The sequence below is a fragment of the Oncorhynchus nerka genome, unplaced genomic scaffold (assembly GCF_034236695.1).
Source record: "Oncorhynchus nerka isolate Pitt River unplaced genomic scaffold, Oner_Uvic_2.0 unplaced_scaffold_1587, whole genome shotgun sequence".
NCBI lineage: Eukaryota > Metazoa > Chordata > Actinopteri > Salmoniformes > Salmonidae > Oncorhynchus > Oncorhynchus nerka.
Window position 1 is genome coordinate 10,363 of NW_027039729.1, and position 71,453 is coordinate 81,815.

The 71,453-nt window shown below is 47.3% G+C and overlaps 1 protein-coding gene across 1 annotated transcript; it reads left to right on the forward strand.

Moving 5' to 3' along the window:
• Positions 1-8,477: 8,477 nt before the first annotated feature.
• On the forward strand, positions 8,478-51,403 carry LOC115123478 (MOB kinase activator 3B-like; the record flags this gene model as incomplete). Its single annotated transcript, XM_065015232.1, has 3 exons — positions 8,478-8,584; positions 37,838-38,440; positions 51,201-51,403. Coding segments are annotated over exons 1-3 (831 nt in total), but the record flags the coding sequence as incomplete, so codon positions are not given.
• Positions 51,404-71,453: the final 20,050 nt, after the last annotated feature.

Consider the following 71,453-nt stretch of genomic DNA (forward strand, 5'->3'; position numbering starts at 1 on the left):
TGTTATTGGTGTTATGACCATATTTAAAGCCATAAGGGAAACTGGACCTTGAATTCAACATAGGGCGCCTTATTGTGTGAGACCCAGTTTGGTGTCAATCAGAAACCCAATTCTCATAACATTTTAATGTTATTTCTTTGGTTTTCTAAATGATCTGTGTTTATATACTTCCCAATTCAAGTGTCTTATGACTATATATTTGTTTTTATCGTATTTTATTTTTAAATAGCCTGTGAGACTTGATTATTAACAGGAGGCCACATAGTCAAAGTCCCAACGACTTAAGTTATTGATTTGATTTCTCTCTGTGTTTGCACGTACTTTTTAAGTCATATTGCCTGTTTGCAATAGATGCGGTAGAGGTCAATCGAACTCGGCCTAGACAATGGAGTTGCATTGGAAATGCGTGGGGAAAGAGATCTGAGTCGTCTCCTTGCCTCCCCAGCTTCTGCATGTTATGCTACGAAATCAGCCAAATATATACGAAATCGGTTTTAAGTAACCGCCAGTGGGCCAGTTAGGATAAATAACCACATTGGGCCAGTTACAGGAGATAGAATCGTTTGCCTAATCTGATTTTAAATAACCACATCAGCCAGTTACAGGAGATGACGTGGGTGGTGTTCACTTGAATGACTCTAACTTTGTCAAATAAGCACCAATCGGGGTCAAACAAGGCTAGCTAGATAGCCAATGAGCTGGGCTTTACGGGAGTGTCCGGAAACTCTGTATCTGTCATAAAATGTAGCTACTAACCTTGTGCTACAGCATGCCTTTTCCTTTTTGGACAAAAATTCTATGAATATTCAGATTTATGAAAACTGGTTGTTTTTGCAAATGTTGAACTTATAATATGGCTACTAATACTGGAAATGCTGGTTCGCTCATACTTCCAAGTTATCCGTCTGTCAAGTAAACTTTGCACAGACAGCCATCTTGTGGACACCATCGGAATTACAACCAGAGTGATGGCTAGAACTACAACCAGAGTGATGGCTAGAACTACAAACCAGAGTGATGCTAGAACTACAACCAGAGTGATGGCTAGAACTACAACCAGAGTGATGGCTAGAACTACAACCAGAGTGATGGCTAGAACTACAACCAGAGTGATGGCTAGAACTACAACCAGAGTGATGGCTAGAACTACAACCAGAGTGATGGCTAGAACTACAACCAGAGTGATGGCTAGAACTACAACCAGAGTGAAGGCTAGAACTACAACCAGAGTGATGGCTAGAACTACAACCAGAGTGAAGGCTAGAACTACAACCAGAGTGATGGCTAGAACTACAACCAGAGTGATGGCTAGAACTACAACCAGAGTGAAGGCTAGAACTACAACCAGAGTGAAGGCTGGAACTGGGACCTTTCTGAGACCATTTCAAAGATGGTGGTAGAAAAATAACTGTTGTTCTTTTTCTTTGTATTATCTTTTACCATATCTAATGTGTTATATTCTCCTACAATCAATTCATTTCCACAAACTTCAAAAGTGTTTCCTTTCCAAATGGTACCAAGAATATGCATATCCTTGCTTCAGGGCCTGTTTACAGGCAGTTAGATTTGGGTATGATATTTTAGGCGAAAAAAATGAAAAAGGGTGCTAATCCTTAATCCATTTTAAAGGCTGATTTTACAGTCTGTTTATTGATCGTGTCACTAGACAATTGTCGTAGTGACGTCGCGAACATTATTGTTGTCGTCTGACATCAAACTTGTGTTTCCTTATGAAGAGTATAAACGCAAAACGACAGCCTCTGCATGACGTCACCAGCCCGGTGGTCCAAATGGCCGAGTTTCTCTATTTTAACACCCATAAACACATCCATTGAAAAAGTATTTCAGTAAATGTCAACCTGGCAAACCAGGCAACATTTCTAAACAATAGCTAGATTTCCACCCAATTGGCGACAGATTTTCATGCGAATATTCAAAATGTGCATAAAGAGGATATGCAAATTTTCCCACCAGTGGTGTTTCCACCAACTGACTTGTTTGCACAAAAAGCTGTGCGTGATGACGTAGTGCACACAAAATATACTTTTTCACTTAAATGTTCATTTGCAGAATAAAAATATATGGTTCAATGTGTTTCCATCATTTTCAACTCTGCCGATTGTTTTGTCAAAATAAACTGTTGCGTTAAATAGTAAATGTGCCCTATTCTGGTTTTGGCGTGGGCGCTCTAGCCAAATCGCTCACAGACACAGTGCGGGTAGGCTAGTCTACATGAGAATATGGATCAAAAACGAGAATATGTTTACTTGTTAAAACGGCAGTCAAGCATCGATCATCGTCACCAGAATAAAACAGACCATTGATTTTTATTGGAAAGGTTACCCATCAAGATCACCGTGCACTTTCACCATCCCTGTGAAGGTCTTTCTAATAGATTGAATATGTAGCCTAACAAACTACATGGTTACCGAGTCGTAGCGGGGAAAACCGCACTTCATCACCCGTGACTCCAAATTTACTTCGATATGACGGTTATTCCAACGCCATTTCTCGTATCATTCATTTTACCGACACATTAATGATCCCACCATGTCAACGAACAAAATGACCTGTCGGTTCTTATAAAATTGTACCGAAACTTTCTTGTTTCTAACACAGCTGTCTTGATTCGTTGTTTTTATTTTATTTTTGACTTCACTCACATTAAAACTGGATGGAAAATGGTTCGTGTTTTGGTTCGTTGCTAGATAGCTGACGGGTTCGTTGCTAGATAGCTGACGGGTTCGTTGCTAGATAGCTGACGAGTCAGTTGATACAGGACCACCCGCCCTCACCTACCGTAAACCAATCAATATACGGAGCCCTCCGCTTTTACAACATTGAGAAGCGCATGTGGAGCTCAAATTGTCCTCGGCGTGCTTCCAGGCTCCGCATACATGTGGTTCCTATCGGACTGCCACAGTAACCAGATCAACCCGAGAAGAGTTCAACAATTCTCCTACACTTTGGTTTTAAAACATTTTTCTGTAAACTCGCCATTACCTTGTAAATAAAGATGTTTATTTCCCTGTAATAATAATGAATAAAACGTAGCCAGCGTAGCCTAGTGGTTAGAGCGCTGGACTAGTAACTGAAGGTTGCGAGTTCAAACCCCGAAACTGACAAGGTACAAATTGTCGTTCTGCCCTGAACAGGCAGTTAACCCACTGTTAAGCGGGCGTCATTGAAAATAAGAATATGTTCTTAACTGACTTGCCACCAGTAAATAAAATAATTAAATAACGTCTTAACTTTAGCTACGTTTTATTCATTATTACAGGGGAAATAAACATCTTTATTTACAAGGTAATGGCGAGTTTACAGAAAAATGTTTTAAACCAAAGGTATGGGAGAATTGTTGAACTCTTGTCTCGGGTTGATCTGGTTGCTGTGGCAGTCCGATAGAACCGCGTATGCCTCGGAAGCATGCTGAGGAGCACTGAGCTCCACATGCGCTTCTCAATGTTTTTCCATGATTGGTTTACGGTAGGTGAGGGCGGGTGGTCCTGTATAAACACAAACTCACTTCCTTCACAACAGCTCCTGAGCTTCTCGGGAAGGACAGGAAGTATGAATGCCCTGACAGGAAGTGTGAATGCCTGACTTCTGCAGAGGCCATATCATCGTAAATGCTGCACGGCCAAGGCAGACGGCAGATGGACCATGAAGCGTCTTTAAACCCCTACACATGACAATGGACGTTTCAATAGTCGCAGAGATTTAAACCAAATATGATTATTTTTCATAAATAACCCAAGTTAGACCACGGTCTGTTATTTCGAATGGGAGGAAATACTGGACAGAACCAGCCAGGAGGTGGGCATAGCAACCACGAGTTGGCGAGCGTATTGGTGCATTCTAGCATGTATTTGCATATTTCCGTTAGGGAACGCCTACTCTGTGAAGTGCGTGAAATATTTATTTTATTTTATTGAACTGTTACAATTTTATAAATCCCTCAAACTTGTGAAATGTAAAAAAAATGGAAAAATTATTTTAAGTCATGTCTCAAAATGTCTGTTAATGTCTTATTGCCTTGTCACATATTAATGATGTCCTGAATTATTATTATTTATTTTTTTTGAGAGGGGGGGTCACCTGGTGTTCTATTATTACATGTGTTTCATTGTATTCACAGGAATGTCCCTGTATTGATGTGTAATATTGTTATTATTGTTGCAATAAAATAAAATAAAAAACCCAAATACAAAAAATATATATCATCTTCTCCAATACAACAGGTGTGCAGAGGGTCCCTGGTTCGAGTCCAGGTAGGGGTGAGGAGAGGGACGGAAGCTATACTGTTACACACACGACCTCAATCAGCCGACTAACCGGTGTCTGTATATAACCTCGCTACTGTTATTTTTTTAAATGTTTTTATCTCTTTACTTACCTATTGTTCACCTAACACATTTTTGCACTGTTGGTTAGAGCCTGTAAGTAAGCATTTCACTTTAAGGTCTGTTATTCACCTAACACTACTCGCTACTCGAACCAGGGACTCTCTGCACACCTGTTGTATTCGGCGCACGTTGGTGGTCTGTTGATATCCTCTAGTGGTGTGGGAGCTGTGCTTTCAGTCACCAGTATCTATGCTGCAATAGTCTATGTGCCAGGTGGCTAGGGTCAGTCTGTTATATCTGGTGTAATTCTCCTGTCTTATCTGATGTCCTGTGTGAATTTAAGTATGCTCCCTCTAATTCTCAGATCGCTCTCTCTCTCTCCCCTCCCGGAGGACCTGAGCACTAGGTTCATGCGCTGTCGCAGTCCCCAGTCCACCTGGTCGTGCTGCTGCTCCAGTTTTAACTGTTTACCAGCGGCTATGGAACCTGACCTGTTCACCGGACATGCTAGCTTGTCCCAGACCTGCTATTTTTGACTCTCCCCCCCCCCCCCCCCTCTCTCTCTCTCTTGCTTTGTCTCTCCCTCTACTGCACCTGTTGTCTCGACCTCTGAATGCTCGGCTATGAAAAGCTAACTGACATTTACTCCTGAGGTGCTGATCTGTTGCACCCTCTACAACCACTGATTATTATTTGACCCTGCTGGTCATCTATGAAGGTTTGAACAACTTGAAGACCCTTATTAAAAAAAAGTTATTATTCAGAGTGCAGTATAACTGCAGTTAGAGTGCAGTATAACTGCAGTTAGAGTGCAGTATAACTGCATTATGCTACAAATACTGTGTCAAATATAACCGTTTTGTTTTACGGCAGTAATTTGGAAGTGTTACTGCAGTAATTTGGAAGTATAACTGCAGTAATTTGGAAGTGTAACTGCAGTAATTTTGAAGTGTAACTGCAGTAATTTGGAAGTGTAACTGCAGTAATTTTGAAGTGTAACTGCAGTAATTTGGAAGTGTTACTGCAGTAATTTGGAAGTATAACTGCAGTAATTTGGAAGTGTAACTGCAGTAATTTTGAAGTATAACTGCAGTAATTTTGAAGTATAACTGCGGTAATTTTGAAGTATAACTGCAGTAATTTTGAAGTATAACTGCAGTAATTTTGAAGTATAACTGCAGTAACTTTGAAGTATAACTACAGTAATTTTGAAGTATAACTGCAGTTAGCGTGCAGGAATTACTGCAATTACTGCATCCAAAATACCACAGTCAGTTTCAAAACTGCTGTCTTTTTTGTAAGGGCAACGATCAGGCTTTAATCGCCTTGTACTCCTATAATCTCCACCCGGCACAGCCAGAAGAGGACTGGCCACCCCTCAGAGCCTGGTTCCTCTCTAGGTTTATAATCTCCACCCCTCAGAGCCTGGTTCCTCTCTACCTGGTACAGCCAGAAGAGGACTGACCACCCCTCAGAGCCTGGTTCCTCTCTAGGTTTATAATCTCCACCCGGCACAGCCAGAAGAGGACTGGCCACCCCTCAGAGCCTGGTTCCTCTCTAGGTTTATAATCTCCACCAGGCACAGCCAGAAGAGGACTGGCCACCCCTCAGAGCCTGGTTCCTCTCTAGGTTTATAATCTCTACCCCTCAGAGCCTGGTTCCTCTCTACCTGGTACAGCCAGAAGAGGACTGACCACCCCTCAGAGCCTGGTTCCTCTCTAGGTTTATAATCTCCACCCCTCAGAGCCTGGTTCCTCTCTACCTGGTACAGCCAGAAGAGGACTGACCACCCCTCAGAGCCTGGTTCCTCTCTAGGTTTATAATCTCCACCCCTCAGAGCCTGGTTCCTCTCTACCTGGTACGGCCAGAAGAGGACTGGCCACCCCTCAGAGCCTGGTTCCTCTCTAGGTTTATAATCTCCACCCCTCAGAGCCTGGTTCCTCTCTACCTGGTACAGCCAGAAGAGGACTGGCCACCCCTCAGAGCCTGGTTCCTCTCTAGGTTTATAATCTCCACCCAGCACAGCCAGAAGAGGACTGGCCACCCCTCAGAGCCTGGTTCCTCTCTAAGTTTATAATCTCTACCCCTCAGAGCCTGGTTCCTCTCTACCTGGTACAGCCAGAAGAGGACTGGCCACCCCTCATAGCCTGGTTCCTCTCTAGGTTTATAATCTCCACCCGGCACAGCCAGAAGAGGACTGGCCACCCCTCAGAGCCTGTTTCCTCTCTAGGTTCCTGCCTTTCTAGGGAATTTTTCCAACCCTGTTCCTGGAGCGCCACCCTCCTGTAGGGTTTTGCATCAACCCTGTAGTAGGATGTCCCTTGGGGGTATCCGTACCTATGTAGGACATGCGAGGGTTAGGTTAATAAACAGGCTGGAGCTAGAACCTTGTTGTCGCGCGTCCTTATTTTAGATCATACTACAAACCCCAGTTGTGACTAACCTGATTCAGTTTATCAGCCAACTAATTATTAGCATCAGGTGTTCTAGATTAGGGTTGGAGTGAAAACCTACAGGACGGTCGGTAGCTCTCTGGGAACGGTGTTGGAGAGTCCTCGTCTACAGACATGTCGATAGACCAATTATAATGCTATGTTCAAAATAACTCGGAACTGGGAATTCTCAGAACGTTCAAGAAAACTAGGAAATCGGAAAATAACGAGCTCCGACAGGGAAAAATGTTGTTTTGAATGTTCAACTCTATTCTATTTCTAGAGCTCTGGCTTTCCGACCTAAAGATCACTGAACGCATGATTCAACCTCGTTTTCCCCCCCCCGATTTCCCAGGTGTCTTGAAAGCAGCATAAACTGGCCTTTAGAGATCTCGACTATGATTATGACGTGTCTCCTCTAACGCCCCGTCTCTCTTCCCAACACAGTTAAGCCAAAACCACGCCACGCTTTGAGCGCTCTCCAAGTCCGGAAGTGAATATCATGTAGCGCGAAATTTCAGTCACTGATTAATAACAGTTGCCCTTGAAATTTCAAGATTGAAAAATATAATAACATAATATCGTAGACAGAGCTAGCCATTAATGTCCCTTTAACGCTCAAAGACAGATTCAATGGCTGCAGCATAGCGTATATGACCGAATGATTAGCTAAGAAATATTTAAGAAATTATGAATAATAAGCATATGCTTTTACCTGATAATATACTACTAATGATAATATAACAACTTCAAATACCGAGCTAGTAACGTTATTAAGTAGCCTAGGTTCATTGCTGACCTTTAATGGAGGGAGTCCTCACATTTTAACAACTCATTGAAACTCTGAAAATAAATACATGGGCAAATGATACCAAACATGATAATAATAGGCCTTCATTACGTCAGGCAGCTAATTGTTAAATGACACTTTCCATCCTTATCTTGGAAGGTCACTGTCTCTGCGCTGATCGCCTGTGAGTGAGACATCACTAGCTAGCCAATGGGAGCGTAGTAGAACGCTCCTCTGAATAAAGGGGCGTGGTTTTGGTGTAACAGCGTTGGGGGAAAGAAACGCCCAGGAAGCTCAGATTAAAACTCCCATTAGCCAGCTCTGCAAGCGTTACAATGTCAAAACAAGTTTGTTACTCACAAAATATATAGTTTCGCTGAGCAACTATCTTCATTTCCTCCCATTACAGCCGGCATGTACTTCCAAAAAATGTCTAAATAAAAATGTAGAAGCAACCGGGGTAAAAAAGAGCCTATTCTGCACCTCCAATCGCTCATTACTGCTTCGCACAGATCGGATGTCGGCACTGGAGGTGCCCAATGTCAAGTAATCACAGAATATAACGCATGCTGATATTGTGCAGATAATTATTTTTATTACATCACCAGATTACTTTGTAAAATAGTGTTTCTCTAGTTTCAGCACGAGATGGCACTGTTGTTAAAACACAAGTACAGTAGGACATGTAAATTAGTTTGTAACAAGACCCTTTTTCATCCCGTGGTTGTTAAACTGTAATAAATTCACTTTATTTTTTTTCTAACAGCCGATATTGCAATTCAATTTATAAATGTAAACGAGTAAACTGTTTGGCTTTCCTCACTTATTGTAAACGCAACCTGGGTTTGTATCCAGTGGCCCTCACGCGCTCCTCCTCATAGCGTTGCTATTGGTTCGTGTTATTCCACACGGGTTTTCCTCCCTGGCTGTGGAAGCACGAGCGGATACATTTGTGTGCGGGAACTGTAGTCGAACCACGGCCGGAGAGCATATGGTTGGATTTAGCAAATGTTCAGGTAAGGACGATACGCGCAAAAATATATAAAGCATGTTTTATGTTTTTAAATAGCACTTTAAAGGGTATTGAATGAATGCAGTTGTACTCTGGTCATCCAAGTATAACGTTACTTTGTTGCGTTGCTTGTTTCAACCAAAGTTTCTGCCCTTTGATGTTACAACGTTTCAACGTTCAATAGCTGTTCACGATTTGAGTAGGATGAATGTGTTACATTTCATTATGCATTCTCCTCGATTTATTCATACATTTGCGAGTTTGCATTAATGTAATTTTCGCATTTCAGTAGCCTAAATATTTTTCCCTTCTCATTTTCGGGAGTATCAATCTCGAGAAAGAACAGTGCCTAAATCTGATAATAATATTACCCTATGGATTTGAACAACTGTACTTTTCCAGTAGCCTCTTATTCAAGCCTGTGTTGACTCTGTTCTGTTGAAATTAATACACAGTGCCTTTTGTCTTTCTTCAAATGAATGTTCAACCTACTCTGAAATAAAGTCAAATGTTTCAGTGCGTACAGGTTTAATTGCGTCGATGTACAATAATGGTAGTAGCCTACTGGTCACAAAGGACCACTAATTCAGACTATTGAGCACATGGAGTATAATGACAATGGATGAAAACAATACATGACTGCCTCCTGACTACGGATAGAAAGAGGGATTGAATGATTCACACAGCCTGCCTTCCTACATGCACAGTATAAACCAGGCTACATGCTCAGTGCACTCATTGACCAATTTATACAGTATACCAATTTAGTTTGAATTTAGAATTAGAATTGTTTCCCTGTTTTGTTCGCTCGTGCCTAAGAAGTAGCTTGTGGGTTAGTTAGGGATGGAGTGGATATCCATGTAGAGTTTACTACTCTTACGGCTGGACATATCAGTGTACTGTTGTACCTTTCTCTCTACTGTGTGCCCCGTGTATAAAGCTGCTGACTAACTCATGTTGCTCTCAGCCTGCTGTCATTGTTGCTTTACCGTTTCAAAGTCCTGTTATGTAATAACTCCTCTGTACCGTGACTCTCATTATAACACTTTCTCTTTCAATCTGAAACGAAAAAACTGAAACTGTCCATGTGGAATATTCCTCCGCGATCAGCTGTTTTTCAGCGGGCTACTCCTGTCCTAGCGTGCTCTTAACGTGCCCCTAACGTGCTCGCGTTTGTGCTCCTAACGTGCTCACGTTTGTGCTCCTAACGTGCTCCTGACGGCTGCGTGCAGCATATGAGTGAAAGGACTCGTCGTTCTCCTCCACTAACTGATGCCCTATGGGGCAGGAAGAACGGGCATCAGTGTCTGGCAGATCACTCACATTCGTCAGGCTATTCTCTCTTTCTCTGCCGTTTCCTGCCTTTCACGTGTTGCATTGGCACACTGGATACACATGTTCTTTCGTTTTAGCACATATTCAACGTTACAGGACTGGAAAATTCCCTTCTGTTTGCATTTCCAGGTCAGACATGGAAAACACCTAGACTCTCCTCCCCTGAAAAAACACCACTATCTGAAAGTACCTGCAGTTCAGAGAGTAACTTACTGATAATGTGCAAAAGGTGTATAAATGCCAAAGTGAGACAAAACCTGGTCACTACAGTGACTAGACCTACCTTGTATTCCACTTCAACAGTGATTTGTTTGAATAAGTTGTGTGTTGAAGGTCTCAGGGGAAAGGAATGTGTGAGAACGGATTGGTTTCAGAAGTGCCAAGCACAGAGGGGCGTAGCCTAGTGGTTAGAGTGTTGGGACAGTAACCCGAAAGGTTGCAAGATCAAACCCCCGAGCTGACAAGGTAAAAATCTGTTGTTCTGCCCCCTGAACAAGGCAGTTAACCCACTGTTCCCAGGCTGTCATTCTGCCCCTGAACAAGGCAGTTAACCCACTGTTCCCAGGCTGTCGTTCTGCCTCTGAACAAGGCAGTTAACCCACTGTTCCCAGGCTGTCGTTCTGCCTCTGAACAAGGCAGTTAAACCCACTGTTCCCAGGCTGTCGTTCTGCCCCTGAACAAGGCAGTTAACCCACTGTTCCTAGGCCGTCATCGAAAATAAGAATTTGTTCTTAACTGACTTGCCTAGTTAAATAAAGGTTCAATAAAAGAGACAGTTACATGGTTATAGAGATGGACTCAACGTGGACTCTATACTGTGGTGTGTATATATATGACTGATTCAAGCTTATATCAGACACTCTTTGTTAGAGTTATTTAAAATATATGAATAATGGGTGCTATAACACCTCTATGAGTCATAATGGGTGCTATAACACACCTATGAGTCATAATGGGTGCTATAACCTTGCTAAAAGTCCAAATGGGTGCTATAACACCTATATGAGTCATAATGGGTGCTATAACATTGCTATGATACATAATGGGTGCTATAACACATATATGAGTCATAATGGGTGCTATAACATTGCTATGAGTCATAATGGGTGCTATAACACCTCTATGAGTCATAATGGGTGCTATAACACCTCTATGAGTCATAATGGGTGCTATAACACCTCTATGAGTCATAATGGGTGCTATAACACCTCTATGAGACATAATGGGTGCTATAACACCTCTATGAGTCATAATGGGTGCTATAACACCTCTATGAGTCATAATGGGTGCTATAACACCTCTATGAGACATAATGGGTGCTATAACATTGCTATGAGTCATAATGGGTGCTATAACACCTCTACGAGTCATACTGGGTGCTATGAGTCATAATGGGTGCTATAACACCTCTATGAGTCATAGTGGGTGCTATAACACCTCTACGAGTCATACTGGGTGCTATGAGTCATAATGGGTGCTATAACACCTCTATGAGTCATAGTGGGTGCTATAACACCTCTACGAGTCATACTGGTTGCTATGAGTCATAATGGGTGCTATAACACCTCTATGAGTCATAGTGGGTGCTATGAGTCATAATGGGTGCTATAACACCTCTATGAGACATAATGGGTGCTATAACACCTCTATGAGACATAATGGGTGCTATAACACCTCTATGGGTCATAATGGGTGCTATAACACCTCTATGAGTCATAATGGGTGCTATAACATTGCTAAAAGTCCAAATGGGTGCTATAACACCTATATGAGTCATAATGGGTGCTATAACACCTCTACGAGTCATAATGGGTGCTATAACACCTCTATGAGTCACAATGGGTGCTATAACACCTCTATGAGACATAATGGGTGCTATAACATTGCTATGAGTCATAATGGGTGCTATAACATTGCTATAAGTCATAATAGGTGCTATAACACCTCTACGAGTCATACTGGGTCCTATGAGTCATAATGGGTGCTATAACACCTCTATGAGTCATAATGGGTGCTATAACATTGCTATGAGTCATAATGGGTGCTATAACACCTCTATGAGTCAATAATGACAAGGACACAGTAGAGCAGTTAACCTACTTTGCAACACACTTTGACCTTGTATTAGCTAGCTAGCTACATGCTCTAGAAGTCCTCCCCTGGGTACCGTGGCAGAGCTTGATGCATGGTACCTGTCGGTTGTTTTGAGGAAGCACGTGGCTCGATTGAGTTTTGACTCACACTTTTAGCGCTGCTCTCCGCTCTGCTCATATAAAAGACATGTATGACAGGGACAGAGTAGGTTTTTAATGCTTTACTGTGACAGGAAGATTTAATGGTCCTACATCCAGCTTTTAGGAGTGACATCTGGATATGTAGACAAAAGCCCTAAGCACTGTAAAGCATTAAAGACACACTGTCATCTGACACAGCTGGACAACATTCTGGTCCATGGCCTATACTGTAGTATAGGGGGGAACTGTTGGCTAACCTTGGGCACCACAGCAACCATCACTCAACCCATCTCCACAACAGCACAGAGAGTGACAACATAGTCATTTTTGTGCACCGATAAAAGTGTAGCTCTTCAGCTTTACTTTCCTTTTGAAAAACGTTGTTGGATATATGTTGTTGACGTGGTGCCTGATGTTGAGTGAGGGTGGGGTAGATGTTGTTGACGTGGTGCCTGATGTTGAGTGAGGGTGGGGTAGATGTTGACGTGCCTGATGTTGAGTGAGGGTGGGGTAGATGTTGTTGACGTGGTGCCTGATGTTGAGTGAGGGTGGGGTAGATGTTGTTGACGTGCCTGATGTTGAGTGAGGGTGGGGTAGATGTTGTTGACGTGCCTGATGTTGAGTGAGGGTGGGGTAGATGTTGTTGACGTGCCTGATGTTGAGTGAGGGTGGGGTAGATGTTGTTGACGTGCCTGATGTTGAGTGAGGGTGGGGTAGATGTTGATGTGTCTGATGTTGAGTGAGGGTGGGGTAGATGTTGTTGACGTGCCTGATGTTGAGTGAGGGTGGGGTAGATGTTGTCGTGCCTGATGTTGAGTGAGGGTGGGGTAGATGTTGTTGACGTGCCTGATGTTGAGTGAGGGTGGGGTAGATGTTGATGTGCCTGATGTTGAGTGAGGGTGGGGTAGATGTTGTCGTGCCTGATGTTGAGTGAGGGTGGGGTAGATGTTGTTGACGTGCCTGATGTTGAGTGAGGGTGGGGTAGATGTTGATGTGCCTGATGTTGAGTGAGGGTGGGGTAGATGTTGATGTGCCTGATGTTGAGTGAGGGTGGGGTAGATGTTGATGTGCCTGATGTTGAGTGAGGGTGGGGTAGATGTTGTTGATGTGCCTGATGTTGAGTGAGGGTGGGGTAGATGTTGACATGCCTGATGTTGAGTGAGGGTGGGGTAGATGTTGTTGACGTGTCTGATGTTGAGTGAGGGTGGGGTAGATGTTGATGTGCCTGATGTTGAGTGAGGGTGGGGTAGATGTTGTTGATGTGCCTGATGTTGAGTGAGGGTGGGGTAGATGTTGACGTGCCTGATGTTAAGTGAGGGTGGGGTAGATGTTGTTGACGTGCCTGATGTTGAGTGAGGGTGGGGTAGATGTTGATGTGCCTGATGTTGAGTGAGGGTGGGGTAGATGTTGTTGACGTGCCTGATGTTGAGTGAGGGTGGGGTAGATGTTGTTGACGTGCCTGATGTTGAGTGAGGGTGGGGTAGATGTTGTTGATGTGCCTGATGTTGAGTGAGGGTGGGGTAGATGTTGACGTGTCTGATGTTGAGTGAGGGTGGGGTAGATGTTGTTGACGTGCCTGATGTTGAGTGAGGGTGGGATAGATGTTGATGTGCCTGATGTTGAGTGAGGGTGGGGTAGATGTTGTTGATGTGCCTGATGTTGAGTGAGGGTGGGGTAGATGTTGACGTGTCTGATGTTGAGTGAGGGTGGGGTAGATGTTGTTGACGTGCCTGATGTTGAGTGAGGGTGGGGTAGATGTTGATGTGCCTGATGTTGAGTGAGGGTGGGGTAGATGTTGATGTGCCTGATGTTGAGTGAGGGTGGGGTAGATGTTGTTGACGTGCCTGATGTTGAGTGAGGGTGGGGTAGATGTTGTTGACGTGCCTGATGTTGAGTGAGGGTGGGGTAGATGTTGTTGATGTGTCTGATGTTGAGTGAGGGTGGGGTAGATGTTGTTGACGTGCCTGATGTTGAGTGAGGGTGGGGTAGATGTTGATGTGCCTGATGTTGAGTGAGGGTGGGGTAGATGTTGACGTGCCTGATGTTGAGTGAGGGTGGGGTAGATGTTGTTGACGCGTGCCTGATGTTGAGTGAGGGTGGGGTAGATGTTGTTGACGTGCCTGATGTTGAGTGAGGGTGGGGTAGATGTTGTTGATGTGCCTGATGTTGAGTGAGGGTGGGGTAGATGTTGTTGACGTGCCTGATGTTGAGTGAGGGTGGGGTAGATGTTGTTGACGTGCCTGATGTTGGAGTGAGGGTGGGGTAGATGTTGTTGATGTGTCTGATGTTGAGTGAGGGTGGGGTAGATGTTGTTGACGTGCCTGATGTTGAGTGAGGGTGGGGTAGATGTTGATGTGCCTGATGTTGAGTGAGGGTGGGGTTGATGTTGACGTGCCTGATGTTGAGTGAGGGTGGGGTAGATGTTGTTGACGTGCCTGATGTTGAGTGAGGGTGGGGTAGATGTTGTTGGCGTGCCTGATGTTGAGTGAGGGTGGGGTAGATGTTGTTGATGTGCCTGATGTTGAGTGAGGGTGGGGTAGATGTTGTTGACGTGCCTGATGTTGAGTGAGGGTGGGGTAGATGTTGTTGACGTGCCTGATGTTGAGTGAGGGTGGGGTAGATGTTGTTGACGTGTCTGATGTTGAGTGAGGGTGGGGTAGATGTTGATGTGTCTGATGTTGAGTGAGGGTGGGGTAGATGTTGTTGACGTGCCTGATGTTGAGTGAGGGTGGGGTAGATGTTGATGTGCCTGATGTTGAGTGAGGGTGGGGTAGATGTTGTTGACGTGTCTGATGTTGAGTGAGGGTGGGGTAGATGTTGATGTGCCTGATGTTGGAGTGAGGGTGGGGTAGATGTTGTTGACGTGTCTGATGTTGAGTGAGGGTGGGGTAGATGTTGACGTGCCTGATGTTGAGTGAGGGTGGGGTAGATGTTGTTGACGTGCCTGATGTTGAGTGAGGGTGGGGTAGATGTTGTTGACGTGCCTGATGTTGAGTGAGGGTGGGGTAGATGTTGTTGACGTGTCTGATGTTGAGTGAGGGTGGGGTAGATGTTGTTGATGTGTCTGATGTTGAGTGAGGGTGGGGTAGATGTTGTTGACGTGCCTGATGTTGAGTGAGGGTGGGGTAGATGTTGTTGACGTGTCTGATGTTGAGTGAGGGTGGGGTAGATGTTTATGTGTCTGATGTTGAGTGAGGGTGGGGTAGATGTTGATGTGCCTGATGTTGAGTGAGGGTGGGGTAGATTGTGGTTAAGAGTGAATGAGGGTGTTGCTTATCTGAAAGTCAGTCATCCAACTCTGGTCGGTGGATGTTGAAAGCACATTCCAGTGAGGAAGATGACATGGCTTTATGTTGCTCTCTATCCCATCTTGAGTACCTCAAGCAGACCTGTCTCATTCAAACAGAGAGCTGTCACTCCCGACCAGCAGGCCACTGCTACACTCTGAGAAAAAAGGTGCTATCTCGAACCTAAAAGGGATCTTTGACTGTCCCCATAGGAGAGAACCCTTTGAAAAATCCTTGTTGGTTCCAGGTAGAACCCTTTTGGTTCCAAGTATAACTGTTTTGGGTACCATGTAGAACCCTTTCCACAGAGGGCTCTACATGGAACCCAAAATGGTTCTACCTGGAACCAAAAGGGTTCTACCTGGAACCAAAAAAGGTTTTACCTGCAACCAAAAAAGGTTTTACCTGCAACCAAAAAGGGTTCTCCAATGGGGACAGCCGAAAAACCCTTTTGGTAGAGTATAGGGGACCCAACAGGCATTGTCCTGGAATGTTTATAGCTTCTCTTCAAAAACCTTTTGGCTTCTTTTTATAGCCATTGCCCTCCTCCTTTCTCCAGACCATCTCTGGAGACCTTCTGACATTCCTCACTTCCCTCATCAACTCATCCCTGACTACTTTCTGCATCCCCTCTGACTTCAAAATGGCCCGAGTCGCTCCCCTCCTCAAGAGAAACCAACACTCGACTCCTCTGACGTCAAAAACTAGTCCGGTATCCCTTCTTTATTTAAACATTTTTTTTACGTGGCGTCTCTGATCAACTCTCTCGCTATCTCTCTCAGAATGGTCTTCTTGATCCTAACCAGTCAGACTTCAAGACGGGTCACTCAACAGAGACTGCTCTTCTCTTTGTCACAGAGGCTCTCTGCACTGCCAAAGCTGACTCTCTCTCCCTCTGTTCGCATCCTCCTAGATCTATATGCTGCTTTCGACACAGAACCATCAGATCCTCCTCTCCACCCTCTCAGGGCTGGGTGTCTCAGGCTCTATCAGATCCTCCTCTCCACCCTCTCAGGGCTGGACGTCTCAGGCTCTATCATCTTCACCCTCTCAGGGCTGGGTGTCTCAGGCTCTATCAGGTCCTCCTCTGCACCCTCTCAGGGCTGGGTGTCTCAGGCTCTATCAGGTCCTCCTCTGCACCCTCTCAGGGCTGGGTGTCTCAGGCTCTATCAGGTCCTCCTCTGCACCCTCTCAGGGCTGGGTGTCTCAGGCTCTATCAGATCCTCCTCTCCACCCTCTCAGGGCTGGGTGTCTCAGGCTCTATCAGATCCTCCTCTCCACCCTCTCAGGGCTGGGTGTCTCAGGCTCTATCAGATCCTCCTCTCCACCCTCTCAGGGCTGGGTGTCTCAGGCTCCATCAGATCCTCCTCTCCACCCTCTCAGGGCTGGGTGTCTGAGGCTCTATCAGATCCTCCTCTCCACCCTCTCAGGGCTGGGTGTCTCAGGCTCTATCAGATCCTCCTCTCCACCCTCTCAGGGCTGGGTGTCTCAGGCTCTATCAGATCCTCCTCTCCACCCTCTCAGGGCTGGGCGTCTCAGGCTCTCAGTGAGAGGGTGGAGAGGAGGAACTGATAGAGACAACCAGAGTGGATTTGCAAATGGAAGAGATATGCTAACTGGATAACAGTCGTTCAAGTTCAGCATAGCTAGCTAGCGAAGCGATGCACATGTCTAGCTAACCAAATGACACCTGCATCACTAGCTGTGTATAGTCACCGAAAAACTATATGAGGGATAACAAATCACCCACTCCTCCAATGACACGACATCCTCCTAGCAGCTAGCGCTCTAGCTAACGTTAGGCTCCGTGTTTTTATCTTGCTACATAAATAGATACTCTAACCTATTAGTCACGTTATGACTGACTTGTGATCATTTCCGTTGCTAGTTTGATTATATTGAAATTCCCAGCTTTAGTTACATTTGTCCAGAATATGGGTTGTTGAACTGCCTTGTTCAGGGGCAGAACGAAAGATTTTTACCCTGTCAGCTCGGGGATTTGATCTAGCAACCTTTCGGTTACTGGCCCAACGCTCTAACCACTAGGCTACCCGCCGCCTCTACGCTCTAACCACTAGGCTACCTGCCGCCTCTACGCTCTAACCACTAGGCTACACGCCGCCTCTACGCTCTAACCACTAAGCTACCCGCCGCCTCTACGCTCTAACCACTAGGCTACCCGCCGCCTCTACGCTCTAACCACTAGGCTACCCGCCGCCTCTACGCTCTAACCACTAGGCTACCTGCCGCCTCTACGCTCTAACCACTAGGCTACCTGCCGCCTCTACGCTCTAACCACTAGGATACCCGCCGCCTCTACGCTCTAACCACTAGGCTACCTGCCTCCCCTCCACTCTAACCACTAGGCTACCTGCCGCCTCTACACTCTAACCACTAGGCTACCTGCCGCCTCTACACTCTAACCACTAGGCTACCTGCCACCTCTACACTCTAACCACTAGGCTACCTGCCGCCTCTACACTCTAACCACTAGACGACCTGCCGCCTCTACACTCTAACCACTAGGCTACCCTGCCTCCTCTACACTCTAACCACTAGACTACCCTGCCTCCTCTACACTCTAACCACTAGGCTACCCTGCCACCTCTACACTCTAACCACTAGGCTACCCTGCCTCCTCTACACTCTAACCACTAGACTACCTGCCACCTCTACACTCTAACCACTAGGCTACCTGCCACCTCTACACTCTAACCACTAGACTACCTGCCACCTCTACACTCTAACCACTAGACTACCTGCCACCTCTACACTCTAACCACTAGGCTACCTGCCACCTCTACACTCTAACCACTAGGATACCTGCCACCTCTACGCTCTAACCACTAGGCTACCTGCCTCCCCTCCACTCTAACCACTAGGCTACCTGCCGCCTCTACACTCTAACCACTAGGCTACCTGCCGCCTCTACACTCTAACCACTAGGCTACCTGCCGCCTCTACACTCTAACCACTAGACGACCTGCCGCCTCTACACTCTAACCACTAGGCTACCCTGCCTCCTCTACACTCTAACCACTAGACTACCCTGCCTCCTCTACACTCTAACCACTAGGCTACCCTGCCACCTCTACACTCTAACCACTAGGCTACCCTGCCTCCTCTACACTCTAACCACTAGACTACCTGCCACCTCTACACTCTAACCACTAGGCTACCTGCCACCTCTACACTCTAACCACTAGACTACCTGCCACCTCTACACTCTAACCACTAGACTACCTGCCACCTCTACACTCTAACCACTAGGCTACCTGCCACCTCTACACTCTAACCACTAGGCTACCTGCCACCTCTACACTCTAACCACTAGGCTACCCTGCCACCTCTACACTCTAACCACTAGGCTACCCTGCCACCTCTACACTCTAACCACTAGGCTACCCTGCCACCTCTACACTCTAACCACTAGGCTACCTGCCTCCTCTACACTCTAACCACTAGGCTACCCTGCCACCTCTACACTCTAACCACTAGACTACCTGCCGCCTCTACGCTCTAACCACTAGGCTACCCTGCCACCTCTACACTCTAACCACTAGGCTACCCTGCCGCCTCTACACTCTAACCACTAGGCTACCCTGCCACCTCTACACTCTAACCACTAGGCTACCCTGCCACCTCTACACTCTAACCACTAGGCTACCCTGCCACCTCTACACTCTAACCACTAGGCTACCCTGCCGCCTCTACACTCTAACCACTAGGCTACCCTGCCACCTCTACACTCTAACCACTAGGCTACCTGCCACCTCTACACTCTAACCACTAGGCTACCCTGCCACCTCTACACTCTAACCACTAGGCTACCTGCCACCTCTACACTCTAACCACTAGGCTACCCTGCCGCCTCTACACTCTAACCACTAGGCTACCTGCCACCTCTACACTCTAACCACTAGGCTACCTGCCTCCTCTACACTCTAACCACTAGGCTACCCTGCCACCTCTACACTCTAACCACTAGACTACCCTACCTCCTCTACACTCTAACCACTAGGCTACCTGCCTCCTCTACACTCTAACCACTAGGCTACCTGCCACCTCTACACTCTAACCACTAGGCTACCTGCCTCCTCTACACTCTAACCACTAGGCTACCCTGCCACCTCTACACTCTAACCACTAGACTACCTGCCGCCTCTACGCTCTAACCACTAGGCTACCCTGCCACCTCTACACTCTAACCACTAGGCTACCCTGCCGCCTCTACACTCTAACCACTAGGCTACCCTGCTACCTCTACACTCTAACCACTAGGCTACCCTGCCACCTCTACACTCTAACCACTAGGCTACCCTGCCACCTCTACACTCTAACCACTAGGCTACCCTGCCGCCTCTACACTCTAACCACTAGGCTACCCTGCCACCTCTACACTCTAACCACTAGGCTACCCTGCCACCTCTACACTCTAACCACTAGGCTACCTGCCGCTCCTTGAAAGCACCTCTGTCCCGCTGCTTGAAAGCAGCAGCTCTAGCCTTTAGCTCGATGCGGATGTTGCCTGTAAAGGTATTATCTAAGTGGGTTTCAGTGATATTCCAAATATGAATGTCATCTGTTACTAGCAAGTTATTAATTTCATGAACCTTGTTTCTTAAGCTACATATGTTATAACGTGGGCTATTTTGAGCCTTTTTTTCTGGGATGCTTGCTTGTTTTCATTGGTTTTCTGGGAAGCTTAGCAGAAGTAGACATGCTAATGTTATTTATGTTAGTGTAGGGTGAGCTGAACACAGTGGGGTTCCTACTAGGGCACACCACCTCATTGCTAACAGCATAAATCTGGTCAATAGGCACACGATTGCTGCATACAATATCTGCAGGATCAGCAGAGGCATTCATGGCAGTAAGAGGGACATAGATTCTGCTACTTATATTGTGTCTACCCAGGCCCCTTGTATAATGTACATTTACTAAAGCATGACGACGACTCAGCGAGACAACGGTAGAGCTGTGGGTCATTGATAAGTCATTATCTCAACGCAGCCTTATGTTGGGTCATTGTCCTGTTGAAAAACAAATGATAGTCCCACGAAGCCCAAACCAGATGGGATGGTGTATCGCTGCAGAATGCTGTGGTAGACATGCTGGTTAAGTGTGCCTTCAATTCTAAATAAATCACAGACAGTGTCACCAGCAAAGCACCCTGAACACCATCACACCTCCTCCTCCATGCTTCACGGTGGGAACTACACATGCGGAGATCATCCGTTCATCTACTCTGTGTCTCACAAAGACATGGCGGTTGGAACCAAAAATCTCAAATTTGGACAAATTTCCACCGGTCTAATGTCCATTGCTCGTGTTTCTTGGCCCAAGCAAGTCTCTTCTTATTATTGGTGTCCTTTAGTAGTGGTTACTTTGCAGCATTTTGACCACGAAGGCCTGATTCACCCAGTCTCCTCTGAACAGTTGATGTTGAGATGTGTCTGTTACTTGAACTCTGTGAAGCATTTATTTGGTCTGCAATTTTTGTAGGTTGGTAACTTTAATGAACTTATCCTCTGCATCAGAGGTAACTCTGGGTCTTCCTTTCCTGTGGGGGTCCTCATGAGAGCCAGTTTTATCATAGCGCTTGTTTTGATGTCTTCAACATTTTTATACAATGTAGAAAACAGTTTTTTTTTTAAATACAGAAAAAATCCTTGAATCAAACTTTTTGAATTCTGAAGAACCGTAGATGTCAGGAACCCCACACTTATCGGGCCAGAGTTCTCCAAGAAAACTTAAAGGGCTCTCCACAGTGATTTCACCGCCTATTCACACGGCGCTACGGACCGTGTTGAGGATCTGAGACTGTGTGGGGCCCTTAAGACCTCAGGCAGAACCCTTTAAGAGCCTTTATCAGTACAGGATAATGTTCTTTAGTACACATGTAATTGTTTACTTGCCAGGCGTTTTCAACACACTTGCATTGCAGACGTAATCTTCGCTACCTACAAAGCAAACAGGCAAACATTTATTGTTGTTGTAAATCTGTGAGAAAAGCTCATAAAAAAAATCATGTTTGGATTCCTTCCATAATTTCAATAGAGACCAGATGGATTTATAATACATTAGGATGTTCTAAACCCCCATCTGTTGTTTGCTGAGGACTTATCGTTGCCGTGATCTGAGGCAGTGGAAGGACAGCAAACGGACTGAGCGCTGATACAGCCAGTCCCCAGTGGAATGCATGATGACACCGGTGTGAATTAAAGATTTCATTGTTAATAATCCTCACAGTAATCCACGGTCACTGCCCTGGAATTTCCAGTTGGACCAATCACAGGTCTAGATCCAGAGAGACCGGGAGTTTAATCATCGTTCACTCAGCGCTATGTAGAGGTACTACCCCTGTGGTTTAGTGTTTTACTACTACATCATCATCATCCTCATCATCATCATCAGTATTATCTCCAGTTCTATATGTTTTCCCATTTCCCAAAAGACTCTAGCAGGTTTAACATGTGTCTAGACTCTAGCAGGTTTAACATGTGTGTAGACTGTAGCAGGTTTAACATGTGTGTAGACTAGCAGGTTTAACATGTGTGTAGGCTCTAGCAGGTTTAACATGTGTGTAGACTAGCAGGTTTAACATGTGTGTAGGCTCTAGCAGGTTTAACATGTGTGTAGGCTCTAGCAGGTTTAACATGTGTGTAGACTCTAGCAGGTTTAACATGTGTGTAGGCTCTAGCAGGTTTAACATGTGTGTAGACTAGCAGGTTTAACATGTGTGTAGACTAGCAGGTTTAACATGTGTGTAGGCTCTAGCAGGTTTAACATGTGTGTAGACTCTAGCAGGTTTAACATGTGTGTAGACTCTAGCAGGTTTAACATGTGTGTAGACTAGCAGGTTTAACATGTGTCTAGACTCTAGCAGGTTTAACATGTGTGTAGACTCTAGCAGGTTTAACATGTGTGTAGACTCTAGCAGGTTTAACATGTGTGTAGACTAGCAGGTTTAACATGTGTCTAGACTCTAGCAGGTTTAACATGTGTGTAGACTCTAGCAGGTTTAACATGTGTGTAGACTAGCAGGTTTAACATGTGTGTAGACTCTAGCAGGTTTAACATGTGTGTAGACTCTAGCAGGTTTAACATGTGTGTAGGCTCTAGCAGGTTTAACATGTGTGTAGACTCTAGCAGGTTTAACATGTGTGTAGACTCTAGCAGGTTTAACATGTGTGTAGACTCTAGCAGGTTTAACATGTGTGTAGACTAGCAGGTTTAACATGTGTGTAGACTCTAGCAGGTTTAACATGTGTGTAGACTCTAGCAGGTTTAACATGTGTGTAGACTCTAGCAGGTTTAACATGTGTGTAGACTCTAGCAGGTTTAACATGTGTGTAGACTCTAGCAGGTTTAACACGTGTGTAGACTAGCAGGTTTAACATGTGTGTAGGCTCTAGCAGGTTTAACATGTGTGTAGACTCTAGCAGGTTTAACATGTGTGTAGACTCTAGCAGGTTTAACATGTGTGTAGACTCTAGCAGGTTTAACATGTGTGTAGACTAGCAGGTTTAACATGTGTGTAGACTCTAGCAGGTTTAACATGTGTAATTGAAAGACAAATATCCAGATCAGAGAACACTTAGCTACGATCACAAATATTTAACTCTAAATTAAGCATTCAAATATTGAACATGAAGCGTTTACCATATGCCTTTGATTCTAATGTGCCTTCTGTCTTTGAGACAGTTACATTCTGCCTGTTTGATGCCTTTGATTCTAATGTGCCTTCTGTCTTTGAGACAGTTACATTGTGCCTGTTTGATGACGGCGTTATCTGGTTCTATACTGAACAAAAATATAAACGCAACATGTTAAGTGTTGGTCCTATGTTTCATGAGCTGAAATCCCAGAAATGTTTCATCAGCACAAAAAGCTTATTTCTCTAAAATGTTGTTCAGAAATCAGTGAGCATTTATCCTTTAGCCAAGATCATCCATTCACCTGACAGGTGTGGCATATCAAGAAGTTGATTAAACAGCGTGATCATTACACAGGTGCGCCTTGTACTGGGGACTGCAGGAATGTCCACCAGAGTTGTTGCCATATAATTGAATGTTAATTTCTCTACCATAACCCGCCTCCAACGTCATTTTAGAGAATTTGGCAGTAAGTCCAACCGGCGTCACAACCACGTGTAGACCATAAACCCATAACAGCATCCCTACCACAGTCATTAAGGAATGAACAGACTCTGACTCCACAGTCATTAAGGAATGAACAGACTCTGACTCCACAGTCATTAAGGAATGAACAGACTCTGACTCCACAGTCATTAAGGAATGAACAGACTCTGACTCCACGGGCATTAAGGAATGAACAGACTGACTCCACAGTCATTAAGGAATGAACAGACTCTGACTCCACAGTCATTAAGGAATGAACAGACTGACTCCACAGTCATTAAGGAATGAACAGACTCTGACTCCACAGTCATTGAGGAATGAACAGACTCTGACTCCACAGTCATTAAGGAATGAACAGACTCTGACTCCACAGTCATTAAGGAATTACATTTACATTTAAGTCATTTAGCAGACGCTCTTATCCAGAGCGACTTACAAATTGGTGCGTTCACCTTATGACATCCAGTGGAACAGCCACTTTACAATAGTGCATCTAAATTTTTAAGGGGGGTGAGAAGGATTACTTTATCCTATCCTAGGTATTCCTTAAAGAGGTGGGGTTTCAGGTGTCTCCGGAAGGTGGTGATTGACTCCGCTGTCCTGGCATCGTGAGGGAGTTTGTTCCACCATTGGGGGGCCAGAGCAGCGAACAGTTTTGACTGGGCTGAGCGGGAACTGTACTTCCTCAGTGGTAGGGAGGCGAGCAGGCCAGAGGTGGATAAACGCAGTGCCCTTGTTTGGGTGTAGGGCCTGATCAGAGCCTGGAGGTACTGAGGTGCCGTTCCCCTCACAGCTCCGTAGGCAAGCACCATGGTCTTGTAGCGGATGCGAGCTTCAACTGGAAGCCAGTGGAGAGAGCGGAGGAGCGGGGTGACGTGAGAGAACTTGGGAAGGTTGAACACCAGACGGGCTGCGGCGTTCTGGATGAGTTGTAGGGGTTTAATGGCACAGGCAGGGAGCCCAGCCAACAGCGAGTTGCAGTAATCCAGACGGGAGATGACAAGTGCCTGGATTAGGACCTGCGCCGCTTCCTGTGTGAGGCAGGGTCGTACTCTGCGGATGTTGTAGAGCATGAACCTACAGGAACGGGCTACCGCCTTGATGTTAGTTGAGAACGACAGGGTGTTGTCCAGGATCACGCCAAGGTTCTTAGCGCTCTGGGAGGAGGACACAATGGAGTTGTCAACCGTGATGGCGAGATCATGGAACGGGCAGTCCTTCCCCGGGAGGAAGAGCAGCTCCGTCTTGCCAAGGTTCAGCTTGAGGTGGTGACCGTCATCCACACTGATATGTCTGCCAGACATGCAGAGATGCGATTCGCCACCTGGTCATCAGAAGGGGAAAGGAGAAGATTAATTGTGTGTCGTCTGCATAGCAATGATAGGAGAGACCATGTGAGGTTATGACAGAGCCAAGTGACTTGGTGTATAGCGAGAATAGGAGAGGGCCTAGAACAGAGCCCTGGGGACGCCAGTGGTGAGAGCGCGTGGTGAGGAGACAGATTCTCGCCACGCCACCTGGTAGGAGCGACCTGTCAGGTAGGACGCAATCCAAGCGTGGGCCGCGCCGGAGATGCCCAACTTGGAGAGGGTGGAGAGGAGGATCTGATGGTTCACAGTATCGAAGGCAGCCGATAGGTCTAGAAGGATGAGAGCAGAGGAGAGAGAGTTAGCTTTAGCAGTGCGGAGCGCCTCCGTGATACAGAGAAGAGCAGTCTCAGTTGAATGACTAGTCTTGAAACCTGACTGATTTGGATCAAGAAGGTCATTCTGAGAGAGATAGCGGGAGAGCTGGCCAAGGACGGCACGTTCAAGAGTTTTGGAGAGAAAAGAAAGAAGGGATACTGGTCTGTAGTTGTTGACATCGGAGGGATCGAGTGTAGGTTTTTTCAGAAGGGGTGCAACTCTCGCTCTCTTGAAGACGGAAGGGACGTAGCCAGCGGTCAGGGATGAGTTGATGAGCGAGGTGAGGTAAGGGAGAAGGTCTCCGGAAATGGTCTGGAGAAGAGAGGAGGGGATAGGGTCAAGCGGGCAGGTTGTTGGGCGGCCGGCCGTCACAAGACGCGAGATTTCATCTGGAGAGAGAGGGGAGAAAGAGGTCAGAGCACAGGGTAGGGCAGTGTGAGCAGAACCAGCGGTGTCGTTTGACTTAGCAAACGAGGATCGGATGTCGTCGACCTTCTTTTCAAAATGGTTGACGAAGTCATCTGCAGAGAGGGAGGGGGGAGGGGGAGGAGGATTCAGGAGGGAGGAGAAGGTGGCAAAGAGCTTCCTAGGGTTAGAGGCAGATGCTTGGAATTTAGAGTGGTAGACATTTAACATTACATTTAAGTCATTTAGCAGACGCTCTTATCCAGAGTGACTTACAAATTGGTGCTTTCACCTTATGACATCCAGTGGAACAGCCACTTTACAATAGTGCATCTAGGTCTTTTAAGGGGGGGGGGGTGAGAAGGATTACTTTATCCTATCCTAGGTATTCCTTCAAGAGGTGGGGTTTCAGGTGTCTCCGGAAGGTGGTGATTGACTCCGCTGTCCTGGCGTCGTGAGGGAGTTTGTTCCACCATTGCGGGGCCAATGGTGGTAGAAAGTGGCTTTAGCAGCAGAGACAGAAGAGGAAAATGTAGAGAGGAGGGAGTGAAAGGATGCCAGGTCCGCAGGGAGGCGAGTTTTCCTCCATTTCCGCTCGGCTGCCCGGAGCCCTGTTCTGTGAGCTCGCAATGAGTCGTCGAGCCACGGAGCGGGAGGGGAGGACCGAGCCGGCCTGGAGGATAGGGGACATAGAGAGTCAAAGGATGCAGAAAGGGAGGAGAGGAGGGTTGAGGAGGCAGAATCAGGAGATGGGTTGGAGAAGGTTTGAGCAGAGGGAAGAGATGATAGGATGGAAGAGGAGAGAGTAGCGGGGGAGAGAGCGAAGGTTGGGACGGCGCGATACCATCCGAGTAGGGGCAGTGTGGGAAGTGTTGGATGAGAGCGAGAGGGAAAAGGATACAAGGTAGTGGTCGGAGACTTGGATGGGAGTTGCAATGAGGTTAGTGGAAGAACAGCATCTAGTAAAGATGAGGTCGAGCGTATTGCCTGCCTTGTGAGTAGGGGGAAGGTGAGAGGGTGAGGTCAAAAGAGGAGAGGAGTGGAAAGAAGGAGGCAGAGAGGAATGAGTCAAAGGTAGACGTGGGGAGGTTAAAGTCGCCCAGAACTGTGAGAGGTGAGCCGTCCTCAGGAAAGGAGCTTATCAAGGCATCAAGCTCATTGATGAACTCTCCGAGGGAACCTGGAGGGCGATAAATGATAAGGATGTTAAGCTTGAAAGGGCTGGTAACTGTGACAGCATGGAATTCAAAGGAGGCGATAGACAGATGGGTAAGGGGAGAAAGAGAGAATGACCACTTGGGAAAGATGAGGATCCCGGTGCCACCACCCCGCTGACCAGAAGCTCTCGGGGTGTGCGAGAACACGTGGGCGGACGAAGAGAGAGCAGTAGGAGTAGCAGTGTTATCTGTGGTGATCCATGTTTCCTTCAGTGCCAAGAAGTCGAGGGACTGGAGGGAGGCATAGGCTGAGATGAACGCTGCCTTGTTGGCCGCAGATCGGCAGTTCCAGAGGCTACCGGAGACCTGAAACTCCACGTGGGTCGTGCGCGCTGGGACCACCAGATTAGGGTGGCCGCGGCCACGCGGTGTGGAGCGTTTGTATGGTCTGTGCAGAGAGGAGAGAACAGGGATAGACAGACACATAGTTGACAGGCTACAGAAGAGGCTACGCTAATGCAAAGGAGATTGGAATGACAAGTGGACTACACGTCTCGAATGTTCAGAAAGTTAAGCTTACGTAGCAAGAATCTTATTGACTAAAATGATTAAAATGATACAGTACTGCTGAAGTAGGCTAGCTGGCAGCGGCTGCGTTGTTGACTTTGTAGGCTAGCTGGCAGTGGCTGCGTTGTTGACACTACACTAATCAAGTCGTTCCGTTGAGTGTGATAGTTTCTACAGTGCTGCTATTCGGGGGCTAGCTGGCTAGCTAGCAGTGTTGATTACGTTACGTTGCGTTAAAAGAACGACAATAGCTGGCTAGCTAACCTAGAAAATCGCTCTAGACTACACAATTATCTTTGATACAAAGACGGCTATGTAGCTAGCTATGTAGCTAGCTACGATCAAACAAATCAAACCGTTGTACTGTAATGAAATGAAATGAAAATGTGATACTACCTGTGGAGCGAAGCGGAATGCGACCGGTTGTTGAGTGAGGAAGTTCTATTCGGTAGACGTTGGCTAGCTGTTGGCTAGCTAGCAGTGTCTCCTACGTTAAGGACGACAAATAGCTGGCTAGCTAACCTCGGTAAATTAAGATAATCACTCTAAGACTACACACTCTAAACTACACAATTATCTTGGATACGAAGACAGCAAAGACAACTATGTAGCTAGCTAACACTACACTAATCAAGTCGTTCAGTTGAGTGTAATAGTTTTTACAGTGCTGCTATTCGGTAGACGGTGGACGTTTGCTAGCTGGCTAGCTGCTGGGCAGATAGCAGTGTAGACTACGTTAGGACGACGAAATACGATAATTACGCAATTATCTTTGATACAAAGACGGCTATGTAGCTATCTAAGAAGAAATTGCTAAGATTAGACAAATCAAACCGTTGTACTATAATGAAATGTAATGAAAAGTTATACTACCTGCGGACCGAAGTGCAGATGCGACCGCTCGCTCCAACCCGGAAGGAATGAACAGACTCTGACTCCACGGGCATTAAGGAATGAACAGACTGACTCCACAGTCATTAAGGAATGAACAGACTGACTCCACAGTCATTAAGGAATGAACAGACTCTGACTCCACAGTCATTAAGGAATGAACAGACTGACTCCACAGTCATTAAGGAATGAACAGACTCTGACTCCACAGTCATTAAGGAATGAACAGACTCTGACTCCACAGTCATTAAGGAATGAACAGACTCTGACTCCACAGTCATTAAGGAATGAACAGACTCTGACTCCACAGTCATTAAGGAAGGAACAGACTCTGACTCCACAGTCATTAAGAAATGAACAGGCTCTGACTCCACAGTCATTAAGGAAGGAACAGACTCTGACTCCACAGTCATTAAGGGTTTAACAGACTCTGGCTCCACTGTCATTAAGGAATGAACAGACTGACTCCACAGTCATTAAGGAATGAACAGACTGACTCCACAGTCATTAAGGAATGAACAGACTCTGACTCCACAGTCATTAAGGAATGAACAGACTGACTCCACAGTCATTAAGGAATGAACAGACTGACTCCACAGTCATTAAGGAATGAACAGACTCTGACTCCACAGTCATTAAGGAATGAACAGACTGACTCCACAGTCATTAAGGAATGAACAGACTCTGACTCCACAGTCATTGAGGAATGAACAGACTCTGACTCCACAGTCATTAAGGAATGAACAGACTCTGACTCCACAGTCATTAAGGAAGGAACAGACTCTGACTCCACAGTCATTAAGAAATGAACAGGCTCTGACTCCACAGTCATTAAGGAAGGAACAGACTCTGACTCCACCGGCATTAAGGGTTTAACAGACTCTGGCTCCACTGTCATTAAGGAATGAACAGACTGACTCCACAGTCATTAAGGAATGAACAGACTGACTCCACAGTCATTAAGGAATGAACAGACTCTGACTCCACAGTCATTAAGGAATGAACAGACTGACTCCACAGTCATTAACCTGTTGCTTCTACTCGGGACGCTTGCGTCCCAACTAGAGCTCTGGAAATGCAAATGCGCTACGCTAAATGCTAATAGTATTAGTTAAAACTCAAAAGTTCATTAAAATACACATGCAGGGTATCGAATTAAAGCTACACTCGTTGTGAATCCAGGCAACAAGTCAGATTTTTAAAATGCTTTTCGCGAAAGCATGAGAAGCTATTATCTGATAGCATGTAACACCCCAAAAGACCCACAGGGGACGTAAACAAAATAATTAGCATTTCGGCGTTACACAAACCGCACAATAAAATAGAAAACATTCATTACCTTTCACCATCTTCTTTGTTGGCACTCCTAGATGTCCCATAAACACTATTTGGGTCTTTATTTCGATTAAATCGGCCCATATAAAGCCTAGATATCGTTATATGTAGACTGTGTGATAAACGAAAAAAACATCGTTTCAAAACGTAACGTAATTTTTTTAAATTCAAAAAGTCGACGATAAACTTTCACAAAACACTTCGAAATACGTTTGTAATGCAACTTTAGGTATTAGTAAACGTTAATAAGCGATAAAATTCATCAGGAGGCGATGTAAAGATCATTAGCTGTCCGTCTGGAAAAATGTCCGGCTAGAAACTCAACGAAAATATCCGGTCCTAGACCTAAGGAGATACGGTGCCCTGCATGTGTTTGACCAAGAAAAAACTCGAAGGGAAATGACAAGACTCTAGACACCGTGTGGAAGCTGTAGGTACTGCAACCTCAGTCAATTAATTGTGGTTCACCTTTATCAATGGGTTCAAGTAGCGCATGGATATATTTTCCCATTTTCAGTGATCAGTTTTTCCTGTGCTTTTCGATGTAAAAGCCGTTCTGGTAAAGCCACAGCAGTGATTTAACCAGTTTTATAAACGTCTGAGTGTTTTCTATCCACACAGACTAAGCAAATGCATATACTATATTCCTGGCATGAGTAGCAGGGCGCTGAAATGTTGCGCGATTTTTAACAGAATGTTCAAAAAAGTAGAGGGTCGACTTAAGAGGTTAAGGAATGAACAGGCTCTGACTCCACGGGCATTAAGGAATGAACAGACTCTGACTCCACAGTCATTAAGGAATGAACAGGCTCTGACTCCAGAGTCATTAAGGAATGAACAGACTTACTCCACAGTCATTAAGGAATGAACAGGCTCAGAGTAGTCTGAAGATCCTAGTTGGCTCGCTCCGACTGGCCATTGGACTGGGGATGGAACCCAGAGAACAGGCTGGCCGATGACCCAATGAGGGTCCAGAATGCCTTCCAGAACCAGGATCAGAACTGAGGCCCCCGGTCGGAGACCATGTCCATGGGCAGTCTATGGATCCGGAAGATGTGCTGCACCATGAGCTGGGCCGTCTTCTTGGCCGAGAGTAGTTTGGGGAGAGGAATGAAGTGAGCGGCCTTGGAAAACCGATCGACCACAGTCAGGATGGCAGTGTTTCCCTCAGACGTGGGGAGACCCGTGACGAAATCCAGGGTTACGTGGGACCAGAGTCGGTCAGGGACAGGTAGTGGTTGCAGAAGACCAGCGGGAGCTTGCCAAGGAGTCTTATTCTGAGCACCGACCGTGCAGACAAACGCGGGGACCAATAGTAGGCCACCAAAAGTGGCCAAAGGTCTTTCTTTTCTCTCCAAAACTCTTGAACGTGCCGTCCTTGGCCAGCTCTCCCGCTATCTCTCTCAGAATGACCTTCTTGATCCAAATCAGTCAGGTTTCAAGACTAGTCATTCAACTGAGACTGCTCTTCTCTGTATCACGGAGGCGCTCCGCACTGCTAAAGCTAACTCTCTCTCCTCTGCTCTCATCCTTCTAGACCTATCGGCTGCCTTCGATACTGTGAACCATCAGATCCTCCTCTCCACCCTCTCCGAGTTGGGCATCTCCGGCGCGGCCCACGCTTGGATTGCGTCCTACCTGACAGGTCGCTCCTACCAGGTGGCGTGGCGAGAATCCGTCTCCACACCACGTGCTCTCACCACTGGTGTCCCCCAGGGCTCTGTTCTAGGCCCTCTCCTATTCTCGCTATACACCAAGTCACTTGGCTCTGTCATAACCTCACATGGTCTCTCCTATCATTGCTATGCAGACGACACACAATTAATCTTCTCCTTTCCCCCTTCTGATGACCAGGTGGCGAATCGCATCTCTGCATGTCTGGCAGACATATCCGTGTGGATGACGGATCACCACCTCAAGCTGAACCTCGGCAAGACGGAACTGCTCTTCCTCCCGGGGAAGGACTGCCCGTTCCATGATCTCGCCATCACGGTTGACAACTCCATTGTGTCCTCCTCCCAGAGCGCTAAGAACCTTGGCGTGATCCTGGACAACACCCTGTCGTTCTCAACTAACATCAAGGCGGTGGCCCGTTCCTGTAGGTTCATGCTCTACAACATCCGCAGAGTACGACCCTGCCTCACACAGGAAGCGGCGCAGGTCCTAATCCAGGCACTTGTCATCTCCCGTCTGGATTACTGCAACTCGCTGTTGGCTGGGCTCCCTGCCTGTGCCATTAAACCCCTACAACTCATCCAGAACGCCGCAGCCCGTCTGGTGTTCAACCTTCCCAAGTTCTCTCACGTCACCCCGCTCCTCCGCTCTCTCCACTGGCTTCCAGTTGAAGCTCGCATCCGCTACAAGACCATGGTGCTTGCCTACGGAGCTGTGAGGGGAACGGCACCTCACTACCTCCAGGCTCTGATCAGGCCCTACACCCAAACAAGGGCACTGCGTTCATCCACCTCTGGCCTGCTCGCCTCCCTACCACTGAGGAAGTACAGTTCCCGCTCAGCCCAGTCAAAACTGTTCGCTGCTCTGGCCCCCCAATGGTGGAACAAACTCCCTCACGACGCCAGGACAGCGGAGTCAATCACCACCTTCCGGAGACACCTGAAACCCCACCTCTTTAAGGAATACCTAGGATAGGATAAAGTAATCCTTCTCCCCCTCCCCCCCCCCCCCTTAAAAGACCTAGATGCACTATTGTAAAGTGGCTGTTCCACTGGATGTCATAAGGTGAAAGCACCAATTTGTAAGTCGCTCTGGATAAGAGCGTCTGCTAAATGACTTAAATGTAAAATGTAAAATGTAAAAAATGTCAGGGTCCGACAGGTGGCAGGCAAGCCTGGAGGAATGGGCCCACTCCAGGACCGCAGAGAGAACAGCATCAGGCACAAACATCCTATTGTCAGGGCCCCCACCCAGGGTTCGGCTGGGACCACTGCGCCTCCCAAACCTGTTTCCCAGCTGAGTGCCGTCACCAGGCACGAGGTGGGAAGGATGGTCTCGGCTCCGGGGTGGTACCTGTGGGGCTATAGCAGCGGGACACTGCATCCGGCTTTACATTCTTGGATCCCGGCCGGTACGAGAGGGAGAAGTTGAACCGTGTGAACAGCAGGGCCCATCTGGCTTGCCTGGAGTTCAAATCCAATCAAATTGTATTTGTCACATACACATGATTAGCAGATGTTAATGCGAGTGTAGCGAAATGCTTGTGCTTCTAGTTCCGACAATGCAGTAATATCCAACGAGTAATCTAACAATTCCACAACTACTACCTTATACACACAAGTGTAAGGGGATAAAGAATATGTACATAAAGATATATGAATGAGTGATGGTACAGAAGGACATAGGCAAGATGCAGTAGATGGTATCGAGTACAATATATACATATGAGATGAGTAATGTAGGGTATGTAAACATAAAAGTGGCATAGTTTAAAGTGGCTAGTGATACAACATAAAGTTGAGGCACTTGGCGGTGCGGAGATACTTCTGGTTCTTGTGGTCAGTCCACACGATGAATGGGTGTTTCGCCTCCTCCTGCCAGTGCCTCCATTCCTCCAACGCCATCTTCACCGTGAGAAGCTCACGATATCCCTCATCGTAGTTATTTTCCTTGGCATTAAGGCGGTGGGATAAGAAGGCACAGGGATGCAGCTTGAGGTCTAGGGCAGAACGTTGGGACAAGACATCAGAAGCATCAGCCTCCACCGCGAACTGACGGGAAGGGTCCTATGCCTGGTGGCATAGGCTCAGGAAGCGGTGACTCGGCCGTCGTCGCCAGCCCCCTGGGCAGGTCTAGAAGCCTCAGATTCTCTCTCAGCAGCGAGACCGTCGGTAGCTTCCGGGATGACTCAGAGGCAAGGTGGGATCCCTGGACGTGCGAGCGAAATCCAATTTCCTCTCGCTCCATCGTTCCCATAATCGCCCATCGATACGGATGGTCAAAGCTCTGTCGGTAACTCCCGGGCTGCAAGCTCGTCCTTGACCTCCTCCGAGACGCCGTGCAGGAACATATCGAACAGTGCCTCTTGATTCCAATCACTCTCCGCTGCCAACGTGCAGAAATCCACAGCATAATCATCTGCACTGCGGGAGTCCTGGAGTCCTGGATTAGCTTCAGGGCGGCCTCTCGCCCAGAAGTGTGATGAGTTAGGCTATCTTGGAGCGATCTGAGGGGAAGGAGGAGGATTGAAGCTCGAAGACCAGGGTACATTGAGCTAGGAACGCCCGACGGGTGCTCAGCTCTCCATCTGGAAGAGGTAAGCGGGGCTCCCGAGAAGGTGGAGTGACCGATGAGACGGCGCTGCTAGCAGCTGAGGAGCTGTGTGGTTACCACCGTGGTAGGCGGCGTCCCGGACTACCCGTGGGGTTGCTCCAGCTAATTGTCCAACGCCCAGTCATAGCGTTCAGCCAACGTTTGGACCCCCTCCACAAGGCCATGAAGCAATTCCTCGTGCATACCGATGGTGGATCCTTGAGTGGAGATGACATTGTGCAGCTGGCCCAGGTCTGCTGGGTCAGTCATGGCCAGTTCACATCAGGAATCAAGTTAAAACCCAGATGCAGACACGTCGAATTGACAATGGTTTAATATTCCAACAGGGGCAGGCAATAGACAGGTCAAGGCAGGCAGGGGTCAGTAAACCAGAGGTGGGGCAGCGGTACTGGACGGCAGTCAGGGTCAGGGTAGGCAGAGGTCAACAATCCAGAGCTGGGGCAAAGGGACAGGTCGGCAGGCAGAGGGGTCAAGCAGGCGGGCTCAGATTCAGGACAGGCAAGGGTCAAAACCAGGAGGGCGAGAAAAAGGAGAGACTGGAAAAAGCAGGAGCTGAGAACAAAAAATGCTGGTTGACTTGACAAACAAGACGAACTGGACAAACAGAGAACACAGGTATAAATGCACTGGGGATAATGGGGAAGATGGGCGACACCTGGGGGGGGTGGAGAGAGTCCAGAGTCCTATTCCCTATATAATGTATTCCTCTTTACCAGAGTCATATTCCCTATATAATGTATTCCTCTTTACCAGAGTCCTATTCCCTATATAATGTATTCCCCTTTACCAGAGTCCTATTCCCTATATAATGTATTCCTCTTTACCAGAGTCCTATTCCCTATATAATGTATTCCTCTTTACCAGAGTCCTATTCCCTATATAATGTATTCCTCTTTACCAGAGTCCTATTCCCTATATAATGTATTCCTCTTTACCAGAGTCCTATTCCCTATATAATGTATTCCTCTTTACCAGAGTCATATTCCCTATATAATGTATTCCTCTTTACCAGAGTCCTATTCCCTATATAATGTATTCCCCTTTACCAGAGTCCTATTCCCTATATAATGTATTCCTCTTTACCAGAGTCCTATTCCCTATATAATGTATTCCTCTTTACCAGAGTCCTATTCCCTATATAATGTATTCCTCTTTACCAGAGTCCTATTCCCTATATAATGTATTCCTCTTTACCAGAGTCCTATTCCCTATATAATGTATTCCTCTTTACCAGAGTCCTATTCCCTATATAATGTATTCCCTTTACCAGAGTCCTATTCCCTATATAATGTATTCCTCTTTACCAGAGTCCTATTCCCTATATAATGTATTCCTCTTTACCAGAGTCCTATTCCCTATATAATGTATTCCTCTTTACCAGAGTCCTATACCCTATATAATGTATTCCTCTTTACCAGAGTCCTATTCCCTATATAATGTATTCCTCTTTACCAGAGTCCTATTCCCTATATAATGTATTCCTCTTTACCAGAGTCCTATACCCTATATAATGTATTCCTCTTTACCAGAGTCCTATTCCCTATATAATGTATTCCTCTTTACCAGAGTCCTATTCCCTATATAATGTATTCCTCTTTACCAGAGTCCTATTCCCTATATAATGTATTCCTCTTTACCAGAGTCCTATTCCTTATGTAGTGTATTCCGCTTTGGTTACCATTTGGGATGCAAACGTAGATTTAACATTTGCACACAATTGTTCTGTGGTTCAGGCTTGTTTTGTCCACTGACAAAGAGAGAAAGAGAAAGCTTCTCGCTTCGCCTTAAACACAGTCACTGATACACTGCCAGGATGATGCTATCAAAAGTCACGACTCGAAGGAAAGTAATGGAACCTTTCACAACTAACCTGTCTAAACACGATGATATCAGCTTAGTAAAGGGAACTCCCTGTTGTGTTGTCTGATTCCCACATTCAGTGGATTAGGAGTTTAGATTAGTGGGAGATACACTGACAGTATGGCTTTTAAACATTTGTCTTTGCTTGGTTGTTGTTGGGTTTTTTTGGGGGGAGGGGGTTTGGATGTGAAAAGCACTCGCACATCACAATTTCATTTTTAGAATCATATCATGCGTAGGAAATAGAAGGTATTTTTTCAGGTATGTAGGAAATAGAAGGTACGTTTTTCAGGTATGTAGGAAATAGAAGGTACGTTTTTCAGGTATGTAGGAAATAGAAGGTACGTTTTTCAGGTATGTAGGAAATAGAAGGTACGTTTTTCAGGTATGTAGGAAATAGAAGGTACGTTTTCAGGTATGTAGGAAATAGAAGGTACGTTTTTCAGGTATGTAGGGAATAGAAGGTACGTTTTTCAGGTATGTAGGAAATAGAAGGTACGTTTTTCAGGTATGTAGGAAATAGAAGGTACGTTTTTCAGGTATGTAGGAAATAGAAGGTACGTTTTTCAGGTATGTAGGAAATAGAAGGTAAGTTTTTCAGGTATGTAGGAAATAGAAGGTAAGTTTTTCAGGTATGTAGGAAATAGAAGGTACGTTTTTTCAGGTATGTAGGAAATAGAAGGTACGTTTTCAGGTATGTAGGAAATAGAAGGTACGTTTTTCAGGTATGTAGGAAATAGAAGGTACGTTTTCAGGTATGTAGGAAATAGAAGGTAATGCGTTTTCAGGTATGTAGGGAATAGAAGGTACGTTTTTCAGGTATGTAGGAAATAGAAGGTACGTTTTTCAGATATGTAGGAAATAGAAGGTACGTTTTTCAGGTATGTAGGAAATAGAAGGTACGTTTTTCAGGTATGTAGGAAATAGAAGGTACGTTTTTCAGGTATGTAGGAAATAGAAGGTAAGTTTTTCAGGTATGTAGGAAATAGAAGGTACGTTTTTCAGGTATGTAGGAAATAGAAGGTACGTTTTTCAGGTATGTAGGAAATAGAAAGTACGTTTTTCAGGTATGTAGGAAATAGAAGGTACGTTTTTCAGGTATGTAGGAAATAGAAGGTACGTTTTTCAGGTATGTAGGAAATAGAAGGTACGTTTTTCAGGTATGTAGGAAATAGAAGGTACGTTTTTCAGGTATGTAGGAAATAGAAGGTACGTTTTCAGGTATGTAGGAAATAGAAGGTACGTTTTTCAGGTATGTAGGGAATAGAAGGTACGTTTTTCAGGTATGTAGGAAATAGAAGGTACGTTTTTCAGGTATGTAGGAAATAGAAGGTACGTTTTTCAGGTATGTAGGAAATAGAAGGTACGTTTTTCAGGTATGTAGGAAATAGAAGGTACGTTTTTCAGGTATGTAGGAAATAGAAGGTAAGTTTTTCAGGTATGTAGGAAATAGAAGGTACGTTTTTCAGGTATGTAGGAAATAGAAGGTACGTTTTTCAGGTATGTAGGAAATAGAAGGTACGTTTTTCAGGTATGTAGGAAATAGAAGGTACGTTTTTCAGGTGTGTAGGAAATAGAAGGTACGTTTTTCAGGTATGTAAGGAAATAGAAGGTATTTTTTCAGGTATGTAGGAAATAGAAGGTACGTTTTTCAGGTATGTAGGAAATAGAAGGTACGTTTTTCAGGTATGTAGGAAATAGAAGGTATTTTTTTCAGGTGCGTAGGAAATAGAAGGTAAGTTTTTCAGGTATGTAGGAAATAGAAAGTACGTTTTTCAGGTATGTAGGAAATAGAAGGTACGTTTTTCAGGTATGTAGGAAATAGAAAGTACGTTTTTCAGGTATGTAGGAAATAGAAGGTACGTTTTTCAGGTATGTAGGAAATAGAAGGTAAGTTTTTCAGGTATGTAGGAAATAGAAGGTAAGTTTTTCAGGTATGTAGGAAATAGAAGGTATTTTTTTCAGGTATGTAGGAAATAGAAGGAAATTTTTTCAGGTATGTAAGAAATGGTCACATGTAACTTTAAAGATGTCTTTTAAAACATTGTATTGTTTGTGTTTTGTTCACAGGAACCCACCGCTTCTTCGTCTACTTCTCATCTACCTGCTCCTCCAGAAGTGACTATTGGTACCGTCGATTCCTCCCAGGGGTCCCTTCCCCCGCAACACGGTCTGCTGACAAACCTCCGCTGTTCCCCTCCTCTCTGCTGTCCCTCTCCCCTCTCGCCACGGTCCTAGCCCCCATCCTAGGCAACATGTCCATCACCCTGAAGCAGGTCTTCAACAAGGACAAGACCTTCCGCCCCAAGCGTAAGTTTGAGCCGGGGACGCAGCGTTTCGAGCTGCATAAGAAGGCCCAGGCATCGCTAAGCTTCGGGGTTGACCTGAGGGCGGCGGTTGCTCTGCCCCACGGGGAGGATCTGAACGACTGGGTGGCAGTACACGTGGTGGACTTCTTCAACAGGATAAACCTCATCTACGGGACGGTGTGTGAGTTCTGCACGGAGAAGAGTTGTCCGGTCATGTCCGGAGGTCCTAGGTATGAGTACCGATGGCAGGACGATCACAAGTACAAGAAACCAACGGCTCTACCGGCTCCCAAGTACATGAACTTGCTGATGGACTGGATAGAGGTCCAGATCAACAATGAGGATATCTTCCCCACCAGCATGGGTGAGTACTACGCTTATGGGCCTTTATTATTAGTATCCCTGAACTTTCCACAAAACATTTTTTCTGAATTCCCGGCTAGAGGATTTCTGCAATCAGCAGGGAATGTTTAACCCTACTGTACTGAGCAAGAGGCAGAACCCTCTTGGTCTCTATTACAAATATATCCCCAACCCTTTGACTGTCAGCGTTCCTCTGTAGATCTCTATAAACAAGACAACAGAAATACTGTTCAAATGGAGGTGGATGCTAATCGGATAGAACCTCTTAACAACCCCGAACCTATAACCTCTGACCTTGCACTTATCCAACCTGCTCTAACTGAGTGGGTTACCACGACAATCACTAAGGAGCCCTGGTTAGGGAATAGGGTGCTATTTCAGCCGCAGACTAAGTAGATTGCTGCTAGAAAACACTGATCTCACTTGTTAAACCCTGTAGCATCCAACGGACTGTGAAATCCTACTTATGTCAGCTTAGGTCACAAGATCACAAATCCTCAATTGTTGACGTTGATGGGGGTGAGCTCCTCGTCTCCTCGTCTCCTATATATATATAGTGTGTGTATATATATATATATATATATATATATACACTGCTCAAAAAAAATAAAGGGAACACTAAAATAACACATAACTCAAATACTTTTTTCTCTACATAGTTGAATGTGCTGACAACAAAATCACACAAAAATTATCAATGGAAATCAAATTTATCAACCCATGGAGGTCTGGATTTGGAGTCACACTCAAAATTAAAGTGGAAAACCACACTACAGGCTGATCCAACTTTGATGTAATGTCCTTAAAACAAGTCAAACTGAGGCTCAGTAGTGTGTGTGTGGCCTCCACGTGCCTGTATGACCTCCCTACAACGCCTGGGCATGCTCCTGATGAGGTGGCGGATGGTCTCCTGAGGGATCTCCTCCCAGACCTGGACTAAAGCATCCGCCAACTCCTGGACAGTCTGTGGTGCAACGTGGCGTTGGTGGATGGAGCGAGACATGATGTCCCAGATGTGCTCAATTGGATTCAGGTCTGGGGAACGGGCGGGCCAGTCCATAGCATCAATGCCTTCCTCTTGCAGGAACTGCTGACACACTCCAGCCACATGAGGTCTAGCATTGTCTTGCATTAGGAGGAACCCAGGGCCAACCACACCAGAATATGGTCTCACAAGGGGTCTGAGGATCTCATCTCGGTACCTAATGGCAGTCAGCCTACCTATATAGGGAATAGGGCTCCATTTGGGATGTATCCCTGAACTGTTCCCACCACCGTGCCAGAATGAAATCATGATACCTACCCAGCCTTCCAGCCCCATCCCTGTTCTGCAGCCTGTAGGCACCTTAGCCACTGGCCACCAGCCATGAGTCTTTCTCTCTCTCTCTCTCACTATCTCTCACCCCCCTCTCTCTCTCTCTCTCTCTCTCTCTCTCTCTCACTGTCTCTCTCTCTCTCTGTCTCTCTGTCTCTCTCACTCTCTCTCTCTCTCTCTCTCACCCCCCCCTCTCCTCCTTTTTCTCTCTCTTTTCTCTCTCTCTCTCTCGCTCTCTCTCTCTCCCTTCTCTCTTTTCTCTATTACATTTACATTTAAGTCATTTAGCAGACGCTCTTATCCAGAGCGACTTACAAATTGGTGCTTTCACCTTATGACATCCAGTGGAACAGCCACTTTACAATAGTGCATCTAGGTCTTTTAAGGGGGGAGGGGGAGAAGGATTACTTTATCCTATCCTAGGTATTCCTTAAAGAGGTGGGGTTTCAGGTGTCTCCGGAAGGTGGTGATTGACTCCGCTGTCCTGGCGTCGTGAGGGAGTTTGTTCCACCATTGGGGGGCCAGAGCAGCGAACAGTTTTGACTGGGCTGAGCGGGAACTGTACTTCCTCAGTGGTAGGGAGGCGAGCAGGCCAGAGGTGGATGAACGCAGTGCCCTTGTTTGGGTGTAGGGCCTGATCAGAGCCTGGAGGTAGTGAGGTGCCGTTCCCCTCACAGCTCCGTAGGCAAGCACCATGGTCTTGTAGCGGATGCGAGCTTCAACTGGAAGCCAGTGGAGAGAGCGGAGGAGCGGGGTGACGTATCTCTCTCGCTCTCTCTCTCTCTCTCGCTCTCTCTCTCTCACTCTCTCTCACTATCACTCTCTCTCACTATCTCTCACCCCCCCCCTCTCTCTCTGTCTCTGTCTCTCTGTCTCTCTGTCTCTCACTCTCTCTCACTATCTCTCACCCCCCCCCCCCCCCTCTCTCTCTCTCTCTCGTTTTATGTCCCTCTGTGCCCTAAGGTACACATCAATAATTCACCCTGGAGCATGCTCAGTCCTGTCATCATGCATGTGTGTGTTTGCCAGGTGTAGCCTTTGTTTTCACCTCTTAGTGTAGCCAGGGTTAGGGTAGTCAGGGTTAGTGTAGTCAGGGTTAGGGTAGTCAGGGTTAATGTAGTCAGGATTAGTGTAGTCAGGGTTAGTGTAGTCAGGGTAGCCAGGGTTAGTGTAGTCAGGGTAGTCAGGGTTAGGGTAGTCAGGGTTAGTGTAGCCTGGGATAGTGTAGTCAGGGTTAGTGTAGCCTGGGGTAGTGTAGTCAGGGTTAGTGTAGTCAGGGTTAGGGTAGTCAGGGTTAGGGTAGTCAGGGTTAGGGTAGTCATGGTAACCAGGGTTAGTGTAGCCTGGGGTAGTGTAGTCAGGGTTAGGGTAGTCAGGGTTAGGGTAGTCAGGGTTAGGGTAGTCAGGATTAGTGTAGTCAGGGTTAGTGTAGCCAGGGTTAGTGTAGCCAGGGTTAGTGTAGCCAGGGAGGGTGTAGTCAGGATTAGGGTAGTCAGGGTTAAGGTAGTCAGGGTTAGTGTATTCAGGATTAGGGTAGTCAGGGTTAGGGTAGTCAGGGTTAAGGTAGTCAGGGTTGGGGTAGCCAGGGTTAGGGTAGTCAGGGGTAGTGTAGTCAGGGTTAGTGTAGCCAGGGTTAGTGTAGTCAGGGTTAGTGTAACCAGGGTTAGTGTAACCAGGGTTAGTGTAGCCAGGGTCAGGGTAGCCAGGGGTAGTGTAGTCAGGGTTAGTGTAGTCAGGGTTAGTGTAGCCAGGGTTAGTGTAGCCAGGGTTAGTGTAGCCAGGGTTAGTGTTAGGATATTCACAGTCTATTGTCCATTGCTCGTGTTTCTTGGCCCAAGCAAGTCTCTTCTTATTAGTAGTGGTTTCTTTGCAGCAATTCGACCATGAAGGCCTGATTCACACAGTCTCCTCAGAACAGTTGATGTTGAGATGTGTCTGTTACTTGAACTCTGTGAAGCATTTATTTGGGCTGCAATTTCTGAGGCTGGTAACTCTAATCAACCTCTCCTTGGGTTGGCAGGTAGTCTAGTGGTTAGAGCGTTGGGCCAGTAACCAAAAGGTTGCTGGATCTAATCCCTGAGCTGACACGGTCATTATTTGTCGTTCTGCCCCTGAACAAGGCAGTTAACCCACTGTTCCCCGTTAGGCCGTCATTGAAAATAAGAATTTGTTCATAACTGACATGCCTAATTAAATGCAGCAGAGGTAACTCTGGGTCTTCCTTTCCTGTGGCGATCCTCATGAGAGCCGGTATTTTATAGCATCTCGGAGTCGCTCGCCTGTTGACGTTGAGACTGGTGTTATGCGGGTACTATTTAATGAAGCTGCCAGTTGAGGACTTGTGAGGAGTCTGTTTCTCAAACTAGACACTCTAAGGTAACTATCCTCTTGCTCAGTTGTGCACTGGGGCCTCCCACTCCTCTTTCTATTCTGGTTAGAGCCAGTTTGCCCTGTTCTGTGAAGGGAGTAGTACACAGCGTTGTACGAGATCTTCAGTTTCTTGGCAATTTCTCACATGGAATAGCCTTCATTTCTCAGAACAAGAACAGATTGACGAGTTTCAGAGGAAAGGTCTTCGTTTCTGGCCATTTTGAGCCTGTAATCGAACCCACAAATGCTGATGCTCCAGATACTCAACTAGACTAAAGAAGGCCAGTTGTATTTCTTCATTAATCGGAACAACAGTTTTCAGCTGTGCTAACATAATTGCAAAAGGTTTTTCTAATGATCAATTAGCCTTTTAAAATGATCAACTTAGATTAGCTAACACTACGTGCCATTGGAACACAGGAGTGATGGTTGCTGATAATGGGCCTCTGTACGCCTATGTAGATATTCCATAAAAAATCAGCCGTTTCCAGCTGCAACAGTCATTTACAACATTAACAATGTCTACACTGTATTTCTGATCAATTTGATGTTATTTTAATGGACAAAAAAATGTTTTCTTTCCAAAACAAGGACGTTGCTAAGTGACCCCAAACTTTTGAACGGTGGTGTATCATTGTCATTATGGGGTATTGTGTGTAGATTGATGAGAGACAAAAAAAATAACACTTCAATCCATTTTAGAACAAGGCTGTAACGTAACAAAATGTGTAAAAAGTCAAGGGGTCGGAATACTTTCCGGAGGCTCTGTATTTGGTATTATCAAAGATAAATATGTAGGTCTACTGATTTGATCAGGAGTCGTCGACTGCTGCTTTCTGTGTATCAATGTCCATGTTTAAACACCTGCTTCATTCGTCAATCATACCTGGATTGCAGAAAGCTGACCGAATGCCTCTTAAAGGGAAGCTTGACGCCAGACTCTTCAAGGGTTCTTAAAGGGAATCTTGACGCTGTGGGAGTCAGCAGACTCTTAAAGGGAAGCTTGACGCTGTGGGAGTCAGCAGACTCTTAAAGGGAAGCTTGACGCTGTGGGAGTAAGCAGACTCTTAAAGGGAAGCTTGACGCTGTGGGAGTCAGCAGACTCTTAAAGGGAAGCTTGACGCTGTGGGAGTCAGCAGACTCTTAAAGGGAAGCTTGACGCTGTGGGAGTCAGCAGACTCTTAAAGGGAAGCTTGACGCTGTGGGAGTCAGCAGACTCTTAAAGGGAAGCTTGACGCTGTGGGAGTCAGCAGACTCTTAAAGGGAAGCTTGACCCTGTGGGAGTCAGCAGACTCTTAAAGGGAAGCTTGACGCTGTGGGAGTCAGCAGACTCTTAAAGGGTTCTTAAAGGGAAGCTTGACGCTGTGGGAGTCAGCAGACTCTTAAAGGGAAGCTTGACGCTGTGGGAGTCAGCAGACTCTTTAACCTGTTGCTTCTACTCGGGACGCTTGCGTCCCAACTAGAGCTCTGGAAATGCAAATGCGCTACGCTAAATGCTAATAGTATTAGTTAAAACTCAAACGTTCATTAAAATACACATGCAGGGTATCGAATTAAAGCTACACTCGTTGTGAATCCAGGCAACAAGTCAGATTTTTAAAATGCTTTTCGGCGAAAGCATGAGAAGCTATTATCTGATAGCATGTAACACCCCAAAAGACCCGCAGGGGACGTAAACAAAATAATTAGCATTTCGGCGTTACACAAACCGCACAATAAAATAGAAAACATTCATTACCTTTCACCATCTTCTTTGTTGGCACTCCTAGATGTCCCATAAACACTATTTGGGTCTTTATTTCGATTAAATTGGTCCATATAAAGCCTAGATATCGTTATATGTAGACTGTGTGATAAACGAAAAAAACATCGTTTCAAAACGTAACGTCATTTTTTTAAATTCAAAAAGTCGACGATAAACTTTCACAAAACACTTCAAATACGTTTGTAATGCAACTTTAGGTATTAGTAAACGTTAATAAGCGATAAAATTCATCAGGAGGCGATGTAAAGATCATTAGCTGTCCGTCTGGAAAAATGTCCGGCTAGAAACTCAACGAAAATATCCGGTCCTAGACCGGATTAGATACGGTGTCCTGCATGTGTTTGACCAAGAAAAAACTCGAAGGGAAATGACAAGACTCTAGACACCGTGTGGAAGCTGTAGGTACTGCAACCTCAGTCAATTAATTGTGGTTCACCTTTATCAATGGGTTCAAGTAGCGCATGGATATATTTTCCCATTTTCAGTGATCAGTTTTTCCTGTGCTTTTCGATGTAAATGCCGTTCTGGTAAAGCCACAGCAGTGATTTAACCAGTTTTATAAACGTCTGAGTGTTTTCTATCCACACAGACTAAGCAAATGCATATACTATATTCCTGGCATGAGTAGCAGGGCGCTGAAATGTTGCGCGATTTTTAACAGAATGTTCAAAAAAGTAGAGGGTCGACTTAAGAGGTTAAAGGGAAGCTTGACGCTGTGGGAGTCAGCAGACTCTTAAAGGGAAGCTTGACGCTGTGGGAGTCAGCAGACTCTTAAAGGGTTCTTAAAGGGAAGCTTGACGCTGTGGGAGTCAGCAGACTCTTCAAGGGTTCTTAAAGGGAAGCTTGACGCTGTGGGAGTCAGCAGACTCTTAAAGGGAAGCTTGACGCTGTGGGAGTCAGCAGACTCTTCAAGGGTTCTTAAAGGGAATCTTGACGCTGTGGGAGTCAGCAGACTCTTAAAGGGAAGATTGACGCTGTGGGAGTCAGCAGACTCTTAAAGGGAAGCTTGACGCTGTGGGAGTCAGCAGACTCTTAAAGGGAAGCTTGACGCTGTGGGAGTCAGCAGACTCTTAAAGGGAAGCTTGACGCTGTGGGAGTCAGCAGACTCTTAAAGGGTTCTTAAAGGTTCAGTGTAGTCAAAATTCAGTTTTACAACAGCTGATGAAACTAAAGCTTGTAAAAGTGAGAGAAAAAAAGAAGGTATTTGACAAAAACAAATCCAGTAACCAGGCTGGTAACTTTTTCTATTTGGCTGGCTTCTCCATGTGCTTGTGGAAAACAGTGCAGGGCTCTCTGGGATGTCCTTTAACAGTTGCACATCTATTCAGCTTCTCTGTTGTACAACTGAATGGTTGAATTCTTACAGTTTAAATGTCAACCTAATACCTCGGGCAATAATGGAGTAATCTGTTCCTGGATTGTGAGATTACACTCAGTATGATCCTGTTACCTCAGACCCAGCGGAGCCGAGCCAGTAGACTGTGGCTACTTCCACATACAGTTGAAGTCAGAAGTTTACATACATCTTAGCCAAATACATTTAAACTCAGTTTTTCCACAATTCCTGACATTTAATCCTAGTAAAAAATTCCCTGTTTTAGGTCAGTTAGAATAATAGTAGAGATAATGAATAATTTCAGCTTTTATTTCTTTCATCACATTCCCAGTGGGTCAGAAGTTTACATGCACTCAATTAGTATTTGGTAGCATTGACTCTGAGCAGTGTCTTATCATCCTAAAACCTACTCTGAGCAGTGTCTTATCATCCTAAAACCTACTCTGAGCAGTGTCTTATCATCCTAAAACCTACTCTGAGCAGTGTCTTATCATCATCCTAAAACCTACTCTGAGCAGTGTCTTATCATCATCCTAAAACCTACTCTGAGCAGTGTCTTATCATCCTAAAACCTACTCTGAGCAGTGTCTTATCATCCTAAAACCTACTCTGAGCAGTGTCTTATCATCCTAAAACCTACTCTGAGCAGTGTCTTAACATCATCCTAAAACCTACTCTGAGCAGTGTCTTAAGATCCTAAAACCTACTCTGAATTGTTTTTTTGTTGTCTTAAAACCGGTTTTAACAGGATTCCCAGGACCTTTTCTGAGATGATTTGTGGATACGAGCCCAGGTCTCACTCACTACTCACTGGCATAACCCCTAAACCACCTGGTGTGGGTTCATAGCCTGAGGAGTGGTAGGGTGAGAGGGGGAGGATAAGAGGAAGGGAAGAGGAGTGGTAGGATGGCTAGAGGGGGAGGAGAGGTGAGAGGACAGAGCTAGATGGGGGGAGAGGTGAGAGGAGGAGGGCAAGAGGTGGAGTAGAGGTGAGAGGAGGAGGAGGGTTAGAGGAGGAGTAGGGCTAGAGGGGGAGGAGGGCTAGAGGTGGAGAGGTGAGAGGAGGAGGAGAGGTGAGAGGAGGAGGAGAGGTGAGAGGAGGAGGGGGCTAGAGGAGGAGGAGGGCTGGAGGAGGAGAGGTGAGAGGAGGAGAGGAGGAGAGAGGTGAGAGAAGGAGAGGTGAGAGGAGGAGGAGGGCTGGAGGAGGAGAGGTGAGAGGAGGAGGAGAGGTTAGAGGAGGAGGAGGGAGGTGGAGGAGGAGAGGTGAGAGGAGGGAGGGGGCTAGAGGAGGAGGGCTGGAGAAGTGAGAGGAGGAGAGGAGGAGGAGAAGGAGAGGAGGAGGAGAGGGTGAGAGAGAGGAGGAGAGGAGAGAGGAGGAGGAGAGAGGTGAGAGGAGGAGGAGGGCTGGAGGAGGAGAGGTGAGAGGAGGATAAGGGCTGGAGGAGGAGGAGAGGTGAGAGGAGGAGGAGAGGTGAGAGGAGGGCGGTCCAGCCGCAGGGTGCAGGCGTTTCATTTAGCTCTGCTCTTTGATCCTGTCTCCCAAGTTTCCTGCTGCGAAGAAAGTTCATACTCTCCCTCCCCTTCCATCTCTTCTCCTCCTTCCAGTCTCTCTCCCTTCCTGCCTGCCCATCCCCTCCCCTTCCATCTCTTCTCCTCCTTCCAGTCTCTCTCCCTTCCTGCCCTGCCCATCCCTTCTCCTCCCCCTCTCTTCTCCTCCTTCCAGTCTCTCTCCCTTCCCTTCCTGCCCTGCCCATCCCCTCTCCTCCCCCTCTCTTCTCCTCCTTCCAGTCTCTCTCCCTTCCTGCCCTGCCCATCCCCTCTCCTCCCCCTCTCTTCTCCTCCTTCCAGTCTCTCTCCCTTCCTGCCCTGCCCATCCCCTCCCCTTCCATCTCTTCTCCTCCTTCCAGTCTCTCCCTTCCTGCCCTGCCCATCCCCTCTCCTCCCCCTCTTCTCCTCCTTCCAGTCTCTCCCTTCCTGCCCTGCCCATCCCCTCTCCTCCCCCCCTCTCTTCTCCTCCTTCCAGTCTCTCCCCTTCCTGCCCTGCCCATCCCCTCTACTCCCCATCTCTTCTCCTCCTTCCAGTCTCTCCCTTCCTGCCCTGCCCATCCCCTCCCCTTCCATCTCTTCTCCTCCTTCCAGTCTCTCTCCCTTCCTGCCCTGCCCATCCCCTCTCCTCCCCCTCTCTTCTCCTCCTTCCAGTCTCTCTCCCTTCCTGCCCTGCCCATCCCCTCTCCTCCCCCTCTCTTTCCTCCATCCAGTCTCTCTGTACTAACTACAGTGGGGCAAAAAAGTATTTAGTCAGCCACCAATTGTGCAAGTTCTCCCACTTAAAAAGATGAGAGAGGCCTGTCATTTTCATCATAGGTACACTTCAACTATGACAGACAAAATTAGAAAAAAAATCCAGAAAATCACATTGTAGGATTTTTAATGAATTTATTTGCAAATGATGGTGGAAAATAAGTATTTGGTCAATAACAAAAGTTTATCTCAATACTTTGTTATATACCCTTTGTTGGCAATGACAGAGGTCAAATGTTTTCTGTAAGTCTTCACAAGGTTTTCACACACTGTTGCTGGTATTTTGGCCCATTCCTCCATGCAGATCTCCTCTAGAGCAGTGACGTCTTGGGGCTGTTGCTGAGTAACACGGACTTTCAACTCCCTCCAAAGATTTTCTATGGGGTTGAGATCTGGAGACTGGCTAGGCCACTCCAGGACCTTGAAATGCTTCTTACAAAGCCACTCCTTCGTTGACCGGGCGGTGTGTATGGGATCATTGTCATGCTGAAAGACCCAGCCACGTTTCATCTTCAATGCCCTTGCTGATGGAAGGAGGTTTTCACTCAAACTCTCACGATACATGGCCCCCATTCATTCTTTCCTTTACACGGATCAGTCGCCCTGGTCTCTTTGCAGAAAAACAGCCCCGAAGCATGATGTTTCCACCCCCATGCTTCACAGTAGGTATGGTGTTCTTTGGATGCAACTCAGCATGCTTTGTCCTCCAAACGAGTTGAGTTTTTACCAAAAAGTTATATTTTGGTTTCATCTGACCATATGACATTCTCCCAATCTTCTTCTGGATCATCCAAATGCTCTCTAGCAAACTTCAGACGGGCCTGGACATGTACTGGCTTAAGCAGGGGGACACGTCTGGCACTGCAGGATTTGAGTCCCTGGCGGCGTAGTGTGTTACTGATGGTAGGCTTTGTTACTTTGGTCCCAGCTCTCTGCAGGTCATTCACTAGGTCCCCCCGTGTGGTTCTGGGATTTTTGCTCACCGTTCTTGTGATCATTTTGACCCCACGGGGTGAGATCTTGCGTGGAGCCCCAGATCGAGGGAGATTATCAGTGGTCTTGTATGTCTTCCATTTCCTGATAATTGCTCCCACAGTTGATTTCTTCAAACCAAGCTGCTTACCCATTGCAGATTCAGTCTTCCCAGCCTGCTGAAGGTCTACAATTTTGTTTCTGGTGTCCTTTGACAGCTCTTTGGTCTTGGCCATAGTGGAGTTTGGAGTGTGACTGTTTGAGGTTGTGGACAGGTGTCTTTTATACTGGTAACAAGTTCAAACAGGTGCCATTAATACAGGTAACGAGTGGAGGACAGAGGAGCCTCTTAAAGAAGAAGTTACATGTCTGTGAGAGCCAGAAATCTTGCTTGTTTGTAGGTGACCAAATACTTATTTTTCACCATAATTCGCAAATAAATTAATAAAGAATCCTACAAGTCTGTCATAGTTGAAGTGTACCTATGATGAAAATTACAGGCCTCTCTCATCTTTTTAAGTGGGAGAATTTGCACAATTGGTGGCTGAAATACTTTTTAAATACTTTTTTGCCCCACTGTATCTGTAAGGTCCCTCAGTTCAGCAGTGAATTTCAAGCACAGATTCAACCTCAAAGACCAGGGAGGTTTTCCAATGCCTCACAAAGAAGGGCACCGATTGGTAGATGCGTAAAATAATAAAACTGACATGGAATATCCCTTTGAGCAACATGGTGAAGTTATTAATTACAGGTGTATCAATCAGTTCTCTTGGTAGGTCTCTGCTGTGTCGATAGGGTTCTGCTGTGTCGATAGGGTTCTGCTGTGTCCATAGGGTTCTGCTGTGTCGATAGGGTTCTGCTGTGTAGATAGGGTTCTGCTATGTAGATAGGGTTCTGCTGTGTCGATAGGTCTCTGCTGTGTCGATAGGGTTCTGCTGTGTCGATAGGTCTCTGCTGTGTCAATAGGGTTCTGCTGTGACGATAGGGTTCTGCTGTGTCGATAGGGTTCTGCTGTGACGATAGGGTTCTGCTGTGTCGATAGGGTTCTGCTGTGTCGATAGGGTTCTGCTGTGTAGATAGGGTTCTGCTGTGTAGATAGGGTTCTGCTGTGTCGATAGGGTTCTGCTGTGTAGATAGGGTTCTGCTGTGTCGATAGGTCTCTGCTGTGTCGATAGGGTTTTAGTTTTGGGCTAGCCAGTAGTCTACTCCTCCAGTGGGTTGTCAGTGTGATAATGTGTTGCCTCTCAGGTCACCGGTAGTTTTGGGCTAGCCAGTAGTCTACTCCTCCAGTGGGTTGTCAGTGTGATAATGTGTTGCCTCTCAGGTCACCGGTAGTTTTGGGCTAGCCAGTAGTCTAGTCCTCCAGTGGGTTGTCAGTGTGATAATGTGTTGCCTCTCAGGTCACCGGTAGTTTTGGGCTAGCCAGTAGTCTAGTCCTCCAGTGGGTTGTGATGTATATCTGCAGGCTGAACCTGTTATCCACGTTGGGATGGTCGACATTCACCCTGTGATTGGCTTGATGAAGTGGGCATTTTCCATCAACACAACACAGTTAGCCTAGCAGACAATGAAAGGTTACCGATAGCAACTAGATAAAGAGTAAGGTAAAACTTAAGAATCTGGTTCTGCCTGGCATTTAGATTGTCCTGTAATCTGATAGTGTGGATGTATTTATTTGACCTAACTTGTCCATGTATGTGTCCAATGCTGGGGGACAAATTAAACGTCCATGTTGCGAACAATAAAGTTTATTCAATTCAATTATAGCCTCCAACTCAGGATACAGGCTAGTGTGGTACTAGTAGAGAGGGATACATGGAAGTAGAGTGGACTGGCATGTCATTGGATCGCCTCTAAGGCGTCTGATGGTCTCCGTACTGTAGGTAGAAAGACATTTAGTTTCTGATTCCTTCTGCTAATCCTCTGCTCGACAATACCACGTCATGGACACATTCATGCATTTTTATAAACCCGGGTAGTTTGGATACAGGATGCTGATTGGATTAAAACAGCATTCAGCCGTGTGTATTTGAGATTGGATATCATGAATGACCTTTTCACCTTCATAAAACGGCTACGTCGAGAACAGCTCTACATGCCCATGTAGAAAACAAGTGTTCAGAAGTGTGTTTGTCTCTGTCTCTCTCTCACACACTTTTTATCTCTGTCTCTAACTCTCTTTCTCTCTCTCTCTCTCTCTCTCTCTGACCCTCTCTCTATCTCTGTCTTTCTCTCTCTGTCTCACTTGGTCTCTCTCTCTCTCACACTTTTTATCTCTCTCTCTAACTCTCTTTCTCTCGGTCTCTCTTATTCTCTCTCTCTGACTCGCCTTGTCTCTTTCTCTCTCTCTCTCTCTCTCTCTCTGACCCTCTCTCTATCTCTGTCTTTCTCTCTCTGTCTCGCTTTGTCTCTCTCTCTCACACACTTTTTATCTCTGTCTCTGACTCTCTCTCTCTGACTCTCTCTCTCTGTCTTTCTCTCTCTGTCTCGCTTTGTCTCTCTCTCTGACTCTCTCTCTCTGTCTTTCTCTCTCTGCCTCTCTCTGTCTTTCTCTCTGACTCTCTCTCTCTGACTCTCTCTCTGTCTCTCTCTCTGACTCTCTCTCTCTGTCTTTCTCTCTCTGCCTCTCTCTGTCTTTCTCTCTGACTCTCTCTCTCTGACTCTCTGTCTCTCTCTCTGTCTCTCTCTCTCACACCCCACAGGTATCCCCTTCCCCAAGAACTTCATCCAGATCTGTAAGAAGATCATCTGCCGTCTGTTCCGGGTGTTTGTCCACGTCTACATCCACCATTTTGACCGTATGATCCTGATGGGAGCTGAGGCCCATGTTAACACCTGCTATAAGCACTTCTACTACTTCAGCACAGAGCTCAACCTCATAGACCGCAAGGAGCTGGAGCCACTGGTGAGTCAAGACAGAGGCTTTGTCCCAAATGGCACCCTAGTCCCTATGTAGTGCACTACTTTAGACCAGAGCCCTATTCCCTACATAGTGCACTACTTTAGACCAGGGCCCTATTCCCTACATAGTACACTACTTTAGACCAGGGCCCTATAGAACCCTATTCCCTATATAGAGCACTACTATAGACCAGACCCTTATTCCCTATATAGTGCACTACTATAGACCAGACCCCTATTCCCTATATAGTGCACTACTATAGACCAGACGTTTATTCCCTATATAGCGCACTACTATAGACCAGACCCCTATTCCCTATATAGTGCACTATTATAGACCAGACCCCTATTCCCTATATAGTGCACTACTTTAGACCAGAGCCCTATACCCTATATAGTGCACTACTTTAGACCAGAGACCTATTCCCTATATAGTGCACTACTTTAGACCAGAGCCCTATTCCCTATATAGTGCACTACTTTCGACCAGAGACCTATTCCCTATATAGAGCACTACTATAGACTACACCCCTATTCCCTATATAGCGCACTACTTTAGACCAGAGCCCTATTCCCTATATAGAGCACTACTTTAGACCAGAGCCCTATACCCTATATAGTGCACTACTTTAGACCAGAGACCTATTCCCTATATAGTGCACTACTTTAGACCAGAGCCCTATTCCCTATATAGTGCACTACTTTCGACCAGAGCCCTATTCCCTATATAGTGCACTACTTTAGACCAGAGCCCTATTCCGTATATAGAGCACTACTATAGACCAGACCCCTATTCCCTATATAGTGCACTACTATAGACCAGACCCCTATTCCCTATATAGTGCACTACTTTAGACCAGAGCCCTATTCCCTATATAGTGCACTACTTTAGACCAGAGCCCTATTCCCTATATAGTGCACTACTATAGACCAGAGCCCTATTCCCTATATAGTGCACTACTTTAGACCAGTAGGAGTACAAGTTAAACAACTCAATCCTCTCAGAAAGACACACGTGACGAGGTGTTTATTAAAATGCTCTGGTCACCCGGTAGTCATCTACTATGTCACCCGGTAGTCATCTACTATGTCACCCGGTAGTCATCTACTATGTCACCCGGTAGTCATCTACTATGTCACCCGGTAGTCATCTACTATGTCACCCGGTAGTCATCTACTATGTCACCCGGTAGTCATCTACTATGTCGGCGGGTAGCTAGCGGTTAAGAGCATTGGGCCAGGAACCGAGCACCTTTTTAATGCTCCTGTAAGTCGCTCCTGGTAAGATGACTCAAATGTAAATGTTCTATACTGACTGGACTGGTGTGACCTACGGGTTAGAGGGAAGTCGGTAGTGACCTACGGGTTAGAGGGAAGTCGGTAGTGACCTACGGGTTAGAGGGAAGTCGGTAGTGACCTACGGGTTAGAGGGAAGTCGGTAGTGACCTACGGGTTAGAGGGAAGTCGGTAGTGACCTACGGGTTAGAGGGAAGTCGGTAGTGACCTACGGGTTAGAGGGAAGTCGGTAGTGACCTACGGGTTAGAGGGAAGTCGGTAGTGACCTACGGGTTAGAGGGAAGTCGGTGTGACCTACAGGTTAGAGGGAAGTCGGTAGTGACCTACGGGTTAGAGGGAAGTCGGTAGTGACCTACGGGTTAGAGGGAAGTCGGTAGTGACCTACGGGTTAGAGGGAAGTCGGTAGTGACCTACGGGTTAGAGGGAAGTCGGTAGTGACCTACGGGTTAGAGGGAAGTCGGTGTGACCTACGGGTTAGAGGGAAGTCGGTGTGACCTACGGGTTAGAGGGAAGTCGGTAGTGACCTACGGGTTAGAGGGAAGTCGGTGTGACCTACGGGTTAGAGGGAAGTCGGTGTGACCTACAGGTTAGAGGGAAGTCGGTAGTGACCTACGGGTTAGAGGGAAGTCGGTGTGACCTACGGGTTAGAGGGAAGTCGGTAGTGACCTACGGGTTAGAGGGAAGTCGGTAGTGACCTACGGGTTAGAGGGAAGTCGGTGTGACCTACGGGTTAGAGGGAAGTCGGTGTGACCTACGGGTTAGAGGGAAGTCGGTAGTGACCTACGGGTTAGAGGGAAGTCGGTAGTGACCTACGGGTTAGAGGGAAGTCGGTGTGACCTACGGGTTAGAGGGAAGTCGGTAGTGACCTACGGGTTAGAGGGAAGTCGGTGTGACCTACGGGTTAGAGGGAAGTCGGTAGTGACCTACGGGTTAGAGGGAAGTCGGTAGTGACCTACGGGTTAGAGGGAAGTCGGTGTGACCTACGGGTTAGAGGGAAGTCGGTAGTGACCTACGGGTTAGAGGGAAGTCGGTAGTGACCTACGGGTTAGAGGGAAGTCGGTAGTGACCTACGGGTTAGAGGGAAGTCGGTGTGACCTACGGGTTAGAGGGAAGTCGGTAGTGACCTACGGGTTAGAGGGAAGTCGGTAGTGACCTACGGGTTAGAGGGAAGTCGGTGTGACCTACGGGTTAGAGGGAAGTGGCGGATCAGAGAACATTAAGAGATCAGTGGTCAGCGCAGCCACCTCCGGATCACATATATCTGTTGTCTGTGGACTCTCCCTTCCACTGTAATAAAAACCACAATACAAAAGAGGAGTAGAGATCCGTTCCTTTTTTAAAATGTCTACTAAACCCCTCTCTCCTGGTCTAATAAACCACTCTCTCCTGGTCTACTAAACCCCTCTCTCCTGGTCTACTAAACCCCTCTCTCCTGGTCTACTAAACCCCTCTCTCCTGGTCTAATAAACCCCTCTCTCCTGGTCTACTAAACCCCACTCTCATGGTCTACTAAACCCCTCTCTCCTGGTCTAATAAACCCCTCTCTCCTGGTCTAATAAACCCCTCTCTCCTGGTCTAATAAACCCCTCTCCTGGTCTCTCCTCGGTCTAATAAACCCCTCTCTCCTGGTCTACTAATAAAACCCTCTCTCCTGGTCTAATAAACCCCTCTCTGGTCCGGTCTAATAAACCCCTCTCTCCCGGTCTACTAAACCCCTCTCTCCTGGTCTAATAAACCCCTCTCTCCTGGTCTACTAAACCCCTCTCTCCTGGTCTACTAAACCCCTCTCTCCTGGTCTAATAAACCCCTCTCTCCTGGTCTACTAAACCCCTCTCTCCTGGTCTACTAAACCCCTCTCTCCTGGTCTACTAAACCCCTCTCTCCTGGTCTAATAAACCCCTCTCTCCTGGTCTACTAAACCCCTCTCTCCTGGTCTACTAAACCCATCTCTCCTGGTCTACTAAACCCCTCTCTCCTGGTCTAATAAACCCCTCTCTCTTGGTCTACTAAACCCCTCTCTCCTGGTCTACTAAACCCCTCTCTCCTGGTCTACTAAACCCCTCTCTCCTGGTCTAATAAACCCCTCTCTCCTGGTCTACTAAACCACTCTCTCCTGGTCTAATAAACCCCTCTCTCCTGGTCTACTAAACCCCTCTCTCCTGGTCTACTAAACCACTCTCCTCCTGGTCTACTAAACCCCTCTCTCCTGGTCTAATAAACCCTCTCTCTCCTGGTCTAATAAACCCCTCTCTCCTGGTCTAATAAACCCCTCTCTCCCGGTCTAATAAACCCCTCTCTCCTGGTCTAATAAACCCCTCTCTCCTGGTCTAATAAACCCCTCTCTCCCAGTCTAATAAACCCCTCTCTCCCGGTCTACTAAACCCCTCTCTCCTGGTCTAATAAACCCCTCTCTCCTGGTCTACTAAACCCCTCTCTCCTGGTCTACTAAACCCCTCTCTCCTGGTCTAATAAACCCCTCTCTCCTGGTCTACTAAACCCCTCTCTCCTGGTCTACTAAACCCCTCTCTCCTGGTCTAATAAACCCCTCTCTCCTGGTCTACTAAACCCCTCTCTCCTGGTCTACTAAACCCCTCTCTCCTGGTCTACTAAACCCATCTCTCCTGGTCTAATAAACCCCTCTTTCCTGGTATACTAAATCCCTCTCTCCTGGTCTAATAAACCCCTCTCTCCTGGTCTAATAAACCCCTCTCTCCTGGTCTACTAAACCCCTCTCTCCTGGTCTACTAAACCACTCTCTCATGGTCTACTAAACCCCTCTCTCCTGGTCTACTAAACCCCTCTCTCCTGGTCTAATAAACCCCTCTCTCCTGGTCTACTAAACCCCACTCTCATGGTCTACTAAACCCCTCTCTCCTGGTCTAATAAACCACTCTCTCCTGGTCTACTAAACCCCTCTCTCCTGGTCTACTAAACCCCTCTCTCCTGGTCTACTAAACCCCTCTCTCCTGGTCTAATAAACCCCTCTCCCCTGGTCTACTAAACCCCACTCTCATGGTCTACTAAACCCCTCTCTCCTGGTCTAATAAACCCCTCTCTCCTGGTCTAATAAACCCCTCTCTCCTGGTCTACTAAACCCCTCTCTCCTGGTCTACTAAACCCCTCTCTCCTTGTCTACTAAACCCCTCTCTCCTGGTCTAATAAACCCCTCTCTCCTGGTCTACTAAACCCCTCTCTCCTTGTCTACTAAAACCCTCTCTCCTGGTCTACTAAACCCCTCTCTCCTGGTCTACTAAACCCGTCTCTCCTGGTCTACTAAACCCGTCTCTCCTGGTCTAATAAACCCCTCTCTCCTGGTCTAATAAACCCCTCTCTCCTGGTCTAATAAACCCCTCTCTCCTGGTCTAATAAACCCCTCTCTCCTGGTCTAATAAACCCCTCTCTCCTGGTCTACTAAACCCCACTCTCTAATAAACCCCTCTCTCCTGGTCTATTAAACACCTCTCTCCTGGTCTAATAAACCCCTCTCTCCTGGTCTAATAAACCCCTCTCTCCTGGTCTAATAAACCCCTCTCTCCTGGTCTAATAAACCCCTCTCTCCCGGTCTAATAAACCCCTCTCTCCTGGTCTAATAAACCCCTCTCTCCTGGTCTAATAAACCCCTCTCTCCCGGTCTAATAAACCCCTCTCTCCCGGTCTACTAAACCCCTCTCTCCTGGTCTAATAAACCCCTCTCTCCTGGTCTACTAAACCCCTCTCTCCTGGTCTACTAAACCCCTCTCTCCTGGTCTAATAAACCCCTCTCTCCTGGTCTACTAAACCCCTCTCTCCTGGTCTACTAAACCCCTCTCTCCTGGTCTACTAAACCCCTCTCTCCTGGTCTAATAAACCCCTCTCTCCTGGTCTACTAAACCCCTCTCTCCTGGTCTACTAAACCCATCTCTCCTGGTCTACTAAACCCCTCTCTCCTGGTCTAATAAACCCCCTCTCTCTTGGTCTACTAAACCCCTCTCTCCTGGTCTACTAAACCCCTCTCCCTGGTCTACTAAACCCCTCTCCTGGTCTAATAAACCCCTCTCTCCTGGTCTACTAAACCACTCTCTCCTGGTCTAATAAACCCCTCTCTCCTGGTCTACTAAAAACCCCTCTCTCCTGGTCTACTAAACCCTCTCTCCTGGTCTACTAAACCCCTCTCCCTGGTCTAATAAACCCCTCTCTCCTGGTCTAATAAACCCCTCTCTCCTGGTCTAATAAACCCCTCTCTCCCGGTCTAATAAACCCCTCTCTCCTGGTCTAATAAACCCCTCTCTCCTGGTCTAATAAACCCCTCTCCCAGTCTAATAAACCCCTCTCTCCCGGTCTACTAAACCCCTCTCTCCTGGTCTAATAAACCCCTCTCTCCTGGTCTACTAAACCCCTCTCCCTGGTCTACTAAACCCCTCTCTCCTGGTCTAATAAACCCCTCTCTCCTGGTCTACTAAACCCCTCTCTCCTGGTCTACTAAACCCCTCTCTCCTGGTCTAAAAACCCCTCTCTCCTGGTCTACTAAACCCCTCTCTCCTGGTCTACTAAACCCCTCTCTCCTGGTCTACTAAACCCCTCTCTGGTCTAATAAACCCCTCTCTCCTGGTCTACTAAACCCTCTCTCCTGGTCTAATAAACCCCTCTCCCTGGTCTACTAAACCACTCTCTCCTGGTCTAATAAACCCCTCTCTCCTGGTCTACTAAACCCCTCTCCTGGTCTACTAAACCACCCCTCTCTCCTGGTCTAATAAACCCCTCTCTCTGGTCTACTAAACCCCTCTCTCCTGGTCTACTAAACCCCTCTCTCCTGGTCTACTAAACCCCTCTCTCCTGGTCTAATAAACCCCTCTCTCCTGGTCTACTAAACCACTCTCTCCTGGTCTAATAAACCCCTCTCTCCTGGTCTACTAAACCCCTCTCTCCTGGTCTACCCCTAAACCACTCTCTCCCTGGTCTACTAAACCCCTCTCTCCTGGTCTAATAAACCCCTCTCTCCTGGTCTAATAAACCCCTCTCTCCTGGTCTAATAAACCCCTCTCTCCCGGTCTAATAAACCCCTCTCTCCTGGTCTACTAAACCCCTCTCTCCTGGTCTAAACCCCTAAAACCCTCTCTCCTGGTCTACAAACCCCTCTCTCCTGGTCTACAAACCCCTCTCTCCTGGTCTAATAAACCCCTCTCTCCTGGTTCAAACCCCTCTCCTGGTCTAAAACCCTCTCTCCTGGTCTAATAAACCCCTCTCTCCTGGTCTACCAAACCCCTCTCTCCTGGTCTAAAAACCCCTCTCTCCTGGTCTACAAACCCCTCTCTCCTGGTCTACTAAACCCCTCTCCCTGGTCTACTAAACCCTCTCTCCTGGTCTACTAAACCCCTCTCTCCTGGTCTACTAAACCCCTCTCTCCTGGTCTACTAACCCCTCTCCTGGTCTACTAAACCCTCTCTCCTGGTCTAATAAACCCCTCTCTCCTGGTCTACTAAACCCCTCTCTCCTGGTCTAAAACCCTCTCTCCTGGTCTAATAAACCCCTCTCCCTGGTCTAATAAACCCTCTCTCCTGGTCTAAAAACCCCTCTCTCCTGGTCTAATAAACCCCTCTCTCCTGGTCTACTAAACCCTCTCTCCTGGTCTAAAACCCCTCTCCTGGTCTACTAAACCCCTCTCTCCTGGTCTAATAAACCCCTCTCTCTCCTGGTCTACTAAACCACTCTCTCCTGGTCTAATAAACCCCTCTCTCCTGGTCTACTAAACCACTCTCTCCTGGTCTAATAAATCCTACCCTACCTCTTCTTTTGCGTTCTTGCTTTTTCCACATTTCAGAATGAAAACGCCTTCGGTGATCATGAATAATGACTAAAGGAGCTGTTATTTGCACACAGAGAGAGACGTTCTTCTCAGTCCTGCTGCCTAAAACTCCTTTAACTCAAATCCCTTTTGACTTAAATGTGAATATAAAACAGGCTTACAAGTGAGTTCCTGTAAACAGAACACAAGCAGACAATGAACACTGGATAAGGGGGGTGGGAGAGGGACGGGAGAGGGTGGGGGGGGCGAGAAAATAAAAATAATTGAACAAAACCTAGCTAAAAAGCAAATAAACAATGGCTTCTTTCTCTTGACTATCATAAGAGATCCCCATGACCAAGGCAGGAGATTGCCAACACCCACGCAGATATGAAACAGCCCAGAGAGAGAGAGAGAGAGAGAGAGAAGCCTGTGAAAGTCTGGAAGGAATCTGAGGCTGAGCTGATCAGTTCAAGCAACATTGTGCTAATATATATTATTATTATATATTATATATATATATTTTTGATTAAAATAGCTGTTTGTTTCTTTTTGTTTGTTTGTTTTAAATATGGAACTTGAAAATGCACTTGCCTGGTCAGTTGTCCTTTACCAAACATTATTCAGTGCAATAATAATTATATTCAATTATGTCCATTTACTTGTCCCCTGTCCTGTATGTGAATCATTCTCATTTGGTCTCAAGGCCCTCTCGGAAGAGAGGGAACGAGAGGTGGGGATAATTATTTTGTTAATAGGCAACAGAGCATGTAATGTACACACAGGAGAGAAAATAGGTAGGGTATGGGGAGGAGAGAGATAGAAGAGTTAGGGTATGAGGAGGAGAGAGAGAGAAGAGTTAGGGTATGAGGAGGAGAGAGAGAGAAGAGTTAGGGTATGAGGAGGAGAGAGAGAGAGAAGAGTTAGGGTATGAGGAGGAGAGAGAGAAGAGGTAGGGTATGAGGAGGAGAGAGAGAGAAGAGGTAGGGTATGAGGAGGAGAGAGAGAGAAGAGGTAGGGTATGAGGAGGAGAGAGAGAGAAGAGGTAGGGTATGAGGAGGAGAGAGAGAGAGAAGAGGTAGGGTATGAGGAAGAGAAAGAGAAGAGGTAGGGTATGAGGAAGAGAGAGAGAGAAGAGGTAGGGTATGAGGAGGATGGAGAGAGAGAAGAGGTAGGGTATGAGGAAGAGAGAGAGAGGAGGTAGGGTATGAGGAAGATGGAGAGAGAGAAGAGGTAGGGTATGAGGAGGATGGAGAGAGAGAAGAGGTAGGGTATGAGGAGGAGAGAGAGAAGAGGTAGGGTATGAGGAGGATGTAGAGAGAGAAGAGGTAGGGTATGAGGAGGAGAGAGAGAGAGAAGAGGTAGAGTATGAGGAGGAGAGAGAGAGAAGAGAGGGTAGAGGAGAGAGAGAGAGAAGAGGTAGGTATGAGGAAGAGGTAGAGAGAGAAGAGGTAGAGGTATGGGAGGAGGAGGAGAAGAGAGGAGGTAGAGGAGGAGAGAGAGAGAAAGAGGTAGGGTATGAGGAGGAGAGAGAGAAGAGGTAGGGTATGAGGAGGAGAGAGAGAGAGAGAGAGGTATGAGGAGAGAGAGAGAAGAGGTAGAGGAGGGAGAGAGAGAAGAAGAGGTAGGGTATGAGGAGGAGAGAGAGAAGAGGTAGGGTATGAGGAGGAGAGAGAGAGAAGAGGTAGGGTATGAGGAGGGAGAGAGAGAGGAAGGGTAGAGGAGGAGGAGAGAGAGAAGAGGTAGGGTATGAGGAGGAGAGAGAGAGAAGAGGTAGAGTATGAGAAGGAGAGAGAGAAGAGGTAGGGTATGAGGAGGAGAGAGAGAGAGGTAGGGTATGAGGAGGAGAGAGAGAGAAGAGAAGAGGAGGAGAGAGAGAAGAGGTAGGGTATGAGGAGGAGAGAGAGAAGAGGTAGGGTATGAGGAGGAGAGAGAGAAGAGGTAGGGTATGAGGAGAGAGAGAGAGAAGAGGTAGAGTATGAGGAGGAGAGAGAGAGAAGAGGTAGGGTATGAGGAGGAGAGAGAGAGAAGAGGTAGAGTATGAGGAGGAGAGAGAGAAGAGGTAGGGTATGAGGAGGAGAGAGAGAGAAGAGGTAGGGTATGAGGAGGAGAGAGAGAAGAGGTAGGGTATGAGGAGGATGGAGAGAGAGAAGAGGTAGGGTATGAGGAGGAGAGAGAGAAGAGGTAGGGTATGAGGAGGAGAGAGAGAGAGAAGAGGTAGGGTATGAGGAGGAGAGAGAGAAGAGGTAGGGTAGAGGAGGAGAGAGAGAGAAGAGGAGGAGAGGAGGAGAGAGAGAAGAGGTAGGGTAGGGTATGAGGAGGAGAGAGAGAAGAGGTAGAGTAGGAGGAGAGGAGAAGAGGTAGGGTATATAGGAGGAGAGAGAGAGAGAGGTAGGGTATGAGGAGGATGGAGAGAGAGAAGAGGTAGGGTATGAGGAGGAGAGAGAGAAAGAGGTAGGGTATGAGGAGGATGAGAGAGAGAAGAGGTAGGGTATGAGGAGGATAGAGAGATGAGGTAGGGTATGAGGAGGAGAGAGAAGAAGAGGTAGGGTATGAGGAGGAGGAGAGAGAGAAGAGGTAGAGGGATAAGAGGAGGAGGGTAGAGAGAGAAGAGGTAGAGGTAGGGTATGAGGAGGAGAGAGAGAGAAGAGGTAGGGTATGGAGGAGGAGAGAGAGAAGAGGTAGGGTAGGAGGAGAGAGAGAGAAGAGGTAGGTATGAGGAGGAGAGAGAGAGAGGTAGGGTATGAGGAGGAGAGAGAGAGAAGAGGTAGGGTATGAGGAGGAGAGAGAAGAGGTAGAGTATGAGGAGGATGTAGAGAGAGAAGAGGTAGGGTATGAGGAGGAGAGAGAGAGAAGAGGTAGGGTATGAGGAAGAGAGAGAGAGAAGAGGTAGGGTATGAGGAGGATGGAGAGAGAGAAGAGGTAGGGTATGAGGAGGAGAGAGAGAGAAGAGGTAGGGTATGAGGAGGATGGAGAGAGAGAAGAGGTAGGGTATGAGGAGGAGAGAGAGAGAGAAGAGGTAGAGTATGAGGAGGAGAGAGAGAGAAGAGGTAGGGTATGAGGAGGAGAGAGAGAAGAGGTAGGGTATGAGGAAGAGAGAGAGAGAAGAGGTAGAGTATGAGGAGGAGAGAGAGAAGAGGTAGGGTATGAGGAGGAGAGAGAGAGAGAAGAGGTAGGGTATGAGGAGGAGAGAGAGAAGAGGTAGGGTATGAGGAGGAGAGAGAGAGAAGAGGTAGGGTATGAGGAGGAGAGAGAGAAGAGGTAGGGTATGAGGAGGAGAGAGAGAGAAGAGGTAGGGTATGAGGAGGAGAGAGAGAGAAAGAGGTAGGGTATGAGGAGGAGAGAGAGAGAAGAGGTAGGGTATGAGGAGGAGTAGGGTAGAGGAGAGAGAGAGAAGAGGTAGGGTATGAGGAGGAGGGAGAGAGAGAGAAGAGGTAGGGTATGGGAGAGAGAGAAAGAGGTAGGGTATGAGGAGAGAGAGAGAGAGAGGTAGGGTATGAGGAGGAGGAGAGAGAGAAGAGGTAGGGGTATGAGGAGGAGAGAGAGAAGAAGAGGTAGGGTATGAGGAGGAGAGGAGAGAGAAGAGGTAGGGTATGAGGAGGAGAGAGAGAAGAGGTAGGGTATGAGGAGGAGGAGAGAGAGAGAGAGAAGAGGTAGGGTATGAGGAGGAGAGAGAGAGAAGAGGTAGGGTATGAGGAGGATGGAGAGAGAGAAGAGGTAGGGTATGAGGAGGAGAGAGAGAGAAGAGGTAGGGTATGAGGAGGAGAGAGAGAGAAGAGGTAGGGTATGAGGAGGAGAGAGAGAAGAGGTAGGGTATGAGGAGGAGAGAGAGAGAAGAGGTAGAGTATGAGGAGGAGAGAGAGAGAAGAGGTAGGGTATGAGGAGGAGAGAGAGAGAAGAGGTAGGGTATGAGGAGGAGAGAGAGAAGAGGGTAGGGTAGAGAAGAAGGAGGAGGAGGAGAGAGAGAAGAGGTAGGTATGAGGAGGATGGAGAGAGAGAAGAGGTAGGGTATGAGGAGGAGAGAGAGAGAAGAGGTAGGGTATGAGGAGGAGAGAGAGAAGAGGGTAGGGTATGAGGAGGAGAGAGAGAGAAGAGGTAGGGTATGAGGAGGAGGAGAGAGAGAGAGAAGAGGTAGGGTATGAGGAGGAGAGAGAGAGAAGAGGTAGGGTATGAGGAGGAGAGAGAGAGAAGAGGTAGGGTATGAGGAGGAGAGAGAGAGAAGAGGTAGGGTATGAGGAGGAGAGAGAGAGAAGAGGTAGGGTATGAGGAGGATGGAGAGAGAGAAGAGGTAGGGTATGAGGAGGAGAGAGAGAGAAGAGGTAGGAGGATATGAGAGAGGGTATGAGAGGGAGAGAGAGAGAGAAGAGGTAGGGTAGAGGAGAGAAGATGAGAGAGAGAGAAGAGTAGGGTATGAGGAGGATGGAGAGAGAGAGAAGAGGTAGGGTATGAGGAGGATGGAGAGAGAGAAGAGGTAGGGTATGAGGAGGAGAGAGAGAGAAGAGGTAGGGTATGAGGAGGAGAGAGAGAGAAGAGGTAGGGTATGAGGAGGAGAGGGTATGAGGAGAGAGAAGAGGTAGGGTATGAGGAGGATGAGAGAGAGAGAAGAGGTAGAGTATGAGGAGGAGAGAGAGAGAAGAGGTAGGGTATGAGGAGGAGAGAGAGAGAAGAGGTAGGGTATGAGGAGGAGAGAGAGAGAGGTAAGAGGTAGGAGAGAAGAGGAAGTATGAGGAGAGAGAGAAGAGGTAGGGTATGAGGAGGATGGAGAGAGAGAAGAGGTAGGGTATGAGGAGGAGGAGAGAGAGAAGAGGTAGGGTATGAGGATGAGAGAGAAGAGGTAGGGTAGAGGAGAGAGAGAGAGTAGAGAGAGGAGGAGAGAGAGAGAGAAGAGGTAGGGTATGAGGAGGAGAGAGAGAGAAGAGGTAGGGTATGAGGAGGAGAGAGAGAGAAGAGGTAGGGTATGAGGAGGAGAGGAGAGAAGAGAAGAGAGGAGGAGAGGGTAGGGTGAGGAGGATGGAGAGAGAGAAGAGGTAGGGTATGAGGAGGAGAGAGAGAGAGAAGAGGTAGGGTATGAGGAGAGAGAGAGAGAAGAGGTAGGGTATGAGGAGGATGAGAGAGAGAAGAGGTAGGGTATGAGGAAGAGAGAGAGAGAGAAGAGGTAGGGTATGAGGAGGAGAGAGAAGAGAGAGGAAGAGGAAGAGGTAGAGTGAGAGAGAGAGAGGTAGGGTATGAGGAGAAGAGAGAGAAGAGGTAGAGGAGAGGAGAGAGAGAGAAGAGGTAGGGTATGAGGAGGAGAGAGAGAGAAGAGGTAGGGTATGAGGAGGAGAGAGAGAGAAGAGGTAGGGTATGAGGAGGAGAGAGAGAGAGAAGAGGTAGAGTATGAGGAGGAGAGAGAGAGAAGAGGTAGGGTATGAGGAGGAGAGAGAGAAGAGGTAGGGATGAGGAGGAGGAAGAGAGAGAGAAGAGGTAGGGTATGAGGAGATGGAGAGAGAGAAAGAGGTAGGGTATGAGGAGGAGGATGGAGAGAGAGAAGAGGTAGGGTATGAGGAGGAGAGAGAGAAGAGGTAGGGTATGAGGAGGAGAGAGAGAGAAGAGGTAGGGTATGAGGAGGAGAGAGAGAGAAGAGGTAGGGTATGAGGAGGAGAGAGAGAGAAGAGGTAGGGTATGAGGAGGAGAGAGAGAAGAGGTAGGGTATGAGGAGGATGGAGAGAGAGAAGAGGTAGGGTATGAGGAGGGAGAGAGAGAGAGGGTATGAGGAGAAGAGGTAGGGTATGAGGAGGATGGAGAGAGAAGAGGTAGGGTAGAGGAGGAGAGAGAGAAAGAGGTAGGGTATGAGGAGGAGAGAGAGAGAAGAGGTAGGGTATGAGGAGGAGAGAGAGAGAAGAGGTAGGGTATGAGGAGGATGGAGAGAGAGAAGAGGTAGGGTATGAGGAGGAGGAGAGAGAAGAGGTAGAGTATGAGGAGGAGAGAGAGAGAAGAGGTAGGGTATGAGGAGAGAGAGAGAGAGAAGAGGTAGGGTATGAGGAGGAGGAGAGAGAGAAGAGGTAGGGTATGAGGAGGAGAGAGAGAAGAGGTAGGAGAGGAGGAGAGAGAGAAGAGGTAGGGTATGAGGAGGATGAGAGAGAGAAGAGGTAGGGTATGAGGAGGAGAGAGAGAGAGAGAGGTAGGAGTATGAGGAGGAGAGAGAGAGAAGAGGTAGGGTATGAGGAGGAGAGAGAGAGAAGAGGTAGGGTATGAGGAGATGAGAGAGAGAAGAGGTAGGGTATGAGGAGGAGAGAGAGAGAGAAGAGGTAGGGTATGAGGAGGAGGAGAGAGAGAAGAGGTAGGGTATGAGGAGGAGAGAGAGAAAGAGGTAGGGTATGAGGAGGAGAGAGAGAGAGAGAGGAGGAAGAGGAGAAGAGGTAGGGTATGAGGAGGAGAGAGAGAAGAGGTAGAGTATGAGGAGGAGAGAGAGAGAAGAGGTAGGGTATGAGGAGGAGAGAGAGAGAAGAGGTAGGGTATGAGGAGGATGGAGAGAGAAGAGGTAGGGTATGAGGAGGAGAGAGAGAGAAGAGGTAGGGTATGAGGAGGAGGAGAGAGAGAGAAGAGGTAGGGTATGAGGAGGATGGAGAGAGAGAAGAGGTAGGGTATGAGGAGGAGAGAGAGAGAAGAGGTAGGGTATGAGGAGGATGGAGAGAGAGAAGAGGTAGAGTATGAGGAGGAGAGAGAGAGAAGAGGTAGGGTATGAGGAGGATGGAGAGAGAGAAGAGGTAGGGTATGAGGAGGAGAGAGAGAAGAGGTAGGGTATGAGGAGGATGGAGAGAGAGAAGAGGTAGGGTATGAGGAGGAGAGAGAGAGAAGAGGTAGGGTATGAGGGGGAGAGAGAAGAGGTAGGGTAGAGGAGGAGAGAGAGAAGAGGTATGAGGAGGAGGAGAGAGAAAGAGGTAGAGTATGAGGAGGAGAAGAGGTAGGGTATGAGGAGGATGGAGAGAGAGAAGAGGTAGGGTATGAGGAGGAGAGAGAGAGAAGAGGTAGGGTATGAGGAGGATGGAGAGAGAGAAGAGGTAGGGTATGAGGAAGATGGAGAGAGAGAAGAGGTAGGGTATGAGGAGGATGGAGAGAGAAGAGGTAGGGTATGAGGAGGATGGAGAGAGAGAAGAGGTAGGGTATGAGGAGGAGAGAGAGAGAAGAGGTAGGGTATGAGGAAGAGAGAGAGAAGAGGTAGGGTATGAGGAGGATGGAGAGAGAGAAGAGGTAGGGTATGAGGAGGAGAGAGAGAGAGAGGTAGGGTATGAGGAGGAGAGAGAGAAGAGGTAGGGTATGAGGAGGATGGAGAGAGAGAAGAGGTAGGGTATGAGGAGGAGGAGAGAGAGAGAGGTAGGGTATGAGGAGGAGAGAGAGAGAAGAGGTAGGGTATGAGGAGGATGGAGAGAGAGAAGAGGTAGGGTATGAGGAGGAAGGAGAGAGAGAAGAGGTAGGGTATGAGGAGGATGGAGAGAGAGAAGAGGTAGGGTATGAGGAGGAGAGAGAGAGAAGAGGTGGGTAGAGGAGAGAGAGAGAGGAGGTAGGGTATGAGGAGGATAGGAGAGGAGGAGAGAAGAGGTAGGGTATGAGGAGGAGAGAGAGAAGGGGTAGGGTATGAGGAGGATGTAGAGAGAGAAGAGGTAGGGTATGAGGAGGAGAGAGAGAGAGAAGAGGTAGAGTATGAGGAGGAGAGAGAGAGAAGAGGTAGGGTATGAGGAGGAGAGAGAGAAGAGGTAGGGTATGAGGAAGAGAGAGAGAGAAGAGGTAGAGGAGGAGGAGGAGAGAGAGAGAGAGGTATGAGGAGTAGAGAGAGAAAGAGGTAGGGTATGAGGAGGAGAGAGAGAAGAGGTAGGGTATGAGGAGGAGAGAGAGAGAGAAGAGGTAGGGTATGAGGAGGATGGAGAGAGAGAAGAGGTAGGGTATGAGGAGGAGAGAGAGAGAAGAGGTAGGGTATGAGGAGGATGGAGAGAGAGAAGAGGTAGGGTATGAGGAGGAGAGAGAGAGAAGAGGTAGGGTATGAGGAGGAGGAGAGAGAGAAGAGGTAGGGTATGAGGAGGATGGAGAGAGAGAAGAGGTAGGTAGAAGTAGAGAGGATGGAGGAGAGAGAAGAGAGGGTAAGGAGGAGAGAGAGAGAGGAGGAGTATGAGGAGGAGAGAGAGAAGAGGTAGGGTATGAGGAGGAGAGAGAGAGAAGAGGTAGAGTATGAGGAGGAGAGAGAGAGAAGAGGTAGGGTATGAGGAGGAGAGAGAGAGAAGAGGTAGGGTATGGGAGGAGAGAGAGAAGAGGTAGGATGAGGAGGAGAGAGAGAGAAGAGGTAGGGTATGAGGAGAGAGAGAGAAGAGGTAGGGTATGAGGAGGGGATGGAGAGAGAGAAGAGGTAGGGTATGAGAGGATGGAGAGAGAGAGAGAGGTAGGGTATGAGGAGGAGATGAGAGAGAGAGAAGAGGTAGGGGTATGAGGAGGATGGAGAGAGAGAAGAGGTAGGGTATGAGGAGGATGGAGAGAGAGAAGAGGTAGGGTAGAGAGAGGAGGTAGGAGAGAGAGAAAGAGGTAGGGTATGAGGAGAGAGAGAGAGAAGAGGTAGGGTATGAGAGGAGAGAGAGAAGAGAAGAGTATGAGGAGGAGAGAGAGAGAGAGAGAGAGAGAGAGAAGAGGAGGAGAGAGAGAAGAGGTAGGGTATGAGGAGGAGAGAGAGAGAAGAGGTAGGGTATGAGGAGGATGAGAGAGAGAAGAGGTAGAGTATGAGGAGAGAGAGAGAGAGAGAGGTAGGGTATGAGGAGAGAGAGAGAGAAGAGGTAGGGTATGAGGAGGATGGAGAGAGAGAAGAGGTAGAGTATGAGGAGGATGAGAGAGAGAAGAGGTAGGGTATGAGGAGGAGGATGGAGAGAGAGAGAAGAGGTAGGGTATGAGGAGGAGAGAGAGAGAAGAGGTAGGGTATGAGGAGGAGGAGAGAGAGAAGAGGTAGGGTATGAGGAGGATGGAGAGAGGTAGAGAGGAAGAGGTAGGGTATGAGGAGGAGAGAGAAGAGGTAGGGTATGAGGAGGAGAGAGAGAAGAGGAGGGTATGAGGAGGATGGAGAGAGAAGAGGTAGGGTAGGAGGAGAGAGAGAGAGAAGAGGTAGAGAGAAGAGGTAGTATGAGGAGGAGAGGAGAGAGAGAGAGAAGAGGTAGGGTATGAGGAGGATGGAGAGAGAGAAGAGGTAGGGTATGAGGAGGATGGAGAGAGAAGAGGTAGGGTATGAGGAGGAGGGTGAGAGAGAAGAGGTAGGGTATGAGGAGGATGGAGAGAGAGAAGAGGTAGGGTAGAGGAGAGAAGAGAGTAGGGTATGAGGAGGATGGAGAGAGGAGAGAGAGAGAAGAGTAGAGGTATGAGGAGGAGAGAGAGAGGAGAGAGGGTATGAGGAGGATGGAGAGAGAGAAGAGGTAGGGTATGAGGAGGATGGAGAGAGAGAGAGGTAGGGTATGAGGAGGAGAGAGAGAGAAGAGGTAGGGTATGAGGAGGATGGAGAGAGAGAAGAGGTAGGGTATGAGGAGGAGAGAGAGAAGAGGTAGGGTATGAGGAGGAGAGAGAGAAGAGGTAGGGTATGAGGAGGAGAGAGAGAGAGAAGAGGTAGAGGAGGATGAGGAGAGGAGAGAGAGAGAGAAGAGGTAGGGTATGAGGAGGGAGAGAGAGAGAAGAGGTAGGTATGAGGAGGATGAGAGAGAGAGAAGAGGTAGGGTATGAGGAGGAGAGAGAGAGAAGAGGTAGGGTATGAGGAGGAGAGAGAGAGAAGAGGTAGGGTATGAGGAGAGAGAGAGAGAGAGAGAAGAGGTAGGGTATGAGGAGGAGAGAGAGAGAAGAGGTAGGGTATGAGGAGGAGAGAGAGAAGAGGTAGGGTATGAGGAGGAGAGAGAGAAGAGGTAGGGTATGAGGAGGATGGAGAGAGAGAAGAGGTAGGGTATGAGGAGGAGAGAGAGAAGAGGTAGGGTATGAGGAGGAGAGAGAGAAGAGGTAGGGTATGAGGAGGAAGAGGAGGAAGAGGTGGGAGAGGAGAGAGAGGAGAAGGGTAGGAGAGAGAAGAGGAGGAGGAGAGAGAGAGAAGAGGTAGGGTATGAGGAGGAGAGAGAGAAGAGGTAGGGTATGAGGAGGAGAGAGAGAGAAGAGGTAGGGTATGAGGAGGATGGAGAGAGAGAAGAGGTAGGGTATGAGGAGGATGGAGAGAGAGAAGAGGTAGGGTATGAGGAGGAGAGAGAGAGAAGAGGTAGGGTATGAGGAGGATGGAGAGAGAGAAGAGGTAGGGTATGAGGAGGATGGAGAGAGAGAAGAGGTAGGGTATGAGGAGGAGGAGAGAGAAGAAGAGGTAGGGTATGAGGAGGAGAGAGAGAAGAGGTAGGGTATGAGGAGGATGGAGAGAGAGAAGAGGTAGGGTATGAGGAGGAGAGAGAGAAAGAGGTAGGGTATGAGGAGGATGAGAGAGAGAAGAGGTAGGGTATGAGGAGGATGAGAGAGAGAAGAGGTAGGTATGAGGAGAGATGGAGAGAGAGAAGAGGTAGAGTATGAGGAGGAGATGGAGAGAGAGAAGAGGTAGGGAGGAGAGAGAGAAGAGGTAGGAGTATGAGGAAGAGAGAGAGAGAAGAGGTAGGGTATGAGGAGGAGGAGAGAGAGAAGAGGTAGGGTATGAGGAGGAGGAGAGAGAGAAGAGGTGTAGGTATGAGAGGATGGAGAGAGAGAAGAGGTAGATGAGGAGGAGAGAGAGAGAAGAGGTAGGGTATGAGGAGGAGGAGAGAGAGAAGAGGTAGGGTATGAGGAAGAGAGAGAGAGAAGAGGTAGGGTATGAGGATGAGAGAGAGGAGAGAAGAGGGTATGAGGAGGATGGAGAGAGAGAAGAGGTAGGGTATGAGGGAGAGAGAGAGAAGAGGTAGGGTATGAGGAGGAGGGAGAGAGAGAGAGGTGGAGAGGAGGAGGAGAGAGAGAAGAGGTAGGGTATGAGGAGGAGAGAGAGAAGAGGTAGGGTATGAGGAGGAGAGAGAGAGAAGAGGTAGGGTATGAGGAGAGGAGAGAGAGAAGAGGTAGGGTATGAGGAGGAGAGAGAGAAGAGGTAGGGGTATGAGGAGGATGAGAGAGAGAAGAGGTAGGGTATGAGGAGGAGAGAGAGAGAAGAGGTAGGGTATGAGGAGGATGGAGAGAGAGAGAAGAGGTAGGTATGAGGAGGAGAGAGAGAGAGAGAGGTAGGGGTATGAGGAGGATGGAGAGAGAGAAGAGGTAGAGAAGAGGAGAGAGAGAAGAGGTGAGGGTATGGGAGAGAGAGAGAAGAGGTAGGGTATGAGGAGGATGGAGAGAGAGAAGAGGTAGGGTATGAGAGAGAAGGGAGGTATGAGAGAGAGAGAGAGGAAGAGGTAGGGAATGAGGAGGAGGAGAGAGAAGAGGTAGGGTATGAGGAGGAGAGAGAGAGAAGAGGTAGATGAGGAGGATGGAGAGAGAAAGAGGTAAGGGGAGGAGAGAGAGAGAAGAGGTAGAGAGAGAGAGAAGAGGTAGGGTATGAGGAGGAGGAGAGAGAGAAGAGGTAGGGGTATGAGGAGGATGGAGAGAGAGAAGAGGTAGGGTATGAGGAGGATGGAGAGAGAGAAGAGGTAGGGTATGAGGAGGAGAGAGAGAGAAGAGGTAGGGGTATGAGGAGGATGGAGAGAGAAGAGGTAGGGTGTGAGGAGGATGGAGAGAGAAGAGGTAGAGTATGAGGAGGAGAGAGAGAAGAGTTAGGGTATGAGGAGGAGGAGAGAGAGAAGAGTTAGGTATGAGGAGGAGAGAGAGAGAAGAGGTAGGGGTATGAGGAGGATGGAGAGAGAGAAGAGTTAGGGGTATGAGGGAGGAGAGAGAGAGAAGAGGTAGGGTATGAGAGGAGGATGGAGAGAGAGAAGAGGTAGGGTAGGGAGGAGAGAGAGAGAAGAGGTAGAAGGTGAGGAGGAGAGAGAGAAGAGGTAGGGTATGAGGAGGAGAGAGAAGAGGTAGGGTATGAGGAGGAGAGAGAGAGAGAAGAGGTAGGGTATGAGGAGGAGAGAGAGAAGATGAGGAGAGGAGAGAGAAGAGGTAGAGGTATGAGGAGGAAGAGAGAGAGAAGAGGTAGGGTATGAGGAGGATGGAGAGAGAGAAGAGGTAGAGTATGAGGAGGATGGAGAGAGAGAAGAGGTAGGGTATGAGGAGGAGAGAGAGAAGAGTTAGGGTATGAGGAGGAGAGAGAGAAGAGGTAGGGTATGAGGAGGATGGAGAGAGAGAAGAGGTAGGGTATGAGGAGGAGAGAGAGAGAGAAGAGGTAGGGTATGAGGAGGAGAGAGAAGAGGTAGGGTATGAGGAGGAGGAGAGAGAGAAGAGGTAGGGCATGATGAGGGAGAGAGAAGGAGGTAGGGTATGAAAGGGAAGAGAGAGAAGAGGTAGGGTATGAGGAGGATGGAGAGAGAGAAGAGGTAGGGTATGAGGAGGAGAGAGAGAAGAGGTAGGGTATGAGGAGGATGAGAGAGAAGAAGTATGGGAGTGAGAGAGAAGAGGTAGGGTATGAGGAGGAGGAGAGAGAAGAGGTAGGGTATGAGGAGGAGAGAGAGAAGAGGTAGGGTGTAGAGGAAAGGAAGGAGAGAGAGAAGAGGTAGGGTATGAGGAGGAGAGAGAGAAGAGGTAGGGTATGAGGAGGAGAGAGAGAAGAGGTAGGGTATGAGGAGAGGAAGAGGTAGAGAAGAGGTAGAGAGAGGAGGAGAGAGGAGAGAGAAGAGGTAGAATTATGAGGATGGAGAGAGAAGAGGTAGGGTATGAGGAGGAGAGAGAGAAGAGGTAGGGGTATGAGGAGGATGGAGAGAGAAGAGAGTAAGGTATAAGGAGGATAGAGAGAGAAAGAGGTAGGGTATGAGGGAGGAAGAGAGAGAAGAGAGTAGGGTAGAGGAGGAGGAAAGAAGAGGTAGGGTATGAGGAAGAGAGAAGAAAGAAAGGTAGAGTATGAGGAGGAGAGAGAAAGAGAGAGTGGGGTATGAGCGAG